Source organism: Mustela nivalis (assembly GCF_964662115.1).
Source record: "Mustela nivalis genome assembly, chromosome: 17".
Lineage (NCBI taxonomy): Eukaryota > Metazoa > Chordata > Mammalia > Carnivora > Mustelidae > Mustela > Mustela nivalis.
Genome location: NC_139036.1, coordinates 9787409 through 9859497, shown reverse-complemented (window position 1 = coordinate 9859497; position 72089 = coordinate 9787409). Strand labels below are relative to the sequence as shown.

The following is a 72089-nucleotide window of genomic DNA, read 5'->3' as shown; positions in this document are numbered from 1 at the left end:
GAAGGCAGAAGCTTTAACCCACTGAGCTACCCAGGCGCCCCCTGAGATTCCTTTTTAACCAGTATATAGATTCCATTGCATGGAGGTCTTTTAAAAAAAAATTCTTATTGAAAGACACTTAAGTTCTTTATGAATTTTGTCTTTTGCTTCTTGTGTACTCCCCATAAAGCTAGTGCTTTGCATGCTATTGAAACAGGTGGGCCGGTTCCTTCCCAGAACGTGGTCTTGTGATGCAGGATCACAAAAAGATTTTCAGAATACCTCCTCGGCTCTCTTAGAGGAGAAAAAGGACGGGTCGCTCCTTTTGGCCAAACTGGACATGAGCAGTACACAGGTCTGGGCAGCAGCAGAGAGACCAGTAATACAAAAGATGGGGGGTGAGACACCCTTGAAGTTCCTATCTGCCAGATCAGGGGTTCCTGGGGAGGGCAAACTGGTGCATGTAGGTCCCGCAGCTGCAGGGGAAACAGTCTGGTCCTCCCTGTGCAGCGGGGTTCTGAGTTCATCAGAGACGTGCCTGGAGCAGGATGGAACCCTTGGAGTTGGAACATCTCTGAGGCACTCGCATTGCTCTGAGGTTCTCTATCAAAATGGGGAAGAGAAAGCAGGAGGAAGCAGGGAGGGGCAAGGTGGCGAGGATGCCCCTATGGAGCTTAGAGAAGGCTGCAAGATGCGGGGCTGGGGGGTGGGGGCGCTGGAGGTCCAGGGGTGTGCTCTGTGTCCAGTAAACCCATACCAGAAAAATGTAGAGAGTTTTGGATGTTCAGCCGTTCAGGAGTGCTGGATTGGAAGGAAATGATGCAAATTATTTACCTTGTTGATAATCTCTCCCTTTTACCGACAAAACCGCAACGTGTAAGTTGTGCGTCTTCCTGGGTTAACTTTAAATTTTGATGGTGGTATGAACAACAGGTTCTCCCGAAACAAGGAATTTCAGAATTATGGGGATAACTTTGTGGGTTGGCATTTCACAAGGCACCCATTCAAATAAGTCAGCTAGATTGTGTTTTCACACGCACATACACCTCAGCCCACAGCTTATTGTCACATGTGGTTTTTTGTTATTAAAATTTTTTTTAAATTTTATTCATTTGAGAGAGATACAGAGACAGAAAGAGCACAGCAGGGGGTGAGGCAGAGGGAGACGGAGAAGTAGACACCCCACTGAGCTGGGAGCCCAACATGGGACTCGATCCCGGAACCTGGAGATCATGACGTGAGCTGAAGGGAAATGCTTAACCATCTGAGCCACCCAGGCGCTGCATACATGTGGTTTTTAAACAAGTTCTCTGGATGATAATCTCCGGGTGCTGCCAACCTGATTTCCTTCCCGTTGGCATAAAATGCCCCAAAGTTTCTTTCTGTCATTTTTGACTGTGTTTCGATTTACTGATAACTCCTCAGTGCACAGCCTAGAGTGAAACAGAAATACAGTGAGTGTATTTCAAATAATGGGATTTTCATGTACATGCTTCTGGGATAACGGCCCCAACTATGCCCCTGGGAACAAATTAACGGCAAAGGTTTGCATCAGTGACTTGGATTTCCTGCTGAATTTACTTTGAAAGAGCAAATACGTGTGGAATGAAGCTGCTTTGTAGGTTTCCTCTTTATACAAGTCCTGCCTTCTGCCTTAATCACCTGGATTGACTCTCTAAAAGCACAAATGGATGTAGTTCACGGAAGAGCGTTTCGGAAACATGTGCTTTTCCTGTGATGATGTGTAATTAATCACCTCCAGGCAAGGCAAACAAGTCAAGGTGGCTTTTAAAGCCTCTGCCAGTCTTTCTTCTTCTTTTCCTGTCTTGTGCTTGTCAGAAGACTCTGTGCTTGCCTCTGATTTTTCTCTGCTTCAAGCCTAATGTGATCACAGAGGTTTCATCAGAGGCTGCTTTGAACCCCCATTCTCTTCTCCAGATGCAAAGGCCACATCTACGTGACAATGGACACAGGGATGAAAAAAGGCAGCCGTGTGAATCTGTGTGTCCAAGGGTCTCGGCAACACTCTTCCTCCCTTCCCCTTCTCTCTGTGCCCAACCACGAGGCCGTTTATGCAAAGCTTATCCGTTAGTCTTGTGCCATCTGGTAGCCACACCTTCTTCCAGGGAACATTCCACTCTTGGCCATCCATAATGGGATAGGGATTCTCAGAACACATCTGCAGCGAAAGCCCCATTTATGAGGCCCAGAAAAGTTCTGTTTTCTGATGAGATGACTCAAAACAATAATGCACAGATTGGAAAGATGTGGGGGCGGGATGGAGGTGGGAACACTCGTGTTCACTCATAAATCACTGCCTGGTATTGACAAGCCAGAAGTAAGTATCTTCCCTAAGTAGTTGCTGTGGATTGAATTGTACCCTCCCCCAAAGATGCTGGGGTCCTAACCTGACGTACCTGTGAATGTAACCTAGTTTGGAAAGAGCATCTTTGCCTATGATCAGCTTATGGTGAGATCATTAGGGTGGACCTGATTCAACATGGCTAGTGTCCTTTCCAAGAGGAAATTGGATCACAGAGACAGGCATCCACCCATGGAGAAGGCTGGGCAGGATGAAGGCAGAGGTCGGTGGAATGTTTTACAATCCAAGAAACAATTAAGATTGCCAGAAAATTTCCAGAAGCTCGAAGAGAGGTATGGACCAGATCCTGCCTCCCAGCTTCAGAAGGAACCAGCCCCTGAGCACCCGGTGAATGCAGATGTCTATCCTCTGGAATTTGGAGACATTAGATTTTTATTGTTTTAAGACCCATATTGGGGGTGGGTGGGGGGAAGGAGGACAAATAGAGGGAGACGGAGGGGGAAAGAGAACCAGAGAGAGAGAGGAGACTCTCGAGAGCCCTTGGACGACCAGCCTTGGCCAGAATTGATTCTCACCCTTGCCTTGCAGGTGCACCTGTGCGTGTCTCTTCTTGGCCACTTTAAAGAACAAACTGAGCTCATTCTTGTAAAGCTAATGAGGCTTCTGGCAATGGAGGTGGATGTTCAAGAGGGTTCAGAGAATGGAGTTTGGGATTTGCTGTCCTGAATGCACCAAAGTGCAACATTGGCTGCTTGGCCGGAGGTGAAGGAAAACAGTGCAAAGGGAGAGACCTCTGCCTCCCCACCCTGTCTCTCTCCTCTGCGTCTCTGTTTGATTTGGGACTTATAATAGGATAATGGAAACTAAAAGCACTTTTTTTTTTTTTCCTGGTAAGATCTAAACAGTAGCAGCCATAATATATTATGCCAGAGCACAAACGCTATGTTAAGAGAAAGGGGAAATGATGTATTTTTAAAGAGCTCTTATTTGGTTCTAACTTAAAAGCAACAGTGTAAATTTCTTTCAAGTAATGTTGCCTTAATTATTCATTTTCCTTGGCACTGGTTAAAGAGCCAAGTAATGACTTCTGTCTCTTTATATTTAGTCTATTATTGTTTGAAAAAGGCCAGAGGAAGGCCAGAGCAGAGCAAAAATGATATTTGCTTTTTTTTATTACCAACCGCCTATGTAAAGGGTAATATAATCACCAGCAGCTGAGAGACAATGACATTTTTATAGACCTTCTGGCAACACTGGAGTGTGAAAGAGCCTGATAGGTATTTGGCTTTCCACTCTGTTCTTTCAACTGCATTTCCCATCAGACTCACTGCTGGGCGTGCAGCTCGAGGCTAGACCCACATCTCCCTCCAGATAGCATTGTAGGAGCCTGACCAGCAGCTGTGTATTTAAGTTTGGTGATTTTATAGATGGGGACCAAGGAGGAATGCCTGCAGGACCCCTGCCTGCACAGTTGTGGAGGACCCTGGTCCTCGTCTGTGGGACTTAGCTGGATTCTCATATTCCTTGCTGATTTCAAAGCTGGAGAACGTTTCCATCGCACCGGGATCCTGATGGCTTATAATTTGGGATGCTCGCGCTTTAAATGTGGTCTTTCTGTGGGGTCATCTGAAAACCGGTTTGTGCACGAGAACCCATGTTGCTCCTTCTTTACCTGGGAGGAATCCGTGTGAGGCGGCTTTCTCCTCACCCCATAATCTAGGGAAGCTCCTGCTTTATGGGATCTTTCCAGGCTGTGCAATTTGAGATCTAGGTGGACAGTTCAGGCATTTAGAACTTTTCAGCTTCAGGGGCACCTGGGTGGCTCAGTCAGTTAAGCCTCCCCTTCTGCTCAGGTCATGGTCTCAGGGTCCTGGGATTGAGCCCCGCATCGGGCTCTCTGCTTAGCGGGGAGCTTGCTTCCCCCCATTTCTCTGCCTGCCTCTCTGCCTACTTGTGATCTTGCTCTGTCAAATAAATAAATAAAAATCTTAAAAAAAATAACTCTTCAGCTTGGACAGGAAAACAAGAATCAGATTTGCACTGTGAAATCAGGCAGTTCAAATGTAGGACAATTGACACGGGTCCCCATTTTCTGTTTGCTCTTTAGACCTGGAGATGGTGTCAGGATGCTCTTTCTACCTTCTGAGAAGCCAAACATTTTCTTCTGCTGCTCCTGGTGGGCTATGGAGTCTTAATGTTCTTGTGTAAATTACCAAAGATGTTTTGCTTTGCCTGTGCCCCTGGAACACGAGGGACCAAAAGTTAATGGGAAAAGCCCTGACACGCAAAGATACAGCAGTAATAAACACATGAGCTAAAATTAAGAATATATGCTTTCATAAAGTTGGCCCATTTATTACAGGGACTTTCTTTCGTTTTGTTCTGTCTCCTTAGCCTTTGGTTGGATTATCTGGGAATTTAAAGTTGGGGCTCTTGTGCCTTTGGTGAGATCAATCCCTCCTTGGCATTCTGTGGGGGATGAGAAACAATGCTTCTTTATCTTGTCATAGGTATTCAGAAAGGATTTGCTACCCACTTCCCTTCCTACAATAGTGATAGTCCCTCTTTAAAAAAATATATTATTTTTTAATTTTAATTTTTAAAGATTTTATTTATTTATTTGAGAGAGAGAGAGAGAAACAGAGAGAGCATAGGTGGGGTAAAGGGCAGAAGGAGAAGCAGACTCCCCACTGTGCAGGGAGCTCAATGCAGGACTCTGATCCTGGGATCTTGGGGATCATGACCTGAGTGGAAGGCAGACACCCATCCAACTTAGCCACCCAGGTGCCCATGATAGTCCCTCTTGAAATCAGACATGGAAATCTCATCTGAATGGAAGCTGAGCTCCAGTGGGCTTGGCCCATGTCCTCAATTAATTCTGCCCAAGGAAGTCACCTTGGTTAACGCAGTTGGGTAAGACTTCTACCTAATCTCTCCTCAGAAAATTATTAAGAATCAAGTTCAGAAATAGAGATGCTTACATCAGAAAAGTAGTTTGAAACTACCCTCCTTATTACACAGTTGAAAAAAATCTGAAGCCTAGGGAGGTTTAGTGACTTCCACTATGGGGCTCAGATAAGAGGAGGAAGAACCAGAAGTAGCACAACTTGCCCACCTAGTGCTCCCACACTGTTTCTCAACCCTCCTGATCCCACCCACTTCCTTAAAGTCAAGTGTCTGTAGGTGGCATCACTTTCAGTGCCCCCTGACCTCAGTTTCACTGCCTTTAATGGATACCTCGATCTCGTATAGGGCAAAGATGCTAGAGATGATAAAAGAATTTAGTTGTGATGATCGCTACTGAACAAAACAAACAAACAAAAACCAAAAAAAAAAAAAAAAAATAACCCACAAGCAAACAAAAAACAGGAAGTGCCAAAAATGCTTGATCCTTTCAACTATGGTTGCAAATTAACTCTAGCACAGGGTTTGGTTTTTAACTTCCGGCAAAATTGTGGCCAATGGAATTATTTGCTTTTCTCTTGAGATACTTCCCTTGTGCAAAACAAGAAGTTTTGATCTAAGAGGCATTTCATCGTCCTTGCTCCTTATCCTACCTTCTCCAGCTTCATGGGAGCTGAACACATGTGCCTTTAGAAAGAAGTGTCCTTGAGAGAGATACCTCGGGCCGTCACATTCCTGATTTCAAATGGCGTTACAAAGCTATGGTAATGAAAACAGTATGGGACAAACGGAGTGTTATTCAGCCATAAAAGAGAACGAGATCTTGCCGTTTTCAACATGCATGAATCTTGAGGGCTTTATGTTAAGTGAAATAAGACAGGCACAGAAAACAAATACCATAAGATCTCACTTATTTGTGGAACCTAAAGCAAACCAAAGGAAAAACCAACCTTGTAGATATAGAGGAGAAATTCATGGGTGCCAGAGGTAGGGGGTTTGGGGTGGGGGTGGGGGTGAAAGAAATGAGTGTTTGTGGTCAAAGGCAGAAACTTCCAGTTATAAAATCATGGCGACATAATATACAGCAAGGGGATGGTCATTAATGATACTGTGTTATATATTTGAAAGTTGCTAAGAGAGGAGATCTTAAAAGTTCTCATCATAAAGAAAAAAAAATGTTTAACTATGTGGTAACAGATGTTAACCAGATTTGTTGTGGTGATCATTTCACAGTACGTACAAATATCAAGTCATTGTGTAGTACACCTGAAACTAATACAATGTTGTCCATTATACCTCTTAAAAATAAATAAAAGAAAGAAGTATCGTCCTGTGTACGCATGAGCGTGTGTGCATATATGGATTCTATTGCTTAATGGTTGGGAGGACATTGTTTCTAAGTACTTGTTTTCTATAAATCTGGTTTTACTGGTGGCTTTAAGCAAAAAGCAAAACAGCAACAACAACAATAATAATAAAAAAAACCCAATACGTCTAAATGGGTATAGGAAATTTTGGGTAAATATAGCTTCCACCTGTGTTGGTTATTCTTAGTTTAGTTCCCACCTCCATATCCATTTTCTACCTTCCCTGTCCACTTCTTTGCTTAGGAGACCAACACCTCAGGGTTCTAGAGGCCAGGCTCTAGTAAGCTGGCTTCTGACTGTGTTCAGCTCCTGGAAGGTGCCTGCCAGAGCTCAGAGGGCAAGTGCAGAGAGAAGTCTCATCTTCCTTCTTTTCCCATTACTGCCCTGGGCTCTACTTTGGACCAGTGTCACTCCATGACCACTGCTCCTGCCAGGCCACCACTTGAAGTAGGCATCAGCTTTTTTTTTTTTTTTTTTCTGTGTTCCAAGATTCATTGTTTATGTACGACACCCAGTGCTCCATACAAATACGTGCCCTCCTTAATACCCACCACCAGGTTCACCCATCCCCCTCCCCTCCAAAACCCTCAGTTTGTTTCTCAGAGTCCACAGTCTCTCATGGTTCATCTCCCCCTCTGATTTCCTCCAATTCACTGTTCTTTTCCTTCTCCTAATGTCCTCCATGTTATTCCCTATGCTCCACAACTAAGTGAAACCATATGATAATTGACACTCTCTGCTTGACTTATTTCACTCAGCCTAATCTCCTCCAGTCCTGTCCATGTTGATACAGAAGTCGGGTATTCATCCTTTCTGATGGACGCATAATACTCCATTGCATATATGGACCATAACTTCTTTATCCATTTGCTGTTGAAGGGCATCTTGGCTCTTTCCACAGTTTGGCGACCGTGGCCATTGCTGCTATAAACATTGGGGTACAGATGGCCCTTCTTTTCACTACATCTGTATCTTTGAGATAAATACCCAGTAGTACAATTGCAGGGTCATACGGAAGCTCTATTTTTAATTTCTTAAGGAATCTCCACACTGTAAAGCTGTGTTGCCCTTCTGACCTCCTATGTCTGCCACATAAAATACAGGAGACATAGTAAACTTTACATTTCAGGTGATCAATGAATACTTTTGAAGTGTAAGTATGTGTAACATTTGGGACATTTATCTTAAAAAAAAATAGTCATTGCTTTTCTGAAAGCCAAATGTAATGGAACACCTTGCATTTTTATTTGAATCTGGTGATCCTAGGTCTGAGGGTGTTAACAGGATGCCCCTCCCCCCACATCACCCATGCTGGCTGCCATTGCTGGCGTCCAAGTGTTTCTCCTGTCCCTTCTGGTTCCTTGAAATGTGCCCGCAATTCTGTGAGCATTCCCTCCATGGAGATCACTATAAACTGGACTAGAATCTGTTTCCTTCTGGAACCCTGACTGGGTCTGTTTCCTTCGGGGACCCAGTGTCCATACACAGCTGGCCAGCATTAGCACTGGGCAGACGCCTGCTCTCAGGGCTCCAGGTCCTAAGATAAACTAAAACTTTTAGGCAACCTCTGAGTGAGTAAGTAAACCTTCTGGAATCAGGATGAGTCTGGGCGAGGGGAAGAATGAGCCAAGGGAAAACACCTTGGGCTGCTATCTCCGCTAAACTCCGGGACTGAATTGCGAGCTATACTCTGTCCCTTGGGACAGAGTCTTAGCTTTTCAGCCCTTTTCTGTTCTAAGCTAGCCATGAGAGCTAAAGCAAGTATTTTCTTCCTTCATTCAACAAACGTGGCTAGAACCCTGCTATGGGCCAGGCTTTGGCCAAAATGCTGTTCTTTTCAGTCCACTGTGATCCTTTTGTATTGCAGACTTTTGATACATTTTCAGGGACAGTCCAGTCTATGCAGTGTTGAGTCACTTTCTCTTCGCTGGGTCTAGGGATCACGGCATAGTTTTTCAATGAAATGCATTCTCTCTCACCAAATAGGTGAGATTCTGACAGCTTGTGATAAGTCCTGTTTATTGCCTGAAAATCGAGAGGAAATTCTATCCTGCTGGCCACTCCCTTGGGTTTTGGCTCAGTAAGGCAGTATGGTAATGATTCCCATTTAAAATGATGCTCAACAAAGGGCTTTGTTCCAAAATCAGGAAGCTGTGTAGGTCAGCAAATCCTGCAAGAAGAGGTAAGGAACAAGCATAACCCATGTCTGAGATTCTCTTTGGCTTAATTCCCCCAATAACATATTCAAATATGCACAGAGTTTTAAAGTAAAAAAAAAAAAATTATTATTATTTTTTTTGGTCACTAAATTCATCAAGCTTGGAAACTTTCCAAAGCAAGGAATATATTTCCGACATTTCTGTATCCTCAGGACCCAACACAATGGCTGGCATAACAGATGTATCTTGAATTTAATATAAATAGCTTGTATCAGCAGGGAAGTGGACCTTGCAAAAACCAGTGAATTCTCAGATGGCTGAGTCTGGTGCTTAAGTTCCAAGTTCTAACTTTATTTTTACAAAAGATTCTTATTTATGTATTTGAGAGAGGGAGAGAGAGAGGGCACACAGGAATGGGGAGACAGGCAGAAGGAGAGGGAGAAGCAGGCTCCCTGCTGAGCAGGGAGCCCAATGTGGGACTCGATCCCAGGACCCTGGGATCATGACCTTGCTGAAGGCAGATGCTTAACTGACCGAGCCACCCAGGCACCCCTATTTTTATGTTTTAAATCAATTGCATTGAGGTATAATTTACATGCAATAAAATGCACCCTTTCAGCACAGAGCCTGATGACTTGGCGAATCCATACATGCATGTCACCCCTTCCTAATCACGATGCTCCAGGACTTCAGAGTTCTTGTCTCACAGAGTCAAAGAACAAATCTTGCAGACACAAAAGGGTCAAGTGCAGTGAAAATTTTTTAAGTGAAAGTGAGAGCAGGAAGGAAAGGAAAACTCTCTAGCATAAGAGGGGTCCCAAATGAGTGGCTCCTGAGGGATTTTAGGTCTGGTCTCTTATTGAGAACTGACCAGGAGGCTTGTGGTCTTGAGATGCTTGTGCTATCTTGGCTTAAGCAAGGACCAATGATAATACCCTTAATGACTTACTTCTTTGAGGTTTGATCATTTTCTGTGATTACAGTGTAGCCTCCTAAGAAAAACACTTCCTAATATCTGGGACCAGGTGATCTGGCCTGTTCCCTTACCTCTTGTTCACTCTGGCTTAGCGCTTCTGCCTGCCAGGAATAGTTTCAGAGCCTGGTCAAGGGTCCCCAACCTCTCCCTGCCTGTAACTTAATCCCTTCCTTACTCAGAGATAAGTCTCCATCTCCACCACCCCCAAAATTCTTTGGTGCCCCTTTACAGTCTGCTTTCCCCATGTGATCATTTTGGATGGAAAGTTGTCTAAAACACACTCCCTCTGCTTCCTTCCACCAGGATATTGAACATGTAAGCTAGTGACCATCTGAAGGCTTCATTATGAACATCAGGCCTTGTGTTATCTTGGGAAGTGGGCGAAAGGATTAAAATATTTTGTGTCTTGGGACGCCTGGGGGGCTCAGTGGGTTGAGGGTCTGATTCTTGGTTTTGGCTCAGGTCATGATCTCAGGTTCCTGGGATGGAGCTCCAGGCTGGGCCCCAAGCTCATTAGGGAGTCTGCTTGACATTCTCTCTCTCTCCCTCTGCCTCTGTCCCTCTCCTGTCTCTCGAATAAATAAATAAATAAATAATGAAGTAAATAAATAAATACCTTTTAAACAATATTTTACCTTGTACCTAAATGAGCCTGAAGTGCTTGGCTTGGAGGATTTTGTTTGCCTCTGCAAAAATTTCATATCTTTTCTCTCATCAATACCTGTTACTTTTATGCATGTATCATTTTTTGTTTTTAAATCTGTGTTCTTGTTTTTAGCAGCATGCTTGCCCATTTTCTCACAAGCTTCCTCAAATCTGTGATGGGGTGTAAAACCGGATAATCCATTTTACCAGAATTGCTTTAAAACAGAAGCCAATAGGGTATACCTATGAATAAGTGGGTCCGGATTTAGTGCTCGGACTTGGTGGGATGTCTCTGTTCAACTGTCTTTTTTTCATTGTTCTGCTCTCAGCTTTGGATATCTGAAGCCTCAGGTTTTCAGCCCCACCTTGACTGATAAGAGGGAGCAAAATGTTGCCTGTTTCCTTGGTGGTCTTAGAGGAACCAGAGCTGGTGAGCATTTTTTACTTCCTGAGGCTGAATGATAGAGTTTAGAGCTTTCAACCCACAGAATGTAGACACTTTCAGTTAAACCATATCAGCGTTTTCTTTGAGAATTCTGCAATAATTGTTTCGCATCAACTCTTCTGGCTCAACAGCTTTTTTTTTCTTTAATTTTAATTTAATTTTTTCAGTGTTCTAAGATTCATTGTTTATGCACCACACCCAGTGCTCCATGCAATACGTGCCCTCCTTAGTACCCACCACCAGGTTCACCCATCACCTACCCCCCTCCCTTCCAAAACCCTCAGTTTGTTTCTCAGAGTCCACAGTCTCTCATGGTTCATCTTCCCCTCTGACTTCCTCCAACTCACTTCTCCTCTCCATCTCCCCATGTCCTCCGTGTTATTCCTTATGCTCTACAAGTACATGAAACCATATGATAATTGACTCTCTCTGCTTGACTTATTTCACTCAGCATAATCCCCTCTAGTCCTGCCCATGTTGATACAAAAATTGGTTTTTCATCCTTTCTGATGGAGGCATCATACTCCATTGTATATATGGACCATAACTTCTTATCCATTTGTCTGTTGAAGGGCATCTTGGTTCTTTCCACAGTTTGGTGATTGTGTCAATTGCTGCTATGAACATTAGGGTACAGATGCCCTTCTTTTCACTACATCTGTATCTTTGGGGTATATACCCAGAAGGGCAATTGTAGAGTCATAGAGTAGCTATATTTTTAATTTCTTGAGGAATCTCCAGACTGTTTTCCAAAGTGGCAGCACCAACGTGCATTCCCACCAACAGTGTAGGAGGGTTCCCCTTTCTCCACATCCTCTCCAACACTTGTTGTTTACTGTCTTGTTAATTTTGTCCATTCAAATGGCTAACAGACACATGAAAAAATGTTCATCATCATTAGCCATCAGGGAAATTTAAATCAAAATCACATTGAGATTCAACTGCTTTTTAAAAATACGGTAACACCAAGGGTCTTGTCTGGTATCCCATTAAAAGAATCTCTAACAGGGCAGGTGTCTCCCCTTGGCTTCTAATCTGAGCTGCCCTTCTTTGTGTTTCTCAGAAGCACCCCCACCCCCACCCCGAGAGCTGTTGAGTAAGTGTGTGTTTGTGCAAGTGTGTTGATTGTGTAGTGAGTGCGTGGTTTGGGCCACACTGGATGGGCTGTAAGAGGCCCCCTTGGGACACTCTGTCTTCCATGTAAAAATGGCAGGCTACCAGAAAAGCAGAAAGTCAATCAGGTACTTTCCAAAGGAGCTGGGGAAATGTGATTGGGGATCGCTTCTTGATGAGTCAGCTGTGCGTTAAGGAGGAGGCACTCCTCGGTGATGCATAGGCTGTAAGCCACAGCTGGGCTCCTGTGACTTACTCCACAGGGGGAAAAGGGATTATCCAGCCCTTGCTTCTGAAGCTGGTGCTGGCCTGACCTGCCTGAAGATTCAGACAATGGAGAAAGACTTGTCACTCCACTGACGTGTGGGCTCTGAAGAATGGAGGTGGGTGGCCAGTGGTCACTGTGGCTGTGGCCATTTGCATTCATTGTGGAGCATGCTGGTGTGTGTTCAAGGAGCGTCTGTGCGCCCGTTTGGAGAGCAGGAGCCCAGGGGGTGAGAGTGAAAGAGGTAAAAACCAGAGTAACAAAACCTGAATATACTTGGGGAAAAACACATTTGTAATGTTATTCCTAACAGATAAATCAATGAGATTTTCGATCATTTCAGATGCTTTACCTAGAAGGTAAATGGTATATTTTCATCTGAGATGCAAAGTAAAGGTAGACATCTTTCCAACATTTTGTGTAATTTTCCTGAAAACAAAAAAACAAAAAAAAAAAAAAAAAAAAGAAGAGGGATAAAGGAGCTCCTTTGTAATGGATAATTTTTGGATGGATTTTTATCTCATGGTTGGTAGCCATGCCCTCCACTGTGCCCTCAATGTCTCATCCTCCTTCAGAGCACTCATTTTATTTTTTGGTCTATTTGCCGACTAGCTAGTGCCTCTTCCTCACTAGGACTTAAGTTCTGTAAGAGGAGGCATTTGGTCTGTCTCATTTCTTCATCTATTCTTAATGCCCAGGAAGTGCCTGGCCCAGAAGGACCACTCGATAGATGTCTGTTGAATAATCCAGTGAATATGACGGCAGTTTCTCTTTCTTCTTTGAAAAATATTCATAGTGCTAAAAATCTGCCTATAGAAGTAAAACATTTTTTTTTAAAATGAAAGGTATTTAGGCAGTATAGAGAGTAAAAGAAAACTAAAAACTGACCCCAATTTCTCCATGTGGACACAATAACATACACATTTTGACATCTATTTCTTTTTAAAGGTTTTATTTATTTATTTATTTGAGAGGAAAGAGAGAGAGAGAGAGAGAGATACAGAGAGCATGAGCAGGGCAAGAGGCAGGGGGAGAGGGAGAGGGAGAAGCAGAGTCTGTGTAGGGCAGGGAGCCTGATGCGGGGCTTGATCCCAGGATTCTGGGATCATGACCTGAATGGAAGGCAGACACTTAACTTGCTGAGCCACCCCTGTGACCTTTGATATTAATCTTTCTTTAAAGATTTTGCTTATTTATTTGACAGAGAGAGAGAAAAAGAGAGAGAGATCACAAGTAGGCAGAACAGCAGACAGAGAAAGAGGGAAGCAGGCTCCCCTCTGAGCAGAGAGCCTGATACCGGGCTCGATCCCAGAACCCCAAGAACATGACCCAAGCTGAAGGCAGGGGCTTAACCCACTGAGCCACCCAGGCACCTCTGACATCGATCTTTTTGATAGGTTTTTCAAAGCCTTCATTGACTTATGGAACAGGGATTCAGTGAGCCTGCACTTTATCAGTTTATCAAGAGATACCTCCAGTGTCCCAGCAGCCTAGTCAAATCTCACAATCTCCTTGGAGCAGATGCTTGTGACTCTTCTCTCCACACTTCAGTGGCCCCACACGGGTGTGCACATTGGTCCCAAGGCCCAGCCTGGAAATCCCAGTCTTGGAGCCTGGACACAGAGTACTCCTGAGCTGGTTGTGGGAACCAGGTAACTGAGAGCAGTGACCTTGGCTAGCAATGCTTCCAATGGGACCAAGTAAGGCTTAAATAAGAGGTTTTGGTGGCAGCAACAAGACCAATGGCAAACACAGTCTAGGTCTTCTTAGTGAACTGGTCACACTTTCTGTTTCTCTCTCTGCCTGGGTTTTTGGACTATATTATAGGTGGGTGGGGAGGGGGATGAGGCCTCAAGAAGGAGATCCTGGGAGCAGCTGGACAGTGCAGTTGGTTAAGCTTCTGACTCTTGGTTTCAGCTTAGGTTGTGATCCCAAGGTGGTGAGACGCAGCCCCACAATGGGCTCTGCTCTCAGCACAGTCTGCTTGAGACTCACTCTCCCTCTCCCCCACCCACTGTGCACCCTCTCTTTTGAAAAATAAATACATAAAATCTTTTAAAAAAATTATTATTATTTTTTTAAAAAGAAGGAGGTCCTGGACTTCTTGACAATGTGAGCCCCAGGGTCTCCACCAATTAATTGGTCTCCTACAAAGATTAAATGGGTCACAATCATAGTCAGATTGGAAAAAAATAATAATCAACTTACTTTAGTTAGTTTTCATTTATTTTTAAATATTTCTAAAGACTCCTGAAAATGTAAAGTCTTCCTTGGATTAATAGAAGTTTCTGACTTAACACACTTACAAAAAGATAAAAATTGCACAGAGTAGAGAAGACCTGCCAGGCCTAGAGTCTTAAGTTCAGTTCCCCAAGGGAACGCTGAGACAGAGATTCCAAAGCAAGTTACAAACCAGAGGAGGCTCTTAACTACAGGGAACAAACTGAGGGTTGTTGGGAGGGAGGTGGGGGGATGGGGCAGCTGAGTGACGGGTACGGAGGGCACGTGATGTAACGAGCACTGAGTGTTATATGCAACTGATGGATCACTAAACTCTACCTCTGAAACTAATAATACACTGCATGTTAATTAACTGATTTAAAAAAAAAAAAAAAAAGTTTACCTTGGAGGTGATTCCCGGAAGCACCACTAGGGGTCAGCGGAAGTCTGACAGCGCAGGAAAGGGAAGGAAGCCATTGCAGGTGGATCCTGAGCAGGACTTCAACAGGCAACTGGGGATCCCACGGCATAGAGTGCACTTGGCACCTGGCAGATGAGAAACCGGAAGCTTTTCTCACTGACATCCATGCCCACGGTCATTGATGATTGGTTGGGGACGGTCAACATAGCCTGCCCAATGCACAGGCCAGATAAAAACGGCACGGTGCCAGAGAAAGCCAGATGTTGCAAGAGCTTGCAGTTAAGAAGCCATCGAGCTGACTCAGAAAGATGAATGCCTGCAGAAGGGCTGTGGCCCAGGCACCAAAAGCATCTGTTACACCTGGAAAATGGTTCTCCTTCCCCAGTCCTACCGGGCAGCTCTCAACAGGAAGATACTGAGTCTGGCTTGTTTGTTTTTATTTATTTATTTGAGGGTGAGGCAGGGTGGGGCAGAGGGAGAGGGAGAAGCAGGCTGCCTGCTGAGCAAGGAGCTCGATCCCAGGACCCTGGGATCATGACCTGAGTCGAAGGCAGATGCTCAACCCACTGAGCTACCCGGGTGCCCCATAGCCTGGCTTGTCTGTTAATTAAATGCCATTTTGATCTCCCTTCCTTGCTGATAGCCTCCTTTAATTGCTTGCTCTGTTCCTGGGTTGGGCTCACTCGGACGCAGCATGCTTTTCAGGTATGTTGACAGAAAGCAGGGTGTCTATAGGTAATTGTGATAATAAGGAGACCATCATTCTGGAAGTGGAAGTCTTTCATGTAATTCATTCTGGGGCAGAATCGTCTTTCTTCCCCTTTCAACCACAGGCATCTCTCTGTCTGTTGTGGAGGTCTGAAAGTACCTCAAGCTGCTTTAAGAATCTTTTAGGACCCAATGTTGCCCATGCGTGCTCTCCTCTAACAAAATTCCCCAAAGGGGCTCGTTTTCTGGTTTCATCTTGGAGGCAAAAATCAGCTGTTAAAGCCAACCTCTCTGTTGAGGGTGGGAGGGCAAGAGGGATAGGAGAGTCCTGATAATGATAGCTTTCTAAAATGGGTTTTGTAAGTAAAATATCCTATGACTTCCTGGGGAATCACTCCTCTTGTTTTATTCATTGTGTTGGGGAACACCTGGCACTTTGGAGTTCTTCATCAATTGTTACACTTTCCTTTTACCAAGAAATTACAATTTCTTTGTGTGTGTATGTGTTTTTAAGATTTTACTTATTTATTTGAGAGAGAGAGAGAGAAGGAGAGAGAGAGAGCATGGGCAGGGGGAGGGGCAGAGGAAGAGGGAGAAGAAGATTCCTCACTGAGGAGGGAGCCTGTTGCAGATCTCAGTCCCAGGACCCTGGGATCATGACCTGAGCTGATGGCAGATGCTTAACTGATGGAGCCACGGAAGCACCCAAGAATTTACAATTTCTGTTGTGTTGTTGATACACTTTTTTATTTTTCAGGGGTTTAAGGTTATTATGATTTCAAATTTTATAGATCTTCCTCCACTTACATTGGAGTTACAACTGGACAAGCCCATAGTAAGTAGAAAATACTGTCAGTCAGAAATACATTTAATACACCTAACCTCCCAAACTTCATAGCTCAGCCTAGCCTACCTTACATGTGTTCAGGATATTTACATTACCCTCCAGTTACGCAAAATCATCTAACATAAAGCCCTTTTTAGAAGTTGACAATCTCATTTAATTTGTTGAATACTGTACTGACAATGAAAAATGTATTTTGGAGTAGAATAGTTATACAAATATCTATTGTTTACCCTCATGGTCATGTGGCTGACTTTGGGGTGTGTCTCGCTGCACCTGCCCACCATCACGAGAAAGGATTGACCACTGCTAGCCTGGGAAAAGATCCAAATTCACAATTCGAAGTACGATTTTTACAGAATATGTATTTCCTTTGCACCTAGTAAAGTTGAAATGTCATTAAGTTGAGCCACAAGTCAGGGACCATTTGTATATTCAAATTATATATATGTTACATATATAATATATGATTTCAAATTACATATATATTTATAACATATATAATTCAATTGTATATACTATATAATTCAAATATATACGTTTCAAATCCATATATAATTTTAATAGGGTATTCAAAAGGGGTTACATATAACAGGTGGCTGTTCAATCTGTCTTTTGAACTAAAATGTTATTTTATTGTTTAATGGTATACTCCATACTGTTTATTATTATGATGATATTAAAAATAGTAAGAAGGATATCTATGCACTGATAGGATAAGATAATTATGAAAAAAAAAAAAAAACTGTCAGGGCACCTGGGTGGCTCAGTTGATTAAGTGACTGCCTTTCACTCAGGTCATGATCTTGGGTTCCTAGGATTGAGCCCCATGTCAGGCTCCCTTCTCAGTGGGAAGTTTGCTTCTCCCTCACCCTCTGGCTCTCTCCCTCCCACTTGTATGTGTTATGTTTATGTATGTGCTCTCTCCCTCTCTCAAATAAATAAATAAAAGCTTTAAAAAAAGAAAAAAATCTGTCAATCAAAGTAGTTGCAGAATAGTAGGTTTGTAATAAAGAGTAGCAATCTCTCTCTTTCTTACTCCTACTCCTCTTCCTTGTCTCCTCCTCTCCCTCTCCTTTGGTTTAGGAAAGGTCTAGAGAAAGCACACACAATATTTAATAATGTAGTGGTGAACGGAATTTTCCCTCACACCCCCTGCTGCACCATTCATACGTTGAAACCTTAGTCTTTAATGTGATGATACGTGAAGTGGGGACCTTTGGGAAGTGATTAGGGTTAGAGAAGGTCATGAAGATGGGGTCCTCATGCTGGGATAAGTGCCCTTATAACAAGAGTCACCAGAGGGCTTGCTTGGTCACTCTCACTGGGCCATGTGAGGACACAGTGAAAAGATGGCCAGGAAGAGTGCTCTCCCCAGAACCCAGCCACGCAGCACCTTAATCTTGGACTTTTAGCCTCCAGAATTGTGGAAAGAACAAAGAGGAGACGTAAGTCCCAGCCCTCTGGATACTGTTCAGTGTTCTGCAGTAACAGAAACTTGGGGGGGGGGAATAGTTAGGAAGGTGGGGAGCTGAAGTCTGGGAAACCGTTTGTCTCAGGTTGCTGGGACTAGACCTTTGGAAAATCCTGGTTCAAGGTTCAAATGAGCGAGAGATACAGGCAAGTGTGCGGCGACTGGCGCCCTCCCGTGGTGAGACACATGCAATGACAGACCCATGGAGTTGGGGACAAGAAATGCTCTGGCTACCTTTCCTGGTGTCACATCCACTTCTGCCCACTCCCTGGCTGTCCCCGATCTAGTGAGCAGAGTTAAACCACATTAAAAAGCTGTATCTGTGAGTGTTTTGGCACTCTCCTCTCCTCGTGTTTCTAATGCTTTTTTCCCAGTGGCCGAGTCCATGCACGTGTGTAGGTAAGGGGATACAGAGGGACTCGTGCCTGACGGAAGATAGGCAGAATTTTGTCCTGTGCTCCTGGAACAAGCATCTGAAGGTTCTGTAACACACCTCTTCTTCTTCTCCCACACAGAAGCTAAGTTCAGCTGGGGAGACTGGAAAATCCACTTTGGTCTTGAGGTCTCCTTAGTGAATGGACAAGATGGCTTCCACCAGACAGTCTTAAATAGGGAGTAACTGAGCTGGAAGAATTATTATTATTATTACTGATGTCATTTACACTTAGTTACTCTTTCTTCATTCTTGATCCCCTGCTAAATACTATCTAGTATTGAAATGCCATCATAACCCCCCCCCCCCCAAAAGACTGGGAATTTGATAACCTGTGGGAAGGAATGAGACTATTGTTTAAACATCCCAAGGTTTACATGTGTTAATATAAATCTGATAATAATACTTGATCTGCATTTCAGATATTCCCAAGAATGCTTGGGAAAAAAGAAAACTAATTTATATTCTATGTGCTAATTACTCCAGAAGTGAATGGTAGGTTGAACTGACATGGGTGTTCTATTATTTTGGTATGAATATTAAAAAATAAAAAACAAACCCATATTGGTTCCTTTTACATGTCTCACAAAAATTCAGGGATTGAAACAGGACTTTTATTGATTGATTGATGTACACCTACTTGTAAAACATTTGACGTAGTTCTTTGCCATCTTGATCTTGGGAGATCATGGTTCTGCTTGGCAGAATCTCAAAACGTGTTCCTGGAACAAATACTCAAATATGTTCTAAGTCTACAACAGTCAAAAGCAATTCTTCAATTCAAATCCTAAATATTTGGCCTGTTTCTTGGTAGCAAAACTGTCTACACTTCCATTTCCCTTTGTATCATCAATGCAAGAGTATTGCAACAGCATAAAATGCTGACAACAGAGCTCTTACAATTTTTTTCGGCCTTGCTTCTCAATTTTTCAGTGGAAACACTTAGACTGTCAAAAATAATTACTATAATGTTGTTATCTGATATGGAAAGTCTAACAAATACTGTTTTCTGATTTAGATGCAGTAATTCATGAGGCTCTGGGATCAGCAAGGAATTCCTGTCCTTTCTATTCTTGACAACATTTCTGCTTCCCCTGGCTTAGTTGAGATTAATCCCATCTCTTCCTACACAATTGGTCTCAAAGCTCACCTTCCTGTGGGCAGTCTAGTCTGAGAAACTCTTCCCTGTTTTCCTCTCTTCTACCTTAAACAATCCTCTGTTAATATTTACACTGTGCATAGGGTGCCTGGGTGGCTCAGTCAGTTGGGCATCTGACTCTTGATTTAGGCTCAGGTCATGATCTTGGGGTCCTGGGATCAAGCCCCAGGTCAGGTTCTATGCTCAGAGGGGAGTCTGCTTGAAGATTCTCTCTCTCCCTCTCCTCACTTGTGCTCTCTCTCTCTCTCAAAAATAAATAAATCTTTAAAAGAATATTTACATGTTGCATTTGTGTTGTGTCAATGGGAAACTATTAAAGTTTTTTAGAAGGGAAGATGTATGGTATGATTTACAGTTGAGAAATACCATTCTTGCTATAGGATAGGGTATATGTCCAAGGGGGTTGAGTCTTGTCAATGAACTGGGGCATCGGTAATGAGGGAACAAGGAGGAGATGCCAGAGGGGTGGTTTAGAAATAATCAAAAACAGTTGATAATGATTTAGTCTAAAATGACAACGAGGTTTTGAACCTAAGATACTGGGAAGATGGGGCAGCATTAAGCCAGATGTGCTATAAAAGGAGAGGAGCAGACCTGTAGGAGATGTCTGTATAGAGGATAGACACACCTGATGAGTCCTATTGTAGATGTCTATAGAGAGAGAGGACATCTACATGGGATTTTTTTTTGCCTTTTATTTTTTTTTTAATTTTTAAAAAATTTTAAATTTTTTATTAACATATAATGTATTACCAGCTACATGGGATGTTTTATAGACACCCATAAGTTGGAAATTTCAGTGTAGCGTTTGGGAGAGGAGATGGAACTGGAGACATAGTGTGGTAGGTGTTTCTGTGTGTGTGTGTGTGTGTGTGTGTGTGTGAAAGAGAGAGAGAGAGAGACAAATCTGTGTGAGGCCATGAAACCACAAGAAAAGTGCCTTAAGTAAAAATTAAAAAGGACCTTGGGCATTTTTACATTTAGAGGGTTGTGGATAAGGAAAGAAGGACATTGGGAAGGAAGTCTCAAACAAGTAGGAGCAGAATGTAGAGCTTACTTTAGAAACAGTGTTGTATTGAATTTATCCATACAATTAGATTTAACAGACCTTTATTGACCTACTAGAAAGACATACTGCTGAGCTCTAAAAACACAAAAGTGGTTTTTGCTCTTAATGAACTTCCAAAGGAAATGGAGAGATGGACACATATCAGGTGAGTCATCCAGAATGGCAATGTTCCACCAGTTTTGACCCCAAAAAATGCAATTTCAGACAGACCAACCTAATCTAATTAGACAAACACAATTAGAGTCTTGATGGAGTTTTTAACAATGTCATTTAACAAAACTCCATACACAGTTTTAAACAATGTCATTTCTGTACACAGAGAAAAGACTCAGATGGAAAGACATGTCCCAGAAGATCTAACACATACATATTTTCCTGAATGACTTTCTGAACAAAATTGCTTAGACCTTAGAACCTTGCGAAACGTCCTCTAACCTAAGGTTGACTTGCCTTATTGTTGCTGACAAGACTTACTTCTCATTTATGACCAGAGACAGGAGAGTTTTGGTTTCTCTGTTAATGATCCAACAACCATCCTGAGATCATCCTGTCATCCTGATCAGACCAGCTGGGTTCTATGCTCACCCTCCGTTGCAGCTGGGGAATTCCACGTGTTTCTAACACTCGGGGCCCATCCATGACTGGGAAAAGGCATCAAACCCACAGTGGTGAGCTGCCATCCAGTGGAGACCGGGAAGGCAACCAGCCATGTCACTTCGGAGCTGAAGGAGCAGGGTGAAGGTTCAGGTTTGGAAAGATTGCTTTGTTACATTGTAGTTGTAAATATCAGAGGTGTACATGGTTGAAGACAAACCAGTGAGGAGGGAATCGAAGGAATCCTGGCAAAAAAGATGAAGGCAGGGGTGATGGTGTGGTGGTGGGGGCAATGCAAATCAAGAGAAGGTGGGATGATGCAGCTTATGGTAAGGCAGAGCTATTGAACTTGGGGACCACCTTGAGGAGGAGAGTGAGAGAGATAAAATCAGGGTAGGAATGACTCACATTTCTTCCATGCTAGTTGGTAAAAATGGTGATGCTGTCACTGGAAGAGGAAGTGAAGGAGGAAGACATTTACATTTTGGTGGAAAGATAACAATGTATTTCCCCCCCTTGGACTTTTTCCCCACTTTGGTTGAGAAGATTGGGGGAATATAAAACTGTGAGATGGGTGAATGGTTTGGGATCTGGAAAAGGCTAGAAAGGGCCAACATCTTCCTGGAAAGACTGTGTGGTAAGAGAGGTGTGGGTGTGGATTGGACAATGAAGGGGAGAGGCAATGAAGTCATGGGGCGGGGGTTCCCATATGTGTACTGGGGAGAAGGGCATAGGTCCTAAGGACTCACTTTATAGTCACTCTCTGTGAAAGGACATTTCTAACACACATTCCATGGGGATATGGTGATATGTACATGAAGACACAGGTAAAATCCTTAGCAGAGTTCCCAGCATGTGATAAACACATGGGTAATGTTCTTAAAGGAGCAAGACCCAGAGGGATTTGTGTCCCAGGAGATCAGGGGATAGAGAACGTGTCAAAAATCTGGGACTTACTCTATGGAAGGAGGAAAAGGAGCCTCACTGGCTTTGGCAACGAGGAGAGCCTATTGCTCTGGGAAGATGCAGTTTTGAAGTTGTGGTGGGGATAGGATCTGGCTGCAGGTGGGCTGTACACCCTAAAAAAAGGTGAGGCCAAGGGAGCCAGCATGACCTTCAAGTACTAAGAGAGGGAAGAGGAGGAAGAGGGTAATATCTAGAGGGTCTGTAAGGTCATAAATTTTGTCCCTGGGTTGGTTTTGTTTTCATTTTAACACAGAAATAGGTCCATTCCTGGATCTCTTTGTGTGTTTCCAAGATATCCCTTTAACTCAAATTTTAGAAAGGATTATAGAAAATACTGATCATCCATTACTCAAGATGAAGGCCTTTTCTTCCTGCAGGTTTAAATAAGACAGGCTTGTTTGGATATAAAGACTATCCTTTTAATCAAGATAAATGACTTGTAACTGTTAGAAAAACCTTTTTTTCCCCTTCTAAATCACAGTCTGCTTAAGATCAACCTAATCAGACAAGACAAGGAAATTACACTGTATTTAGAAACATGGGCAAGAAGATAAAGATTTGACTGGGTGCAAATCTTTTTGAACAGATGCATTGCCAGTTAAAATGCACACACACACACACACACACACACACACACACACACATCATGATGCCCATACAACTCTATAGCCCACACCTCAATTTTTCAGTGAGTAAACTGAGGCCAATCCCTGCCCCCCGCCCCAGCCCCGTAATGATGTAGTTCGTCAGTAACAGGTGGGACCCAATGCTAGGTCTCGTGACTTGGTTCAGGTAACTGGTGTTTATTCCTGTTTCTCACCAGCAATCTGTGAACCCAGAATTCAGCTTTCCCTTCTATGCTCTATACATCCAGAGAGCACTGCACAGACATCTGTTATTAGGATATATTTATTATATGTTATTATGACATTATCTCTTCTATTGGAACCTGCAAGGTGAGGGCTACCTTTTATTCATTGCTGCTGCTAAAGATGTGTATCTCTGGCGCTCTCCACTGGCCAGGAGACTCATGTACTGAATACATGAATCAATGAATGGACAAATAAAGGAGCAATGTGATGGATATCAATTTCTCCTTACACAGATTCATGGCATGATTGGCAGGCTCTGATACTTGGGTACTTTCTGTACACTCATGATCCAAATAGACCTGCTCCAGAGCCCTTCCTCCAAAAGGAGGATTTCTATTACTGCAGTCTATTTGGAGTGTCTCATTACAGATGTCATGGGAACACATGTTTTTCTGGCAAGGATGGGTAATTTCTCTTGAAAATGAGATTATTTTCACTGATCTCAAAGCATCTGGGGTATCTCCACAATGTATTGTAACTTGGGTGTAATTTGTGGTTTTACTTTTCTTTTTTTTTTTTTTTTTTTTTTTTTGCTAGAAGTTCTGATTTCAAAAGACCACCCCAAATTAAAAGTAGAACATCCCAATTCAGCTCATAATTCAGCAGATAAATCATTGGGTGGAGGATCCACACTCTCTGTAGGTAGTCAACTACTCATCTTGGCAGATTCCTGGATGCCTTTTGCCTTAAGACAGTAATGACTTAGAGTCCCCAGATATGGCCCCTTAGAACTCCTTCCATTGGGGCATCTGGGTGGCTCAGTCAGTTAAACGGCTGCCTTTAGCTCAGGTCATGGTCCCACGGTCTTGGGATCAAGCCCCGCATCGAGTTTCTTGCTCAGCAGAGAATCTGCTTCTCCTCCCTCTGCTGTTCTTCCTGCTAGTGCTTTCTCACTCCCTTTCTCTGTCAAATAAATAAATAAAATATTTTTTTAAAAAAAAAACCTTCCATTGTTCAAATTAGAGGAAGTTGACCTTTTCCACAAGTGAATAGAATAAAAATTTCAAAGGATTCATCACCCTTTTGGCTGTTGACCATCTTCCTCCAATGTATGCCCAAACGTCAATGATAGCTCCATTATTCTCCACTCTTTCCTACTTGCTCCTCAACCTCCTTCAATCACTTCCCACCCCAGCACTACTTACATCCACAAGGTTTACCAAACTCCTATAATATAAGCTATGTTCTTGTTTCTTTCCCCAGGTTGACAACCAAACATGAGTTTCACACCAAAAAACCAGAAACAAGTGAAGAAAGTTACTCTTAAGCCATAAAGCCATTGGTAAGCAACTCAGGTATGGGCATGGTGAGTTCCCCACTTGAAAAGACACACAATGTCTAGACCTGGGGAGGGGAGATAGGAGAGAGAAACAGAGACTAAGGAGGCAGGAGAAGGTGACACAGACAATGTCACAGGAGCACTTGGCTTGCCCTCATTGCTTCCATGGAAGATGACCAAGACAAGCATAGAAAGGGAATCAAGACTTACTTGCAAAGATTTGAGCAGTGGTACTCTGTACTCAAGCAGTACTTTGCTGTACTGAACAGGTATGTATCAGTTTCACCTGCTAGGAAAAAAAAAAAAAAGCTCATCTCAAGTTAGCCGAAGCCAAAAGAAATTGCCATCAATTCATGTAACTGAAAAGTCCAAGAGTTAGTTAGTTCCATTTCAGGCATGGATGGATTGAGGTTTCAAGAAACAATATCATCATGCTCTGTCCCTTCTGCCCTCCTCATTTCTTGGCTCTGCTTTCATCTGTGTTGGCTTCATTCTCTTATAAACGATCTCCATGTAATGTGACATTTCCAGGTTTATCAGGTTCTTAAAGCTCATGCTTTCAGAAGGATTGATAACCTTTCAGACTTCCAGAATCAGTCTCTTCAAAAGGATTCGGGCTGACCACAGTTAGGTTGCAAGCATACCTTGGAACAGTATCTGTGTCTAAGGGAGTTGGATATACTTTGCTAACCTCAGCCATGTATCTATCACTGGGGCAGTGGACACTCATACCTTGATTGATAGTTCTACAAGAACTACATGATGTGGAGCAGAGCAGTTCCCAAAGGGACCAAAAAAAAACCCAGTAACAGTTGCACAAGTTAATTAACAGAACACAAATTAATTAGGTAGTTCTGAGGAAACTAAGGTAAACAAAAATGATAAATAAAGGGTATGATACAATAAAAATATCTTATATCAGTGGTAGTTACCCTTGACCTTCTAGATATCTCAAGTGAAGCTCCAACATGGAAGGAGAATTTGTCATGTGTGTCCTCATTTTCCTAGTGCCTGGGATGTAGTAGGTCTCTAATCACAGCTTCTTTGGAATGGAGTTTCAAGTGAAGTGAAATTTAAAATAGTAGGCAAGTGACTACTAAGTCACAAGAGCAAAGGTGGAAGGGTTTTCCCTATCAAGATTAGAATCATATTAGTGGGTCCTCTCCATTAGGCAGTTGTAGAGGCAGTGGACTCCCAGAGAAGAGGATGAAGGATGTAACCAATGGCATCCTACAACTGGATCTCCAAGGGAAAAAACAAAACCAAAAACAACAATCCTGATTTGTAGCAATTGCTAATTTCTATTGTGTAAATACTACCATTGTGGTTGATTTCAAGCCATCCACATGAGGCACTGAAGGCAGAGGTAGAAGGGCTTGCACACAGGTAGTTGTCGGGAGCCTGTATGAGTTGGCTTTAGCCCAGCACTGAATATAACCCAACCTTCTATGCTTTGTTGAAGATTCTTTAGTATGAATGCCTTGGAAGGGGTTGACCTATTGTATATAAAATCTGGGGTTTTCTGGGGGCAAGAGATGGAAATCTAAAACCGTTATCCCTGTATGTGAAATTAGTTAATCATAACAAAGTGACCCAAAGTGGTTTTGATAAGATGCTTAATCAGATAAGGGCCCCAAGCACTCCAAAGAGAAACTCCCCGTGAGGACAGCAGTTGTTTTAGTGACCTGGGCACAACATTGGCCCAAGGGTTTCTAAGAATTCCTGTGTCACCCACGGCTGAGGCTAGAAGCTACTCTGTACTCAGCCACCCAGGCAAGGGTGTCGTCCTTCAGAGAGAATAAGGTTAAGACCTTGAATGAAACTAAAAATATTATAGTCATGAAGCCCACTGTGTTCAGATTTCCAGAGAAAAAGACATCACCACGGCAATGGACAAACATGTATTCCATGGCAAGGTATGAGTTATAACAGTAACGCACACCAGGAGCGTAAGTAAGACCTAACTCCTCATGGAGTGTTTCAGTCAGGATATGCAACACTGTGCTGTGGTAACAAGCAGTACTGAGCTTTCCAGGGGCTTCATACAACATGCGTTATCTCTCACTCACTCTGCATGCCCATCGTGAAGACTCAGACTGATGGAGATTGCTTCTGGATGCCTGTTTCTGTCTTTGCAGGGGCAGAAAGGGATGTGCCAGGTGCCCACATTGGATCTTAAATGAGGCATCACTTCTTCTCTGTTGTCCTTGACTAAAGCAGATCCCAAGTGGGCAAGATTGTGTAATCCTGGCATGTGCCCAGAAGATAGAGCTGACCAACAGCACTAAGAAATTGATTAAAAGAAGTTGATTGAAATTTCTAATGATTTTCTCTCTTTTAACCTTTGGAAGACAGAACCAGGCTTGTTTGGTGTCTGAGTAAGCCCCCAGAATCTTGAGCAGTTCAGCTGGGGGAATGCCTAAAGGAGATACTGGACCTGGTTCATAGGGGAAGCCTCTAGCCATGGAATGAGCTATTATACATATAATGCAGAATATAAAGAGAAGTAGCAGTTTGGGTATGTCAAAGGTAAAATAAATCAAATCAGGCACATGCTGAATGCAGGAGTAAATGAGTAGATACATGAATGGGACTTCATTCGAATGGAATTATACATCTCTTCTATAAACACCTGTTGTGACTTTTCTTGGATATTTTCCCCTGCAGCTCCCATACCTTTCATTCAATCACATTATTAGGGGCACCTGGTTGGCCCAGTGAGATGAGCAACTGACTCTTGATTTCAGCTCAGGTCATGATCTCAGGGTCCTGGGACTGACCCCCCCCTCCCACATCGGGTTCCCTGCTCTGCAGGGAGTCTGCTTGAGATTCTCTCTTTCCCTCTCCCTTTGCCCCTTGCCACTGCACAGTCATGCTTTCTCCCTAAAAATAAATAAATAAATCTCAATTGCATGATTACTGTAGGTGAGAATAATCATTTACCCTCCTAGCTTGATAAGAAGTCACCATAATCAGGTTACTCCTCTCCCATTACATTTCATACAGGGAATTGAAAGATTTATGTTTTTTAATAACTGGGAGCCAAATGCTGAATGGGGATGCAATAAAGTTAGAAAGACTTAGATTTTATCCCACAGCACAGAAGTTTACAAAAGATCACAAAACTCTTTTGTCCTAATTCGCTGAATTGTTCTTAAAGACATCCAAAAGCAACGCATTCTTTCTGAAATGTAACAAACGAAACAGTAAAATACAGTGAAAATCTCTGTCCTACCACACTTAGGCCCCCTCTCTGGGGTAGTGTCTTTCACGCTGTGGGTTTAACCATTTCCATGCCATCAAAAGCAACGTACTGGATCCCAGTCAGGAGTGTTTAAGGAAAGTGACATGGGATCTGATAGCAATTCTGAATGTGGTAAGGATGAGTATTCTTCTTTGAGAACTTATTTCCAAGTGTGGATGTATTGTTTCCTCATCTATGAAATGAGGGTTATAATAGTGTCTACTTTATGGGTTGTTGATTGGATTAAATGAACTGTTTTATGTAAGATGCTTAGAACAGCAGCTGGTACCTTGCAAGCACAATATAGACTTGTCATCATCACCATCATCATCCTCATGAGGGTACATTTTTTCTAAGGGAAAAGTGGAGAAAGGCATTTTGTTTGCATTTGGGTTTGTCTGTAGCTATTCACCAGTGAGCCGGATTTTCTTTTCATATGTTTGTTGACCCTTTGCATATTTCCTTGGATAAATTTCCTGCTTCTTATTCCATGCCCATTTGTCTGTTAGTTATTTGATTCACAAAAAATTATATTGTCTTTCTTTATACAACAGGGATACAAACTCCTGACTCTAACATTAGCAAATATTTTTCCCACAATCTGTCACAGGCCTCTGGACTCTATTTATGGTGTCCTTTTGTCATTTTGACATTGCTGGGTTTTGAAATAAAATTTATTATTTTTTTTAAATGGCTTTGGAATTCCTTTCTTGCTTAATAAGAACTTCCACACCCAATGGCTAGATAAATATTCTCCTAAATTTTCTCCTAATAATCATTCTTCCTCAAATTTTTTACATTAGTTCTTTAATCTAGCTGAAGTTTATTTTTGTCTATGGCCTGAAGTAAGGGGCTATCATTATTTTATTCCAGATGAATAGCCAATTATTCCAGTCTCATTTATAAAATAAACCATTCTTTCATGACTGAATTTAAATACCACCATTATCATATATTAAGTTCCTATATATACTTGGATTTATTTCTGGACTTTTATATACTGATCTCCTCTGTCTTTTGCCAATACCATATTACTTTGATCGCACCAGTTCATAGTCTCTTAGTCTACATTTTTTCTACAATATTTTAACAATTCTTACACATTTATTTTTCAGTATAAAACTTAAAGTCACTTCACCATTTTCATTAAAGAACCCTTTATGATTTTATGGGAAGCTAAATTTATTTCTATTGAGAAAGATAGACTTTTTTATGATGTTTTCCATCCACTTATTTAGATATTTTATTTTTTTAATTGTGTTCTTCACATAGATGTCTTTTGCTACCTTGATTCTTTAGAAATTTAAAGTCTCTGATGTGACCATTAATGGAATTTTTAAAACCCTCTTTTCATTACAAATAACCCTTGCTAGTATAAAGACAATTTTTGCATTTTTGTGTACTTATTAAACTTAAAAAAAAAATCCCTTGCCCTTTAATCGCCATAGTTTCAAAGAATATTACTATATTTTCTTGGGTGTTCTATGTGTTAAAAAAGAAAGAGTTCCCATCTTTCCTAGGAATGTGACCTTAACTAGTAAGTCTGGAATCACCTGATTAGCGTTAGTGAGGTAATCTGTCTGATACACCCCATCCTTCCCTCACAGGAAGGTGAACTTGCCTGAAACAATCTGCTGTTTCCTTGTTCTTCCCACTTTCTGCTTCTGAAAACCTTCCATTTTGTTCCTCAGAGCTCCCTTCTGTCTGCTAGATGGAATGCTGCCCGATTCGTAAATCACAGAATAAAGCTAATTTGATCTTCAAATTTACTCAGTTGAATTTTTTTTTAAACAGAGGCATGTGGTTACATAATCTATAAATAAAGATAATTTTCTCTTTTAATTTCCAAATTTATACCACCCATTTTCTTTTCTTTTATTATTGCATTAGCTAGAATCGCCAAAACAACAGATGTTTGAAGGCACCCCCATTTTCTTTCTTCCTTTAATGAGATTGCTTACTATTTTATATTTAATGTTTGATTTTAGGCTTTGATAATAGTCTTTATAATGCTCAGGGCATTTCTGTTTATTTCAGCAATAGTTGTGATTGGTGATATTTATCAAATAACTTTCACAGCCTATATATCTAATTTGTTGTGACAATTAATTTATGGATAAATGTTTTAATATCGATCCATCTTCCATTTCTGGAACAAATGACTACTTTGAATGCAAAGAGGGAAAATGGTAAAAGAAAAAGAAGAAAAAAACTGTGTATGAATGTGTGTAGAGAGCAAAAAAAGGTAGCTATCAAAACACAACTAGCAAGTGTGGTATGATCACTGATATTTGGACTTACAGGGAGAAAAAAGAAAGAAGGGAAAAGAGATCTCTAAGAATGTAAAACAAACAAAACAAAAACCAGATCTTATTTTCAGATAGGTCTAATTCCTTTTTTGGCAAGGTACCAAGGGGCGTTTGCCTCCTGATTTCTGAGTATAGGAGAAAACTATTTTCTATCTGCTGGATCCAGGTTTGGGCACAATATTTGTGTAAAACTGTTGCAGAGGGGATGTTGACTATGGTCTTCCTAGTATTTGGAAACGGCTACAGATATTATTTTTTTTTTGTTTTTAAGACATATTTATTTACTTGAGGTAGATAGCAAGAGCGAGAGAGAGAGCATAAGCAGGGGGAACAGCAGGTAGAAGGAAAAGCAGGCTCCCCACTGAGCAGGGAGCCCGAGGTGGGACTTGATCCCAGGACTCCGGGATCATGACCTGAGCTGAAGGCAGACAGTTAACTGACTAAGCCACCTGGGCACCCTTATCATTTCTATACTTCTTACCAAATTAGTGAATTGTTTCTTCCAGTGCCCATATTTAATTACATGTTATATATTTAATTATATAACTCTTAGTAAAGAGTTATTTCTAGATCCCAAATAGCTCTCAAAACTGACCTTATCTCTTTCCCCAGAGCCAACACTCTAGGTCAGGGCTCATAATTTCCCACTTGGAAGGGAAGAATACCAAGCCCCAAAGGCAAAGATCCAAGAGAATGAGCTTGACAGATGGTCACTATAGAGCTTGACATGACAAAACGGAACTAGGGGAGGAGGCAAATGGAGAGACCATTAATCCTGACTGAATGTTAGAATCATAGGGATGGATAGCCCAGACCCCAGCCCAGATAATCTCACCAAACCAGTCCAGGGTAGGACCTACACATTATATTTTTATAAGCGCCTCAGCCCTGGGGCCATTTTAATGCACAGGCTGAGTTGATAGTATTTGAGCAGTGGTGCTGGAAGAGTGGGTGCTGGACAACCTTGGAAACTTGTCACACAAATTCTGGGTCCCACCCAGACCTACTGAATCTGAGGGTTGGCCCAGCAATCTGCCTTGTAGTCAAGCCACCAGGCAACTCTGATGCTGGTGAGAACCACTCCCAGAGAGAGTCAAAGAGCAGCTGGAGAACCACATCCTTAATGGATCCCAGGCTCCAGTTCTGAGATAACATTCTGACTGCCACAGAATGGCCAAGAATGATGTGCATCCAAGAAAAGGCATTGACTTTGTTTGATGAAGCGATCAGAGGTATCCCAAAGCAGTTTCGGTGCAGAGGTCCTCCAGGAGGAGGGAGTCATGATTCCCAGATTTGAGGGGGAGGAGATGACAAGGAAGAGGTTGAAGTGGGTCTGGCCTGTTTGCTGCAGACCTGGGACCACGGAAGGTGGAAGAAAACCAGAGTTGAACCTAGAAGCAGCAATCAAGTTCATGCAAAGAGAATTTTTGTTTGTTATCTTTTTGGGAAAACAGTAGGTTTGGTCATGGAGAAATTTCTGCACAGAGAGAAAGGTTGGTTTTGGAAATTAAAAAAAAAAAAAAAAAGGACAATTCCTGATTTTCTAGGTCAAGAGATGCCCTCTCAAATTCAAGGTTAGTTTGGATAAACCAGTAGTCCATTTGCATCTGATTTTTGCATTGACCTTTAACAGCAAAAGAATAAACTTGAAAGGAAGAGAAATCAGAAGTGTTTCAGATGGCTTTGTGTCCCTAAGTTTAATGGCACCTTCCGAGGTGCACCACGTGGGCCCTTTGAGGATGCCACTGAGAAAGGGCCCCTTTATTCCTCTGGGGCTCCTGCTCTCTCTTGGGCTGCATCGGACCACACCCTTCTCCTTGCAAGTCCAACTCCTGCCCACCCAACCCCCTCCACGGCCGCCCACCCAACCCCCTCCACGGCCACCCTCGACTCCCACTGGCCTCACATCTGATCAGCAACTGAGCAACCTTTATTACCCTTGCTGTTTAAAGCCAGTTTTCAGTTTGATACTTTTTTCCACTCGTGAATGTTTAAAGAGGATGCAGCTTTGCCCAGCTTTTTGCCATCTTGCCTCCTCCTCCCTCAACACTCCTCCCTCCTCCCCTTTATTTATGAGGCTCTCAGTCGTAGACCTTATGTTGATGCTTGTCCATGTTTGGTTCCAGCACATTTTCTTTGTTCCCAGATTAACCTTCCAGCTACCTCTGTCATTACCCCCGGGGGCACACCTGGGGGTCCTGTTTTTAGGACTTCTACTGTAAATCTCTGACACAACCTGCTTCCTGCACTGGAAATCTCACAACAAAGAGGTCTCCTCAATTAGCATAATTACTATAGTTCCCGCATGCATAATTGTCCCGCCCCAGAACATTAATTTACCATTCATGCTCTGCAGGATTGTAAGACCCCGGACCAAATGTGATCCGGAGTCGGGCTTCCTTTGCCTGGTCTGGTGTCCCCGGGAGTGTTCATGTCCCTGTTAGGCGGATCGGGGCTGGGAAACCCTGGAGGATTTGGGTGGCAGGTTAGAAAGAATAATGTGTTGACAGTTAGTCAACGATTTATAACACGAGCCTGCACTCTTAGAAAAATTACACCTTGGCTTGAAAGAAAGAGATGTGTGTTTCGATGACTGGTTTTATTGTTAATTATTTTGTTTTCACTATCTGCTGTGTAAATAGTGCCCCAACAGGGACCCTATATCCTCTTGGGGTAGAGTCAGTTTGTAATAGCAATGATGTCTAGGTTTCTCCTATTTCTAAAGGGCATTACCACTGCAGAGTCCTTTCAAAGAGATCATCCCTCTTTAGAAACATTATATTCTATTAAGGAATCACAATCTTTGTTCTAATTTACAAGCGTGAAAGGATCACATTGCCTCACTTATCAGGATGCTGGGTGTCCTTCACTAAGAAGCACAGCAACGCACCCGAAAGCAAAGAAAATGAAGTTTCACTTGATAACGTGTACATACTGGTGGATTATTAGCCTGGTTGGCTATTATTTATAAAATTTTTGCTCTTTTTAAAGCCGGTCCTTCCATTCCGGCATAGCTCAGATCATGTTAAAAAGAAAAAAACAAGCTCACATACATGGATTAGCTGTAGACTGGCACTGATCTGTAAATTGGTTCCTAACACTACGATTAATGGTGGCATCGAATTTCTAAAGTTCTTTCTGAAATATTCATATTTCTTTACTGTGTGTGCTTTCTTCTGTTGCAAGTAACAAAAAGACCAAATTTGCAGAAGTCACGAGAAAGAGAGAGCGAGAGAGAGACTTTATTGGCATAAACATTTCTTCGTCCAGAGGTGGTTTTAGCTTCATGCATGGTTAGCTTCAAGGCAGAGGTGCTGTTAGCTTGATGTATGGTTTGATCAGCTGGTTCAAATGATGTGTTCAGGACTTGATTTCTCTCCTTTCTTGGTTTTTGGCTTTGGCAGGGTTTGTTTTTGGTTTTTTTTTTTTTTTTTCCCCCTCAGGTGGGCTCTTTCCTCCCAGCGGCAGGACCGCCTCAGAAGTTCTCACATATGAGGCAAAGCAGAAGAGAAGCACAGTGGGCAGGAGCAAGGGATAGATGATTCTGGATTCCAATCATCCTAACTGGGGGATGTTACACAAGGTACTCTCATCCGAGAGCCTCAGTGGCCTCCTATGTGAAAAGGGCTCTTCTGGTGGCTGTGAGGGTTAAACCAGATAATCTAGGGAATGTGTTTGCAGGCTCCTGGCACCTTGTACCCTTTGTGAGCTGTTGATGCTGTTTCTCTCCTTTCTATCTCAACTCTAGGAGAAAAGAGGGTCTGTCTCTCCCCCAAAAGTTACAACAAAGAAAATTCCATTCTGCGATGCTCCCATTGTGACAGTGATGGGTTCACAGGTGGACAAGTTACCCAGCTGCTGCAATCAGAGTGAACCTTGGCACTTCTGCTCCAACCACAGCAACAAAAACTGTCCTGCATTCTTTTGACGGTGACTCAGGCTGAGTTGAGCATGGCTGCAGCTCTTTTACTCCAATGAGAGAACCCAGACCGAGGAGGAAATTGTCAAAGGGGAGGGCCAACTAGAGAAAAAGTCATCAAAAAGGAACCAGAGCTCTATGAATATGATCAGCTTCTGGATCAAACCATACCTGAAGGTCATCTACCACTGCATTCAATACCCACTGTGTGGGTTTTCTGCCACTTGTAACCTCAGGATCCTTACCAATATAAGAAACCTATATAATTTCTTAACAAAAAACATAAAAATCAAACTAAAACAGCCTTTTAGGGGTCAAATCCTTTAATATTATTTAATTAATTAATCAAATCCTTCAATATTATTGATTAATTAATCATTTAATACTGGAGCTTGTTAGTATTAATAAAAGTAGAAAAGACATTCTTTTGGAACATATAGCTGTTCTTTAAATTGAATACATTTGACTTTTTAAAAAAAGATTTCATTTATTTATTTGACAGACAGAAATCACAAGAAGGCAGAGAGGCAGGCAGAGAGAGAGAGAGGGAAGCAGGCTCCCTGCTGAGCAGAGCCCAATGCGGGGCTCAATCCCAGGACTCTGGGATCATGACCCGAGCCGAAGGCAGAGGCTTTAACCCACTGAGCCCCCCAGGTGCCCCTACATTTGACTTTTTGAAAAACTTACTTTCGAAGTTGTTGCAAACTGAAAAAAAAAAAAAAACATATTTTGTGAATTTCACTGGCTCATGGATTCGATTTTAGGGACCAATCAGATGATATACATACCACATATACTTGTCACAGGGCAAGGCACATGTAGCAGGTGCCATGGATGAGAGCTACCTATATTTTCAAGAGACATGGTATGATCGTGCTACGGACTTCATGCAGGGGATAGGAGGAATAAGTTACTCTTACCTTTGTATTCCCAAAGAACCTAGCACATAACAGACATTTAATATTTGTTGAATGAGGGGCACCTGGGTGCCTCAGTTGGTCAATCATCCAACTCTTGATTTGGGCTCAGGTCATGATCTCGGGGTCCTGAGATGGAGCCCCATGCTGGGCTCTGTGCTCAGCAGGGAGTCTGCTTGCCTCTCTCCCTCTGCTCTTCCTTCCACTCTCTCTCTCAAATAAATAAATAAAATCTAAAAAAAAATTGTTGAATGAATGAATGACTTTCAATTGAGGTTAATAGAAAGTCTACAGAAATATGAAAAGACAACAAATAGGAAGGAAGGTGGTGGCAGTAGGGCATGGGTGTTTTCTGGAATCCTGGGGCAGAAAACAGAGCCCACAAAGCTTTCCGAGGACATACCATCCCTCCCATCTTATCTCCAGTTCCTCTCTTTCCTGCAAATCTATTACTGCTCAATTAATTCTAGGTTACCAACAGCCCTTCCAGATTTCCAGAATTCCCTCTTCTTCCTCTCCCAGACACATTGCCTTTCTTTTATCTCCGGGCAGTTGGCGAGATTCCCCCACCGCTGTGCCTTTGCACATGCCGTTCTTTCCACTTGGAATGTTCATTGCTCTGTTCTTTGTCTGGTTATTTGTACTCATCTTTCAGACATTCAGCTGAATTCCTGATATCCCTGACTAAGGCAGGCACTTCTTCAAAACTCTCCTCCAGCACCAAGTTCTCTACTTTGGAGATCTTTATTATTGTTGCCCTCTTACATTTTGACGAATTAGTGAATGTCTGTCTTCCTTACACACCGTGAGAATCAGGAGGGCAGGAGTGGTTTCTTCTTTTATCCCCAGTGCCTTGTGTGGTGCACAGCTCAGAAAAAATGTTCAGTGCATAGCTGTTGAACGGTTGAATGGGCATAGTATTAATAGCGCAGGAGTCGAGTTTACATGAGGAGGAGACCTGCTGTTCCAGCATGGTCAGAGGAGCTGCAGAAACCACAAATTTCAAAACCTCCCCTCTAAGGGCTTCTATTCCAAGATGAAAAAATTTGCCAGTTAGTGACCATCATGAGTGGCCAGCTTTGCAAATCCCACTCCCCAAAACAGAGGGGTGTCCACAGGGTGCCTTACGTTGGAGCACTGCCCCTGGGGACATCATGTGCTTCTCCGAGGGCATTTTGGGTCCTGGCAACTTGGACAAGAAACAACAACAACAACAACAAAATGTTATCTTTTCAGCATTCTCAGCATATGGGCCATAAAGCACATTGGCCTTTAACGTTAATCTTATTCGAGACCCTATATTCAAGAGACTTTTATTTATGCAAATTTTATTTGGGGGTGAATCGATCTTTTTGCTTCATCTCTCCTCCCGCCTCAAATGCGTCCCTTACATAGCATCTTATTATAAATCCACCATATTCCAGCTTAGGCTACCTCATCCTGAATATTCCCACCACAGCAGGTTTTGGGTTTTTCCCTTTAAACCCGACAAGATGGTGTCATCACAGGAAGCGTATCTCAGCCTCTTAACCTCCCCATCAAGAGAGCGCTTCACTCTAAAGCGCATCCAATTTTAAACCAGTCGAGATTGGAGATTTCCGTAATACTTGGCGTTCTTTCGCTTCCCAGTCTCTTTTGAATCGCAATTTTTTTTTTTTTTCTTTCAAGAGTCAGTATTCTTATCAAAAGCAACTGAGAAGGCAGAGGAATAATAACACTAATAAATTCTATCTTCCATACGAGGACCGTTGCCACGGCCCTTGCTAGGGACTTGTATGAGGATTAAGGAGAATCAAATGGGGGTCAACTAAAAAGGGAAATTTTCCCTGGGACCAGACAATGTTAACAAGGAAGGCTACACTGACAGGACCATTTGCTGGAGGACTCAGGAAGAGTGGCGAGCTTTGCAGACTGTTTCTAACCCCTCCATTTCATTTCCCTGCAAATATTGAATACGCTGCTACACTGTATTTCTTGGCCCCTACCCACTACCCATCAATCACTTATTTAGTCGAAACATTTTCCCCCCATGCAATGCAATGACATTTCTTCTTCACCAGATTAGCCATTCATGGACTACATTAGCACAAATGAGTTGTTACAATAGCTGTAAATGTTGCATCGGCAGCGTCTTGACCCTGTGTTTGGTATGGTCTTGTCACGCTTGGTGCTGCATTTACATGGCCTTGTACAATCTCCTCTGGTCCATCTGTGTCCCTCCCATCGGAATACCGGGCTCTCTCTGTCTGCAGACCCACAATGAGCCGGAGGGGGATAGAACAATGTGTTTCAGCTCTTTCTGACTTCAGGGCTGTGATTGTTGGGCTCCGGGGAATTTCTTGTTTTTATCTGCTTTCTTCTCCCAAAGGGGCACTTGGGGAGTCATCTTCTTGGTTCTGAATTAGAAATTAGTGACCTTTACCGGTAATGGCAAAGAGACTCATTCTTTACATGCGTTACCCATTCAAGAAGTGTTTGGAAACAGATCGGTATCACCGGCACATAATTTTGATACAAGTGCTTGTCCCTGACTTAGTTTTTATATATAACATAGGCTCATGCTTCTCTGTGGTTCTTCAAGTTGAGAGGTCCATGGGTAATCTGTGTGTCGAGCTACTTTAGTGAATGGCAGTGAGTTGGTTCATCATTGTTCTGTTTGCAGAAAAAAAGGGTGCCTTTTTAAAAATAAATAAATAAATAAATTAATTAATTAATAAATAAAGTTCTCTCATCGTTTATTAGCTATTGTAATAAACACTGTACCCCAGAAATTGAGTTTGGATCCCCTGAGACTCTGATGACATATCCTTATACAATCATATTGATAGTTTTTTTTTTTCCCCCAGATTTTTAAGTTCAATGATACTCATGGCAGATTAGAACCAGACCGTCCAGGGATCTGGAGGGAGACAAACCCTGAGAGACTCCTTATCTCACAAAACAAACCAAGGGTTGCCTGAGGGAAGGGAGGAGGGAGAGGATGGTTGGGTGATGGACACTGGGGAGGGTATGTGCTATGGTGAGTACTGGGAAGTGTGTAAACCTGGGGATTCACAGGCCTGTACCCTTGGGGCTAATAATACCTTATATGTTAATAAAAAAAAAATAATTAAAAAAAAAAAAACTAGACCATCCAGTGTGATAACCTCTGGCCACATGTAACTATGAATTATGACTGATCCCAAGTTATGGGTTTGTGCTGTAAGTGTACAAAGCACCCTGAATTCGAAAATCGAGTACAGAAAAATTAAACTATTTTAATAATAACTCGTGGTTTACAAGTCGAAATGGTAATAGTTCGGATGTATTGTATTAAGTAAAATGCACTATTAAAATGAATTTCACCTGTTTCTTTTCAGTGTTTTGACTGTGGCTGCTAGAAACTTACAAATGACATCAGCACTTGTGGGGATGAGCCCTGGGTATTATGTGTAAGTGATGAATCACGAAATTCTGCATCAGAAACCAATTTTACCATGTACGTTGACTAATTAGAATTTAAATAAAAACCTGGGAAAAAATGACATCGGTTGTATTTGTGGCTCACATTCTATTTCTATTGGACAGAACTTCCTTAGAGATTGACCCAGATGTGTTCCACTTATCCGTTCACGGGACAGTGCTGATCCAAGTTTGAGAACACAGCTCTGCAAAATCGGAAGCTATAATTTACACGGCAAATTTGACTCAGGTCAGTAGATTTATAGAGGACACATTCAAATTGGTTCATATAAAGCCTGTCAAATCCATCCTTCCAACAGCACACTTATGCCTGTGTTGAACACTAGTACTCATGGGGGGCATGTAGGACTCGGGATGAGGGGCACTTCTTTGTTTCCATTTTCTCATGATAACTGGTTCATACCTATGGACCCTTATAGATGCATACAAAGAACAGGAATGTGCTAAGCCACTGTTAGTGTGAGACACATTCTCTGGTTTCTTTCTGGCCAGTGATCAGACAACTAAATAATAATAATTATAAAGTTGCAGTGTTATACCTCAAGTTCTGATTCCCTGGTGTCATCGCTTCCTGCCAAAATTCCTTGCATCCATTTCCCTAGCTCTGTCTCTAAGGCTGGGCACCCTGTGCTGGCTGTGTCAGGAGATCAATTCTGGAAGCCTCCGTGGCTGGCTCCATGGCCAACCTTCACATTTACCCAGGGATCTAACAGTCACACCTTGAACCTTTAATCTTTTAAAATCCAGTTGGTCCAATCACTTCCTGGGAAAAATACAGGCCAACTGTAACTGGTAGATAAGGAACCCTCACAACTCACAAGCACCTTGAGTGGAACAGAGTGAGCCAGGAATAAATCCTGGGGCTCCAAAGCCCCTTCTTCTTCTTCTTCTTCTTTTTAAAGATTTTATTTATTTATTTGAGAGAGAGAGAATGGGAGTGAGTGAGCATGAGAGGGGGAAGGTCAGAGGGAGAAGCAGACTCCCTACTGAGCAGGAAGCCTGATGTGGGATTCGATCCCAGGACTCCGGAATCATGACCTGGGCTGAAGGCAGTCTCGCAACCAACAGAGCCACCCAGGGGCCCTCCAAAGCCCCTTCTATAACATGTTGTAAGATGAGGCTTTGTCGGAGATGAGGAGGCCACTGTGGGAGAGGCATAGTTGAGGCTAAACCAAAGTAGACAGAAGACTTGGTGTGTTTGGTCTTTGGTTGCTTCTAGTTTCTCTCTTGATGAAACAAAACAAAATCTTAATTAACCAACCCTCTATGGAATAAATAGAACTATGACTTATTGTTCACCATCAATATGACAGATTTTATGAACAGCAGTGTTCCCTTTCCTGCCACAGTTTCGGATGGTGACAGTTTTTCTTCCCTCTGGAAACTCAGAATATTTTAAGAAATTGAGAGGCAAATTGTAAGTGGAAAAGAGGAGGGTAGAGTCACCCCTCTGCACGGTTATGGTAAAAGGATGAGATTCTGATGAGCAAGGGGGTCAAAACTCTCTTTAACAGATGACTCAATTGCTACCAAAAGCCATTTTGGTCTGACTTGAAACACTTTGAGGATGAGGTTGCAGAAGAGCTTCATTGAGGCCGGCTGGCATCCTGGGGTGTTGTGGGGCAAGATCCGCTCATTGGCAGGGTGACCATCCACCCCTCTTTCCCGAGAACCACTCTTCAGAGAGGCAGACTTTTGTAGCTTCTTTTTCTAAGCATGGCTTCCCACAGACACATTTTATCTGAAGAAGGAGGAAATTTGATATGAAAGCCTTTGAGAAAAAAAAAATAAATAGGGAAAATCAATGGTATCATTTTCACAGAATCTCTTTTCCAAACATAGTGTTGTAAGAAGAATGGCAGTTAGAGCCCTTCCTCCCAGGGACCTCCCACATTTGGGTTTCCTCCCCTGCGTTGAGTGCAGGAGCTCAGCTAAAAAGAAGACAAAGGCAGTTCTAAGGTCCTTCCATTTAGGGCTACAGGGCAGAGCTGGACGGGGCATTGGGGATCATCAGATCCAATATTCTCTTTGCACTTGAGGCTTCTGAGGGAAACAGAGGCAAAGAGACTTTCCTGAGCCTTATGCCTCAGGATTTCAGGCATCTTTCTCTCAGCCAAAGTTCATTAGGATGAGAAATCAAGCTATACTCTCATATGATGCACTTGATGAGGTGGTGAATAATTTCACACTCAGCAAGCATACTTTTTCTCCTTGTGCTAGAATCTTTGTATTTAGGGAGACTTTAAGCTGAGTCACTCCGTGAAGAAGACCTGGACTTTGATGTTAGAAGTCCCTTTGCTTTGGGCAGACCACCTTGCTCCTCTCTCTCCATTCTCTTCTTGATGCTCCTTTTAGTCTACTTTTGTGCCTTTCTCCAAGTCATGACCATTGCCTGGAACACATCCTTCCTTTCCCCCCACCCATAGGGGGTTAGTGTTTCCCTTCATGAGTTGACTTTCCATCCTTTCCTTGAGAAAACCACTTCTCTATTCCATCCTTTTGCCTAATTACTCTTGGATCTCATATGTCCTAATCACTCACCATGGTTTACAGAGCACCATCTTCTTACCAGACTGTTCTGTGCTCTGGTGAGGTAGCAATGAGCAGATCCAGGTCCCTGTCCTCAGGGAGCTTATGATCTGGTAGAGAGCATGACCATGGGGCACTTGATGTTATGATGCTTTGCAGAAACTCACCTTTCATGGTCTGTGTTCTCTCTTACTAGATGGGACTCTTCAGAGGGCTGGGACCATCAGCGTATATATGGTGTCTAATATTTAACAAGTGGTAACCACTCAGCACAAGATGATCTCTGACTTCATAGGTATGTCTTTTTTGCTCATAGGGAAGTTCATTCTCCTCTGTGTCTACCCTGGGGAGACCCCTCTCATGCTTGTCTCTGATCTGGTAGCTACAGTGTTCATTAACTTAGATGTGTCTCCTCAGGAGTCTTTCTCCACGCCACTCCCCTGCCCCCCAGCATTTCTCAGTTCCTTCCCAATGGTGTCACCACTGCTAGTCACCCAGGCTTAATGTCTCAGGTTTTTCTTTGATCCTCACCTTCCTTCCTCCATCGTCAGTCAGGACTCTTACTGTATTCCAAACCATCTGCAAATAGAGAGGATCCTTACCACCATATATTTTGGAATTTTACCCTCTTTTCCCATTCTGATTCACCTCTTCCTAATTAAGGTCTTTATCTACTCTCAGGCTTGATTATGTTAAAGTTCTCCTAATAGGACTCCATGTCTTCAGACTTTGCCCTCCCAAATGTAGAAACTTGAATTTCTTCCCATCACCTTCCTGGATCAAAAAGATCTTTGGTCATTTCTGTTGTGCTCAGGGTGAGATGGAGATTTCTTGCCTTGGCCTTCAAAGTTCTGTCTCCCACCATCTCCATTCTTTGCAATCACAACTGCCTCCAAAGAATAACTGTTTCCCAGAGATGTGTCTCCTTGGCTCCTCTGAGCTTTACCTCCATCCTGGGTTGTTCTTCTGTCTCCATCCAAGCCTTTCTTCAGGCCCCTGCACACATTCTCCTCCCCGACCAAGCCACACCAATACATCCCTTGTCTACATACCCGTGTTTCTTAGAACAGGCAACCCTGTATGGTTCTTTATCCCTTTGTGTACATCCCCCGTGTCACTAGCACAGAATGAATGCCTAGAAGCTAGCGGATCTACCTCTTTGCCTAGAGCAGCATCAGTGGGAACCTAATAAACATTTGTGAATGCAGATGAAGTTCTCCCCATGTGCTCCAAAGAGGACACTACCTTCAACGTCCTCTTTCCTGATTTCACTCCTTAAGGAATAAGGCATGCCATGCTGGTTTGTTTTCAGGTAAACCCAGATCTTTTTCTCACCTGAGAGATCCACCTGAGGCGAGTCATCCTCTGTGGGCTCTAAGAATCCATCATTTGTCAGCTGGATAGGGCTATGCCAATGAGGGAGAGAAGGATGGGCATTTTTTCTATTGTTTTCCAACCAATGAATCTGAAGCTCCAAGTGTTTTAGTGACTTGCATAAATTCACACAAGATAGAAATTCATCCAGTGACATAGAGCTTAGCCAAGCAAGCAAACATCCAGTGATGGTGGAGCAAACTCTATAACTCTCTCCAGCTTATTTAGAAGTGTTGACTTTGCCTTTTGAATTTTACAGTCAGCTTCAGCGGAGAGGATGAAACATTTTCTTTATTTTCAAGTTGCATTATTCAGCTTGGGTGGCTGTGGCTTCTGGATGGCTCCACTGGTCTCATGGGTTAGAACTCTCCCCTGGTGGTCAGTGTCTCTGTCTCTGGTTCCAGCCCCCACACCCTTTCAATGTCCTTAAATGAGATAGGTCTTTGGTTTTTCCGTATAGCTCTATAGTCTCCCAAGGAATAGATAAATGGAAAGTTGTTCTAGATACTTAGTGGTTCCAAGGACATGCATGGGGAGAAGCGTTACAATCAGTTGGATGATTCTAGAACTCTAGAAGCTCAAGAAGTCTTTGCAAAAAGGGATGAAAGAACTCACCTTTCAACTGAGGTCTGCAGCATAATGGACTTCTTCATATCATCGAATAGGTCAGTAAGTACAACTACTTGTCTTCCTTTCAGGCAACATTCATTAAGCACTTACTGCCACCAGGAACGGTAGTGCTTGAAAACATGCATGGTTGGTTGAACAAATTCCTTGTGCTGGAGGAGTCCATGTGAGCATTGACAGCTGAAGCTTTGGACCCTGGATTTCAGGAAAAAAAAAAAAAAATGGAAGCTTGGATGTCTCTTCTTTTGTGGTCTATGTCTTCTACAGAGTTCTGTTTATGTTTCATGGAGGACTTTGTTAAGACCTGAAGCCTCCTTCCCCTTCAAGTCCACTCCCAAGGGAGAGAGTACCCATCAAAGTGTATCAAGTCCAAGGTCATACAGAGGCCAGTGAGACTTCCTCTGTTTTTGTTTTTTTTTTCTTTCAAAAAATATCTTTAAAAGAGATACAGTTTCTTGGAACACAATTGAAACTGTTTACATGTGCCGGGAGTGTGTGTGTCAACTGCTCCTGACCCCCTTGTGCAGCTCCTCTTCACTCCCAGCCTCTGAGACTCCGGTCTCCTGCAGGATCCCAGCGTCCTCCCTCTCCCCCTCACCCCTGCCCCAGCAATCTTCCCCTCCAGGCTTTGGATGTGCTCTTCCATCTCTTTGGATCAACCCTCCCCTGAAACCGCAGCACCTCCTCATCAAACAAAATCACCTTAAACATGATCTCCTCCACAGAGCCATTCTTGCCTCCAAAGCAAGTGCCTGTGACTGTTGATTTTCCTCCCCGTGCTGCCTCTGATGCACGTTTATCTAACTGATTTCTTTGTTTGTTTCTGTGCTTACTAGTTAGCCTTTCCTGCTAGAAGGAAAGCTCTCCTAGAGCAGGTGCCCCTGTATTCCTGGTTCGTGTTGCACAACACAGAGCGGGGCTCAGAAAAGGTCTATTGAATGAATGAACTGGAGCAACAGTATGAAAACACACGGTAAAAATTGAGATCTTCCCTCTTCTCACAACATTTTCTCCCAGTCCCACTCCTCAACGTTAACTCTTGTTAAAAGTTTGATTTAGAGCCTACCCTTCCAAATGTTTTATTTTGCACTTACAAAATCACCTCCATACCATGCATGTATCCCCTTTTCCTCCCCAGTGAGGAGCACATAGCTTTTGCACTGAATGAGGATCTTAGGGTAAAACCCAAAAATGCAAGCAGAGATCTACTATGATGGGGGCTGAGAGACTAGTTTCTGAGCTCTGGGGACAGCCGTATTGGGAACCTCCAACTGTAAGGGTAGCTGCCCATGTTAAGTTAGGTAAGGAGAGCAAGACTCCTTATGTGAGAAGAAATTTGGAATACGGACTTGGTAGTAGAAAGATTTCTTTCCTGTGACCTCCGTGATCTAATAATGCAGGTGGCAAATCTAGCGGTATTTTTGTGGGAGGTATGATTTTCATCACTGCCTTTATGGTCGATGATTGACATTTTTCCCCTTTTGTGGACTGAGAATATAATGCGATCCACTAATAAGAGCTAGAAATGCACATTTGGCCAAAATCAATAATATCATGCAAGTAAGTGATACAGTTCCTGGAATGTTAGCCAGGAGGCACTAACCAAGCCCTGCAATTCAACCTTTATGAACATAGGCTTGCCAGTTCAACCTTTATGAACATAACAATTATTGGGGGGCATGCAAGGATTTGGAGAAAGTCATAATATGACCATTTGTGAAATATGCTGTGAAATTTCTGTGACCCAAACACTATAATTAATTAATTAATTAATTAATTAACTGATTGCTTGATTTTCATCTCGAAAATCTAGAATGATCTGCGGACTGCTGCATATATTAAATTGCTAGTCATCATGACCACACTCGGAGAGGCACTTGTCTTATGTTGGAGGTGGCAAGGGTGTGGGGACCACAGCACTGACAAGTGATCAATGCATTTATCTTGGTCTGTAACAGGATGTTTCTCAGTCATAGTCAAAAACCATTCCAGCATGACTAACGCTGCAGATAACAGACTGCCTGTGAGCCTAGTTCACTGATGGGGCACGCTTAAACTGGTTTGTTACAAGGAACAGGGGCACTAAGTTAATTACTGGAGGGACAACATTCTTCTTTTTCATCTGATACAGAATGTTTTGTTTTCAGTCAGATGTGATACATGGTCCAAGGGGTGGTAATGCTGGAAAGTGAAGATAGGTGAATCCAGGAGGCTCTAAGAGTATTAATTTTGGAACTGGCAAGCCTATAGAACAGTATGACAGACTTCCTACTGATCACTAACTTTTAGCATTCATTTTCACAGCCATAGACATAATAAAAGACGAATATTTTATTCTCAAGGCTTCAGAACATAGACACAGCCCATAGTCCGTGGTGAATTATTACTTTGTCTTAGGAGTTGCCCTATAAATAATTCCCGAGGCTTAAAACTCATAAAAATAAATCTCCCTGTGTTTCTAACTGGAACTTCTGGAGTTCTCAATGTCATCTCCAAAATAAAGTAATCACTGTCTGGATTTTCCTAGGATTGTGTGTATTTTCTCCCCCCACTCCTACTTCCCATCTCTCTCTTGTGAGAATGATTTAATGGTTGTAGAGAAAGGCAGACACTGAGCTGTCACCTGCAGAGACCAGGGACACTTAACAACTCCACTAATAGATTCCATTTCTCACCCCGATTGGTTGCTGTAGGGCCTGTCACTAAACACACTTAGCAAATCGATGACGATCTTGTTGAGACACTTTGCCCTGTGAGATCAAGTTGGCCCCATCTGCCACTTTTGTTTTCATTTCATTCATAAAGGAACTGTCCAAAGACTACTTGCATTTTCAAACATGGATAGAATGGTTATCCACTTAGAAAAATCCATACTGATGAGTTTCTTTCGTTGACTTATACAAACCTCTGTTGGTAATTCCTGCCTGGCTGGATGTGGCAGCTTTAGGCAGATGTAACTATTTTCTATTCCTGTCGTCATCCCCATGACAGCACCAGAGCTGCTCTGGGCGCACCTGTCCCAACTGGCAATCGATTCCTGGGATGATCATAGCACCTGACATTCCTCCCAAATCTTCTCAAAGGAATGCATGAGCCTAAAGAAGTCATTCAATTTCTTCTTTTTCAATTACTCAGAAATTCTTCTAAAAAGCTCTGGTTCCTGGGCAGGGGATGTTGGTAGTATTTTATGCCTGCAAGATCATTGTCAATTTAAGGTCACATTTGACCTGGATGGAGAAAAGAAGAACAAAATAACTGAGTTGCAGATATTCTATTTTTCTAAGTATATTACAAGGGAAGTGCAAATCATTCCCAGCTGGAAGAGTGGGTTGAATGAGGATTTTAAAAAGGATTTTTTTCTGATTATGACAATAATAAATGTTTACTGCAGAAAATAAGCAACAACAATAATAACACTCCTTAATACCATAATCCAGAAATAAACATTGTTACTATTGTAGTTTTGTTTTTTCTTTTATAAATGTGTTTCCCTTTTGTTTTATTTATACACAATTGTGTCATGCTCTCTATAAATTGAGATACTATGTAAGATATTCGTTGCTTAAAAAAATTCATGAAAATTCTTTCAAATATGGTTTTTAATGCTTATACATATTCAATTATGTTTAACCAACTCTCTCATGGACACATAAATTACTTTCTACTTTTAATATCATAAACTGCATCAGGAATGCTTCTCCATGTAGGCAACTTTTCTTATTTCTTCATTATAAATTAATAAAATTATGATTACTGGATTGAAGAGTATAAACATGTTTCAGGCTTTTAAGACATGTACCGCCAAATCAAACCTCAGAAAAATTACTACATTATTGTCAATTCCACAAGTCATGTATGAGTAAAGCCATTCTCTTTTGCAAAGAAGTATTTGAACACAGCAACAAAAGCAAAAGGACGTACTCAAAATTTAAAAAAAAAATCTTTGCCATATGAAAATTTTGAAAAATTGTTTTAAAATTTGCATTTTTTCCTTTACTGTTAGGTTTCTTCTTTTTTTGTTGGCATAGGTTTGGTGACCTTGTCTAATTCTTCTGTGATTTTGTCTGTTTATATCCATGGCCTATTTTATATTAGTTTAAACATCTTTTTATTGTTTTATAAGGTGTACTTATATGTTGTGACTATTAACTTCATAACTAAAAATATCTTTTCATTTTGGTTTAAATTTTAATGTAATTAAGTATATTGATTTTTTAAATGACTTTTTATGAATAGACCTCTTCCCTGCCTGATATTCCCATATATTTAAACTTCTCAATTTATGTTTTTAAATTCATGTTTAAATACTAAAAGTAGGTAAATGACCATGTATTTAATTTGTTTTGACAAATAACATACTAGTTTCATTAAAAATAAAATCTGTGTCTGCCCAGTCACAATTTGAAAGCAATATAGTATATTGGTTAAGCAAATTCTGGAAACAGTCACTGCTCTACCCTAACTGCCTAGACAAATTATTTACCTGCTCTGTGCCTCATTTATCAGATGACACATAGAGCTATATTGAATAGTAAATACATCAATAGAAGTTGAGAGCTTCTAAAAGTGCCTTGTCGTAGAAATTGCTCAATAGATGGTAGCTGTGACTATCACAAATCAGTACTGGTTTCTAGGAGCAGATAGACACATCAGATCTGAGAATCACCATGGTTTGAACATGAATTCCAATTTTGACAAACTCTAATTGTGTGCCTTTGAATAGGACCCTTAAACTCTAGGAACTGATTTTCTCACGTGTAAAATAAGGATAACTGTCTAAGTTTCATAAAACTTTTTTAATGTTCAAAATGCATTCTAATTTTCCTTCTGATTTCTTATTTGACTCATGAGTCATTTAGGAGTGTATTATTTTCTTTCTATGTATTTGGGGATTTTTCAGTTATCTTTCTATTATTATTGATTCTACTTTAATTTCATTGTTGTCAGAGAATATACTTTGTAGGACTTGCATTATTGCAGAAAGATAGATGATATGATCTATCTTGCCAAATATTCTGTTTCCTGAAAAGGAAGTGCATTCTGTTGCTATTAGTTAGAGTATTCTATAAAAGTCAATTACATCAAGTTGGTTGATTGCCATATTCTAGTCTTTTATTATTTTATTTTGCTCCCAGTATTTGAAATTACTTTGTCTTTTCTTTGTCATTTACAAGTCCATATAAATTTTGTAATTTCTCCAATTTTTCCAGGAGATCCTGCTGGGACATTGATTGAAATTTTGTTGAATGTATAGGTCAATGTGTGGAAAATCAACGTCTTAACAACATTGAATTTTTTGATCCATGAACATGGTCTACTTCATTACTTTAGATCATTTAAATTTTTTCTCAGTATTATTTTGAGCTTTTAAAAAACACAGCTCTTGTAGAATTTTATTAAATTTAACCCTACATATTTTTATGCTTTGGGGTCTTTTTTTTTTCAAATCCTAATAGTGTGTTGCTAGTATATAGAAATACAATGGATTTTTCTTGTATATTGGTCTTGTATCAGTGAGCCTTCCTAGTTCTAGTAATGTTTTTCTAGATTCCTTAGTATGTCATATACAGAAAATGATGTTTTCTGTAAAAATGTCAATATTACTTCTTTCTTTCTGATCTGTATATCTTTTCTTTTTCTTTATTGGACCTTCAGTACAGACCTTATGTTTAACATAAGTGCACATTTTGCCTTGATGTAGTGATGAGAGTCTACATCTCATTTTGTTGCCAATCTTTAGAAATAGCATTCAGATTCTTTTTAAACCATAAAATACGATGTTCAGGGCAGATTTTGCATGAATGTTTTTTATCATTTTGAGGAAGTTTTCTTTTGTTTCTAGTATGCTGGAATTTAAAAAATCCTAAATGGACATTGAATTCTGTCAATTTGTCTGCCTCTATTAAGATGATCAGTTTTCTAGTCCCTTTTCCTGTTAATATGGTGAATTACACTGAGTGATTTTTTTTTACTTTATTGTAAACCCAGCTTTTACTATATTAATGACTGCATTTTATTATAATTGGTTTCTTCTGTAACATTATATATTTTTTCTATATTTAATGGTTATTATTTTGGAGTAGTTTAAGATGTAAAAAGTGACACAAATAGAACAGAGTTTCTATGTGTCCTTCACCAAGTTTTCCCCAACAGTAACATCCATAAGAAAACATAAAAAAAAAAAAATTAACAATGATACAGCAATACTTACTCAACTATAGGCCATATTTGGATTTCATTTATTTTTATTTTGACTTCATGTGTGTGTAGGGGGGGGGGATTCCAAATTTTGATTGCTCTTTTCATTATCATTCAGTTTAAGAATTTATTTTTTAATTTATTTTATTTTTTTTTTAATTTTTTATTTTTTATAAACATGTGTTTTTATCCCCAGGGGTACAGGTCTGTGAATCATCAGGTTTACACACTTCACAGAAGAATTTATTTTTTTTTCAAATTTTCTTTAATCTGTGGGTTATTTAGTGCTGTGTTGTATAACTTCCAAATATGTGAAGATTTTCCAGAAGTGTTTTCATGTTATTGATGTTTGCGTTATTTTTGCTGTGGTCAGAGAACATACTGTGCATGATTTTAATCCTCTCAAATTTATTGAGACTTGTTATATGGCCCAGAAAATGCTCTATGTTGTTGAATATTTCATGTGCACTTGAAACACCTATGTATTCTGCAGTTACTGGATAGAGTATTCTGTAAATGTCAGTTATATCTGATTGATTGTGTTTTTCAAGTCTCCTGTACTGTTACTGAATTTCAGTCTACTTTTTCTTGGTTAGTGAATGAGAACTGATGAATCTGCAAAAGAAATTATGGATTTATTTCTCTTTTCAGTTCTTAACTTTGTTTATGAATTTTGAAGTTTTGTTATTGGAGGCATACTAATTTAGGAACACATGTCTTTTGGATGAATTGATCAATTCATTCTCACAAAAATGTTTCTTTTGAACCTTGGTAATAATCTTTGTTCTGAAGTTTCCTTTCTCTGATGTTCTACTCATTCAAGTCATTATATTTAAAGTGGGTTTCTCCTAGGCAGTGTATAGTTGGACTTGCTTTATATGTGTTTTATGCAGTCCAATAATCTGTCTTTTAATTGGGGTATTTAATTGTTGACATGTTTGTGGTTAAATCTGCCTTTTTTACTTTTTGTTTTCTATTTACCTATTCTATGTTCACTTTCTTATTGCTTTCTGTTTTCTTTTGGATTCAGTATTTTTTACCATTGGATTATTAGCTATACTTTTTTTCTTTAGGTATTAACATAGGGTTTATGATACATATCTTTAATTCATCACAGGAATATTTTTTAAAAATATTTTATTTTATTTATTTGAGAGAGAGAGAGGGCACGCACAAGTAGGGAGGAGGGTCAGAGGAAGAGGGAGAAACAGACTCTCCACTGAGCAGAAAGCCCAATGAGGGGCTTGATCCCAGAACCCTGAGATCATGACCTGAGCTGAAGGCAGACACTTAACCAATTGAACCACCCAGGTGAACTTCATCACAGGAATATTGATATAGTTAGTTGTAAGTGTATATTTTGCTTTTCTTCCTATTTATTCTTTTGTATTTTGGTATTCTGTTGCTTTTTTCTTACCTTCTTTTGGGTATTTGAGTTTCTTTTACTCTCTTATTTTAATTTTTTCTATTGGCTTCTTAAATATCTCTTTCAACAATTCTTAGCAGTTTTTTAAAAAAAAAAAGTTAAAAATTTATATCATTAATCCATCAGAATCTCTTTAGAGTCAATAGGGCACCACTCCATATTTCATACGAGCCCCTGCATACTTCCTAATTTTCACTGCATTCCTGAAACTTTGCAATTTTCTTTTCCACTTCTCACTTGAAACTTTACACTTTCCACCTTTCATTTCTCACTTCACAAACGTGATTCTCTAACGGTATAATTCATTTGCCTACTCACCACCTTTGTGCTTTTTTTTCAGTCACATTTTTATATCTCCATGTGTCATAATGCTACTTTACAATATTATTACTTTTTATCAGAATAGACCCTTATCTGGTAAGAAAATTATGATAAGAACAAAAGCCATAGTCTTTTATATATTTACCTACTGATTCACCATTTTTGGTTGTCTTCTCTCCTTCTTGTTATTGGATTTCTATCCAGTATTATTTCCCTTCAAACTAAATAACATTATTTTGCATTTCTTGTGCTGGTTTGCTGACACTGAAGTCCTCTCAGCTTTCATATACCTAAAACGGTTTTTATTTCACCTTCATTTTGAAAAGTGTTTTCCTTTTGCTTGTGGAATTTGGGGTTGACTTTTCTCCTTCTCTTCCATACTTCAAAATGGTCTCCTTTTTTTTTTTTTTTTAATGACAAATTTGTGATTGTCCCTGTCCCTTCATATGCCACTTATCTTTATCTGAATACTTTAAAGAGTTTCTCTTTGTCTTTGGTTTTCAGTGCTTTGACTGTGATGTGCCTAGATGTGTACGGTTTTCTTACGAATTTATCCTTTTGCTAGTTGAGCTTCTTGAACCTGTAAGCTTTTTGTTTTGTCTTGAAACAACACGGGATACTTTTCTCCTACTATTCCTTCAAATACTTTATGCTGATAAGTTTCCTAATTCTGAGACATCTTAGCATTCATGAAATGGATCCCAGTTCCCTCTTGAGCATTATTATTTTTATATATAATTAAATTGGATATTCTTAAATAAATTTGTTATTCTTAGATACTTTCTCAGAAAGAATGTGTCATTGGAGTTTTTAGTCTAAGAATTTCCTATACTCATAAATGAGAGTTTTGAATTCACTATTTTTCTTTAAAAAGATGTAGATGTTTCTTCAAAGTCTTTTGACATTTTAGAGGACAAGCCTGAATGCCATCTTGATTTTTTTAGAGGGGCAACTTTTTGAAGGGTAGAATGGTTAGTACATATAGAACTGGTTTTTTTTTTAATGTTTGAAATTGAAAACTAAAGAGATCAGTATCTAAAATAAATGTGTGTATTTTCTCTGAATTGGCTTGATTCTCCAAAGGCCTCTTTGATATAAAAATTCAAGTCTTTTTTCAATTTAGGGATTTTTTTTTCTTATTCACTGATTCTCTCTTTTTCAGAATTTCCTGTGTATGTACATACACAAACATGTGCATGCACATAAAGTCCCCTGAATCTTTTTGTGTCTTCTTTCATTCTTCCTTTTTTCTTTTTCCTTAAGACATTCAGTTTTTTAATTTTTTTTCTCCAAGCTCCAAGGAATTCTTTAAGCTAATGTTCTAATTTCAGTGGAAAACCAAAGTCTTATTGGTGGGAGAGCTCCACCTCAGGCACAGCCAATGAAAGGGAGCATGGTTTGTAGCAAATATCAGAACAGCAACAAAACTGATTCAAAGTAGGTCTGCTTTGTTAGGTTTCTATACATTAATCATTCTAAACAATGCCAGTTATAAAATACTTCTCATCCTAAAAAGCTTTTCATTACTCTAAATTCCAAATACATGCTGTGGATATTGAGTTTTAACAACAAAATATAAATGTAAGCTTCAATATAGTACCTTTATATTACTAATTTTTTTTAACATATATTGTATTCCAGATGGACCTTAACTCCTAGTTGTACAATTGGCCTCTGAAAACATGGGGTCTTAACAATAAGCATTTGTTTTAAGAACAAGTTTGTAAGAGTTCAGAGTTGTTTAAATTTGTTTTGTCTCCCCAACCTTAGTAGTCCTAACTTCTGCATTTAAAGAGTATGCTAGATTGTCTGTTTCGTGTGTGTTGAGTTTGAGGAGTTCTTTATAGATCCTAGATATCAACCTTTTGTCTGTACTGTCATTTGCAAATATCTTCTCCCATTCCGTGGGTTGCCTCTTTGTTTTTTTGACTGTTTCCTTTGCTGTGCAGAAGCTTTTGATTTTGATGAAATCCCAAAAGTTTATTTTCGCTTTTGTTTCCTTTGCCTTTGGAGACATATCTTGAAAGAAGTTGCTGTGGCTGATATCAAAGAGATTACTGCCTATGTTCTCCTCTAGGATTCTGATGGATTCCTGTCTCACGTTGAGGTCTTTTATCCATTTTGAGTTTATCTTTGTGTACGGTGTAAGAGAATGGTCGAGTTTCATTCTTCTACTTATAGCTGTCCAGGTGTCCAGCACCATTTATTGAGACTTTTTTCCACTGTATATTTTTTCCTGTTTTGTCGAAGATTGACTATAGAGTTGAGGGTCCATATCTAGGCTCTCTACTCTGTTCCACTGGTCTATGTGTCTGTTTTTATGCCAGTACCATGCTGTCTTGGTGATCACAGCTTTGTAATAAAGCTTGAAATCAGGTAACGTAATGCCCCCAGCTTTATTTTTGTTTTTCAACATTTCCTTAGCGATTCGGGGTCTCTTCTGATTCCATACAAATTTTTGGATTATTTGCTCCAGCTCTTTGAAGAATACCGGTGGAATTTTGATCAGAATGGCATTAAAAGTATAGATTGCTCTAGCAGTATTAGACATTATAACAATGTTTATTCTTCTGATCCAAGAGCATGGGATGGTCTTCCATCTTTTTGTGTCTTCTTCAATTTCTTTCATGAGTGTTCTGTAGTTCCTCAAGTACAGATCCTTTACCTCTTTGGTTAGGTTTATTCCCAGGGATCTTATGGTTCTTTGTGCTATAGTAAATGGAATCTATTCTCTAATTTCCCTTTATGCTAGAAATAAATAGTAACAGCAAAGCGATTGTAAAGAGGAAGGAGCCAAACATGATCTACCTACACTGTTATCAAAAGAGCAAATCATTTCTGAATCTTGCAGGAAGCACTCTTCTGAAACATTTATTCACGTGTTTAATAAAATTCTTATTTCAAAACACTTTTAGGTTTACCAAGAAATTGTAAAGAGAGTACAAAAAATTCCATATACCCCACATGTAGTATGGTTTATCATTAACATCTTCTATTGTAACAGTTGTTACAATCAGTGATATTGGCGCATTATTGTTAATTTAAGTCTACAGTTTATTCAGATTTCCTTAGCTTTTATCTAACGTCCTTTCTCTGTTCCAGGATCCCATCCAGCGCACACTCATCATGATTTTTTAGGTTCCTCTTGGCTGTGTGTGACAGTTTCTCAGACTTTCTTTGCTTTTGATATTCTTGATTGTTTTCAAGAATAATGGTCACGTGTATGGTCTTTAATTTAGATTTTTCTGATGTCTTTTCCATGACTAGCATGGGTTATGTATTTTTGGGAAGAAGACCATAGGAGTAAATTGCTATAGTCATCACATCATGTCCATTGTACATGCTGATAACCTGACTTTTCACAGTTGATGTTGACTATCTGTCTCTTCGGGTTTCTCCATTGTAAATTTAATCTTTTTTTCTCTGTTTCTATACTGTCCTTTTTGGAGAGGAGTCGTTATGCACAGTCTGCACTAAAGGAATGAGAGTTATATTACTCCTCCTTGAGGGTCTAGTATCTAGAAACATTATTTGGAATTCTCATGCATGGGAGATTTTTCTACTATTTCAAAATTTCTTTTTTTTTTAAGATTTTATTTATTTATTTGACAGAGATCACAAGTAGGCAGAGAGACAAGCAGAGAGAGAGAGAGAGAGAGAGAGGAGGAAGCAGGCTCCCTGCCAAGCAGAGAGCCCGATGTGGGACTCGATCCCAGGACCCTGGGATCATGACCTGAGCTGAAGGCAGAGGCTTTAACCCACTGAGCCACCCAGGCGCCCCATCTCCCTCCCAATCCCATCTTGTTTCATATATTCTTTTCCTACCCCCCAACCCCCCCGACGTTGCATCTCAACTTCCTCATATCAGGGAGATCATATAATAATTGTCTTTCTCTGACTGACTGAGCATAATACCCTCTAGTTTCATCCACATCGTCGCAAATGGTAAGGTTTCATTTCTCTTGATGGCTGCATAGTATTTATTGTATTTATATACCACAGCTTCTTTATCCATTCATCTGTTGATGGATATCTAGGTTCTTTCCATAGTTTGGCTATTGTGGACCTTGCTGCTATAAACATTTGGGTACACGTGCCCCTTCAGATCACTATATTTGTATCTTTAGGGTAAATACCCAGTAGTGCAATTGCTGGGACATAGGGTAGCTCTATTTTCAACTTTTTGAGGAACCTCCATGCTGTTTTCCAGAGTGGTTGCACCAGGTTGCATTCCCATCAACAGTGTAGGAGGGTTCCCCTTTCCCCACATCCTTGCCAGCATCTGTCATTTCCTAACTTATTAATTTTAGCCATCCTGGTGTGAGGTGGTATCTCATTGTGGTTTTGATTTGTATTTCCCTGATGCCAAGTGATGTGGAGCACTTTTTCATGTGTCTGTTGGCCATCTGGATATTTCTTTGCAGAAATTTCTGTTCATGTCCTCTGCCCATTTCTTGATTGGAGTATTTGTTCTTTGGGTGTTGAGTTTGATAAGTTCTTTATGGATTTTGGACACTAGCCCTTTATCTGATATTTTGTTTGCAAATATCTTCTCAATACTTTGGGTCATAATCTAATATGATTTTATTTATCCTGTTGCTCAAATTCTTTCAGCTTTGACCATTGGGAGATTTTCCAGTTGACTCCAGTGTCCCTTTGGTATATTGCCATCATTGTGGGTTTTTATTTTTAAGCACTTCCTTATTCTTTTGTATTACAGTATGGTCTAGGCTCATCTTGTACATTTCAATGCCTCAATAATTTATTTTCTGATTATTATTTTTTTATTTTGTGATTACTTATGAAAATAATTCTGTCATATTGCAGAAGCTGATGTCAAATACGGTAAGTATGCCACAATCTAATTAATCAATGCAGGTTTTTTGTTAATCTAATGTGGTGATCATCATTGCTAATGCTTTTGGATTTAGTAATCTGCAGTTTCCTCTGGACCTATGTGGTTTCCTTTTTCTATATTCAGTCTACTTCTGTTTCTTGGAGTGGGTGAAAATACAGAGAAGTTTGGCCTTAATTTTTGGAACAATTTATTGTGTTTGAGTTACTCATTCTTGGCTACTGTAGTTCCTCCTCTGTTTTGGGGATGAGTATGGAGAGGAGCTGCTGCTGTCTGCTCATTCTCCAGGTGGACATTTCCTGTTCTGTACCAGTGGGGTACCTGTCTGAGTGTGAACCCCTCTTCACCTACAACTTACAGAAGTTCTCCACATTTCCTGCCTTCTTCATGACATGTATCTTATTCTTATTCCTGCACCCTCTCGATTACATACGTGTTTTCTTATTTTCTTGTTTTTTTTTTTTTTTTTTTTTGAAGTATCAGTGGATTTTCAGGATAGAGAAGAAGGAATTAAAACCAGGGATTCAAAGTCATGTCTTGACATGGACGCCCAAGAATGGCTGACTTCTTAGCTGTAGCTCCAAATGCCTGCCAAGGTACCTGACACGTAGCATGGACCAGAAGGTAAATTCATGTTACAGAAGTTTCTGCTGAAATGGGAATATATTTTGACATATCCAGGTATTACTAGAGAAAGCACTTTAGCTAACAGAGATGCCCTGAGATGATGGTCTCTTAGAACTGCTTCCTGGGAACTCAGAAATTCAATGCCCACTTGGAAGTTATTAAGTTCATGGACTACCAGTTTTTGAAAAATGTGTTATTTCTTATAGAAAATTTATTTAATAGAGAAATAGTTTCTCTGATTTTTCAGTGGAGTTCCCCCCTTCTAAAAGATTTTATTTCTTTACTTGAGAGAGCATAAGCTGGGGGGAGAGGCAGAGGGAGAGAGAGAAACAGACTCCCCACTGAACAAGGAGCCTGACATGGGGCTTGATCCCTGGACCCTGGGATCATGACCTAAGCCAAAGGTAGACCCTTAACAAACTGAACCATCCAGGCACCCCTGGGGTTCCCTTCTCTACATAGCAGTATCTTTTCCAGATCCTGAGATGTTTCTATTTTAGGCCCATTCTTTCAGAGGGAGTTCTTTGCTTGTTTAAATAATGAGGAAGATAGTATTCTTTTAAAAATTAGTGGGGTTTCCTGCTGAAATCCTGCAGTTCTAGATGAGGGGTAAACGGAAAATGTATGCTTTAGTAGGCATTTTTGCTTGGAGTTCATAGCTTGGAGTTGTGAGTGGATATTGAGAGAAGAAATGTAGGCATTCACAGCTGTATGAAAAGGTATCTCTTTGTTTGTGTTGGCTGAAGCTAATGTACACACCCATGATGATTTAGGACAAGGTTGGGTGGGGGCAATGGTCTACATTTCTCACACTGAGGCCCCTGGCCTCACTGTCCATCCTATTCCAAGATAAGGAGTGTTAGTGAAGTTTTAACAGGGTCTTCTTCACTTTGCTGAGCGCTCTACTTTTTGATGGGAAGGGGGGTCATGGATCAAAAAAGTGTGCTTCCTTAAACCAGACCCCATTGTATGCTAAATCTGGCAGCAATTCCTCCCAGTTTTACCCATTTTTTCAATGAAGGTGTTTACATGGGTCGTTTCTAATATCCAGGTCACCCAGGAGACTAGATTTATTTATTAGTGCTTTGTCCCCATCTTGTCAAGATGCTCCAAAGCCTATATTTTTGATTTTAAAAGAAAGTCCTCTCTCATCCATCCTGGGAAACTAGTTTGCAAGAGTATTTGTGGGATGTTAGAGCCTTGAGCCGTTTGAAGATAGAGACCTCTTAGGCATGCAACCTCCTCAAAGGCATAAAGTCCTCAAACATGGAAAGACAGAACCCTCAGCTTTGATGACATTTTGATTTGTACTTGGTTGAATACAACTAGCATTGAGAAACAGTTTGTAGGATCATGACAGGTTTTGTGCATAATGTGAGAGTCAGCCAGGACATTTAAGCAATCAAGAAATTCAAGAGGACCGATCAGTTCTGTAGTCAACAGGCTTGCCGGAAGCTTGGGATCAATCACCACTGCAACAGAAGTCCTTTGATCACCAGATGTACTGTCCTTGAACATCAATGTCTTCATGTGCAAAGAGGAGTAGAACCTTCAAACCTCCAATCACGCAAGTATGCATACATGTATATATACACACTCCTATATATTCTTCTTATATATAATATATGTATTCTTTTCTATATCCTAGACTGAACCAAAGAGTAGTTCCAGTTCTACAATGATTGGAGCAATAGAAGCTGCATTCATCTTGTTGCATGAGCTCTGATATGTTCATTTAAAAAGCAATCACTTGGGGTGCCTGGGTGGCTCAGTGGGTTAAAGCCTCTGCCTTCGGCTCAGGTTATGATCTCAGGGTCCTGGGATTGAGCCCTGCATTGGGCTCTCTGCTCAGCAGGGATCCTGCTTCCTCCTTTCTCTCTACCTGCCTCTTTGCCTACTTATGATCTCTTTCTGTCAAATAAATAAATAAAATGAATAAATAAAAATTAAAAATAAATATAATAAAATACAAGAAAAATTTTAAAAATTAAAAATTAAAAGCAATCACTTTATCTTGTATAATTAACCACCACTGCAACCTTGATACATAGCAGAGTTCATGGGACAAGACCAAAAGTTGAAATATACTTTTAAATAAATGAATAAACGTATGTCACAGAATTTTAATGTCTAGGATCAGCTTCAGACCTGGGCATCCAGGGCCCTGCCTTGAGCCCTGAGATTTAGAAGTCTTACTCTCTATCTCTTCTCCTTGAGGTCCTCCTTCTGGACTGAGGAGACCCCAGTGTCAAAGGGTCATTTCCATCCAGAGCAGGCTACCTCCTCACTCCAAGTTCTAGATACCTGAGATTGGGAAATGAGCTGGCCAGAAACTTTGAGCCTGCTTCTAGGACCTGTATCCACCTGTTTTCTGGATTCTCCTCATGAAAATATATTGTGTTATTGGTGTGTCCTCCCCTGGGCCCACGAGGTGGCCAAGAGGAGGCTGCTCCCAGAAGTGGAGGTGGAAAGAGTAGGGAGGCAATGTCTACCAGTCTCCATTTCACTCTTGCCCCAAGTCTGGTAAATGTTAGGACAGGATGGGTTATCTCAGTCATTTACTCTTCCCACCCCCACACCCCAAATATGCTCCTATACAATTTTTGGGAGGAACTGGAAAAATTCAATAGCCATTAAAACACACACACATAAACACTCTTCACAAAGTCCAAACAAAACCCCTAATATCTATCTATCTATCTATCATCTATACCTATCTATCATGTATTTATCATCTATTATCTATATCTATCTTTCTATCCATCCATCCATCCATCCATCCATCCATCATCTATGGGTTGATTTATCATTCTACCTCTACAAATGCCTACATAGATACTTTTATCTACATCCAAATAGATACATAAAGAACTTGTATAGAATTATAAAGATACATATAATGAAGAAAGATTATGTCTTCTTTCCTTAATTCCTTTTATAAAAAGGGGTTTAAGATAGTCGTGCAACAGCACCTAAAGAATATTTAGTATCTCCAATCTTTCCCAGTTTCATCCTTTTATACAAAAGATGTCTCTTCCCCAAATACCGCAGTGAATTCTGAGGAAATATTTAATGAGCAGAATATCGCCGGGAGAAATAGAAATAGGTATTTACTGCTGAGAACCTTTCACTGCATTGTTTTGACCCGGATTAATGCATTGAACAAAGCATGTTTCCTCACCGCGGGGCTCCGGGTTGGAGCTGGGGCCATCAGAGCAGGACCTTTGTTGCAGGAGTTTGTAGGTGCTGGTAGACCATGGCGTCGATTTCCTCTTCAACCTCCCTCTCCAAATCTCAGTTAAAAAGAAACTTTGTTTGCTTGGTTTTCCTAGTGTGGCTTTAAAATATTTCCATTTTCCAGAGATATATTAACATTTGACCATCGGCATGATGTGCCAGTTCCTTTTTGTCCTTCAAGGGCTGAAACAACACCCACCCTTAGAATTCCCCTCACAAAGCAGAAGGAAATCCCTCCTAAGGCACAGTGCACAGGCTATAGACTTCATAATTAGCTTCTGTAATAAAGTACTTAATCGGAATGGAAGCCCTTGCTAATTACAGCGGGAAGTCGGGACAGGCGGGTTACCCACAGCTGGGGTGAGGCTCTGTGGAGATGTCTGGGAACACGCACCCACAAGGGTCCAGGTCCGCTCGGGAGCCCCAGGCCTTAATTAGTCTCAGCAATTAAAAATGAAAACAATCTTCTATTTTCTCATTAAAAGATGGAAGCCCCTCCCCCACTGCGTTACTGGGAATGATAATTTTGCTGCTGGAAAGATCAAGCTGATTGCCCTAGACAATGGTGACTCCTGGGCGGCAAGACCTCAGTCACCCCTTTGCTTGCTAAATTTCAGGCATCTCTGCATAATGGGAGATTGATTAGGGTTAATAGACCTATTTTTACAGGTCAAGACACAAAACACTTTCGGTTGTGGGTGCTCTTGCACATAATATCACAAGCTATAAATCAAACCGCTTAAAAGAAGGGCAGAGCTCTCTGCTTCTGAACTGTTGGTGACAATCAACTTTTGTTTTCCCCCAAGCTACTGTCTCCCTTTTCTCTGCTGCTCCTGGATGCAGTTACACTGTCAGCTTGCTAGATGTGGGTAGGGCTTCAGGCTCATTTGCTTTGCTAGTTCTCAGGAGCCTAGAGGTGAGGGGTGCCCCACACGGCTCCTTGGAATTCCTATGTTTGTTTTCTCTCCATTTCTAAGGTAACTGGTGCTCAGCGGCAGCTGTAACAACTGTCAACATTTGTCAATCTCACCTTGACTTGATGATCAAAAGTAAGGCAGCTGGATCAAGAGATTTAAAAATTAAAAATGAAAGAAAACCTACCCCCAGGGGAGAGTTTGAGTATTTAGTCTACTGGACCTGGGGCGGACCGGGGAGTCCCTCATGGCATTTGGAATGCAGCTGCCAAGGGCACACAGCATCCCTGGGAAACAAAGCCACATGCAGGGTGAAGCTTCTGGAGCCTGCTTCTTAAAATTACTGCTTGGGAATAACCAAAAGGAAACTCTCTCAGCAGGAGGAAATGTCAAAAAATGCTTACCTAGGAAATTTGAGAAAACATTAAAAGAAGTACCTGGCTATGAAAGTTAAGAAGATTTGGGGAATTTGCCCGTCATCAACAGTGCCTTCAGCTTCTTTTCTCTCCGTGTGGGGTGACCTTAAATTTAATGTACATTTTTCTTTTAATCCAAAGCAAGCCAAGCTGATTTCTTCATTACTTTCACAGGATCAACCAAGGATGATGCTTTCTTCATTTCTGAAACGTTGAGAGATGTAGCTGAGTAAGTGTAGCTCATTAAAAAAAAAAAAAAGTTCAATATCAACAAGTATCCCCTAAACATTGTTATTTTTCATCTTCTTTTCCCCCAGAATCTTTCCCAGCCCCCATCAGAGCAATGTGGTTCAGCCATATGGAGTCTGTAAACTGGCGAGTATTTCTTTCAGCTTCATAGAACTGCTACTCCACCTAGCTTGTAAGAGTAAACCGGGAATAGGAGAATACAACAGTGTCAGAGGAGGCTGGGAGTGGGAAGACAGGAGGAAGCAGAGAATGTTGAAAAGTGCCCTTGGAATCTGGATTTCACCATATGGTGGTCAGCAGATGTGGTTTTTCCACCGTTGTTAGACATGCAGAGTTGCATCATGAAATCTACAATTAAAGTTTAATAAGACAAATAAATGGAAGTCCCCTGATGTCAGGAATAAGAGGGAACAGGCCAGTCACTAATACCCCAAGCCTCTAACCTAGCATATGTTGTGGCAGCTTCACCAGAAGCTGGGGCCATCAGGGCTGGGCATGGGGCCGTGAGCTGGGGCTAAGGTTCTATTGCCCTACTAGGGATGGAGGATAGGAGGCCTGCTTGAGTTGGGGAGCCCTAACTTAAATTCCTATTGTATACCTGGGATCCTCAGAGGGTTTCTAATTTCATAAAAATGAAAAAATCCATCTCCTGGCTCAGAGGCATGGCAAGGAAGCCCAGGGTCTTTCTCAGGCTCTAAGTGTATTTTTAAAAATCAGGAGAACATATTTCTTGAGAAACCTAAACATCCCATCTACACCAAACATGAGGGTAAGCTCTAAGCTTACAGGTACAGGGTGATAACTCCAAGCTGAGAAATTAACATAAAGTGGTCCAGGATTCACTATGCTTGTGGGAGAAGAGCAGAACACTATTCTCTAAGACCACCCAGACTATATAAAATACCCTCAGCAAAGACCACCCCAATGAGGAAGGACTCACAATAAAAAAAAAAATTATAATTCAGGAGAACTAGTACCCCAAGAATAGAAACAAAGAAACAAAACCAGCTGAAAGAGATTATAGAATAAGATCTAAGATCCTTGAATTGTTTGGAGAAAGGCAGAGAGGTTGATGAACTACATTGATTATGTTTGCTACAAAATAAGCAAAACAATGCCAAACTTTACAACAAATTGAAGAAAAATAGGAAAAAGCTCAAATCATTCAACAGAAGGCAATGAAGGAGAAAAGCAAATAGGGAATGATAATTTAAAAACAAAAAGCAGAAGACAGTTTAGATATACTGGTAATTCCAATAAATGCAAATGTACTAAACCTCCTTGTTAAAAGGTAGATTCACAGGTTAGAACAAAACAACCAAATAAGATTCATCGTAAGCTATTTCCAAGAGATACTCTAAAAAGTCACAATGTCAAAAGGTTGAAAGTTGATGTTGATGTTGGAAAGAATGGGAAAAGATACAGTTGGCAAATAGTCACGAAAAGAAAGCCGATGTAGCTATTTTAATATCAGACAAAATCAACTTCATTAGGGATAAGAAAAGTCTTTTCTTAGAGAGAAACATGAATCATGTGGCGGATCTAACATCTTGAATTACAAAGCCTCAAAAATAATAAAGCAAAAATGACCTGAATAGAAGGAGAAGCCAGCATTATTATAGTGGGAGAAGCAGGCTTTCTGCTAGAGCCAGGAGCCCAGTGTGGGGCTGGATTCCAGTACTCTAGGATCATGACTTGGGCCAATGGCAGATACCCAACAACTGAACCATCCCGGTGCCCCCAGAACCAAAATTTCTTAAGCATGTAGATGTTTCACACAGCATATTTACAAAGCTTACTATAATGAACGTATTTAGAACAATGAACCAAATGAGAAAGAATGTGCATATTTTCTTTTTTTAAATTAATTTATTAATTTCTTCTAATTTATCTAAATAATTAGCCCAATGGTACAACCCAGTCATTTGACCCAGTGAATGATAAGCACATGTTTCGTGGCCGGTCTCAAAAGTTGCTATTATTAATTTAATAATTATCCAGGCAAAGTAGTAGATTTAGAAAAGTTAGAAAATAACTTTTCTTTTCTAAGTTATTTCTTTGATGCTGAGGAAGCAGAATAATTTTAAAACAAGAGGAGTCATGTGACACCCAGGTGGCTGAATCAATTGAATGTTTGACTCTTTTCTTAGCTCAGGTCTTGATCTCCTGGTTGTGAGTCTGAGTCCCCGAGTTGAGCTCTGAGCAGGGCATGGAGTCTACTTTAAAAATATTTTGGGGCGCCTGCGTGGTAAAGTTAAGCATCTGGTTCTTGGTTTTGGCTCAGGTCGTGACCCCAGGGTCATGAGATGGAGCCCATGTTGGGCTCTGTACTCAGCAAGGAGTTGCTTGAAATTCTCTGTCTCCCTCTGGCCCTCTGCCCCTCTCTATGATAAATAAATAAATCTTAAAAAAAAAAAAAAAAACATAGAATAGTTGAATTTCCTGTTTGGAAGTTTAAGCCAGCTGGCACCATCTCTTTTATGTTTTCTTCAGTAGAGGTGTGCCCTCCGGGGACCCTCTGGGTAGCTACCATCCATGGACACAGCCATTGCTTTCAAGGTTGAGGTACCAGAGGAAGGTTTGGACCATGCAAGGGGTTAAAATAAAAAAGCTATTTTTTTTTCTTGACTTTTCCTCCCAATACTTTTCTGATATGTATATTTCTACTTCTACTTAACTGAGGGCATTGATAGTTAATGCACATGTTGAATGTGATAGTGTCATGGTTCAGACCAAGGCTGTCTTTCATCTTAACCAGTAGACCTCACTAGCACTGTTTGTACAAATAGGAGGTGTGGCTGCTTTTTCTTTGCCTGATATACAGGAAAGTTTTTATTTTGCTTTTTAAAAAATCCCTCTCTTTTAGCATTTGTCTGTGTCTCTTCCCCATTCAGACCATAAGATAGCTGCATAGAGCTAACCCAAGAAAGTCCACTTTTCTGTCTGTAGGACTAGAATGGGTATCCTGGTCCAATAGCCAGTCCATCCATATAAAGGTGGAATCTAATATAAAAGGTACTCATTGTCTGGGTATGTATTATTTAAGTGTCTGCATGTAAAGGGCTCAGATGGAAGTGAAATGCTTCACAATACAAGAATATTCACCATTACTGATGCACAAAATTGATCCCTATTTCAACAGCCCTCCCAGTTTTTGTTTTTGTTTTAATTAACATGGAATGTATTATTTGCTTCAGGGTTACAGGTCTGTGAATCATCAGTCTTACACAATCACAGCACTCAGCATAGCACATACCATGCTCCCAAAGTCCATAACTCAACCACCCTTCCCCCGCTCCCACCCAACAGCCCTTTGTTTCCTGATATTAAGAGCCTCTTATGGTTTATCTCCCTCCCCAGTCCCATCTTGTTTCACATCTTCCCTCCCAGTTTAACTTTAGGAAATGGTTCTGTCGCCTCCACACATTGGGGGGCAATCATCAAATACAGGCTAGTCACAAACATTACCAAGAAAAGTTGCAAATATTGGAAAACATCAAGGACTTTAGGAAGTCAATGCAGAACTGCTGGAATCAGGAAAAGTCATTGATAGATGAATATCTAAATTATTTAAGCCTGTTAATAATTTAGAGGGGCCTGCATTCTTTGTGTTATTCCAGCCTCCTCCCCATGAAGTAAGGAGTGGGTGGACTAAAGGGAGTGCCACTCAGAACATATGAGAGTCTTTCTTCTGGGTCTGTGCACCTAAGGGAGGACCACACCACAGTGGTATACACATATAGATCTGTGGGTGTCCAAGGGGCTTCTAACAATAGTGTTGGGGAAGGAGTGTGGGCAGGACTTGGTCAAGGTGCCTACTCACACATCTGGGATAGGGTCCTCCATTTGCACACTTTATCCGGGTCATGCCAATATAGAGACAGACATGCACGGAGTATATATTTGCTATAATCAGAGTTTTAGTAAGTAACTTGCCTGAAGCCTTAATAAGTAGCAGATCTGAAGTTTGCACACATCACTGACTTTAAACCTTGGGAGTTTTTTTCCTCGTTCCATTTTTTTCCAGTAGGACTTGTAGGAAAAAATGACTTATTTGTATATATTCATTCATCCCCTCTTTAAAAAAAAAAAAAAGATTTATTTATTTGAGAGAAAGAGAAAAAGTATGTGTGGGGACACACAAGTAGGGGAGGGCCAGAGGGAGAAGAAGAGAGAATATCCTCAAGCAGAATCCCCCTGAGCATGGAGCCGGACTCAGGACCCTGAGACCATGACCCGAGCAAAACCAGAGTCAGACACTCAACTGACTGAGCCACCCAGGCTCCTTTCATCCATCTATTCTTTAATTCAACAATTATTCTCATTCTCTCTCCTCTTCCCTTCCTTCCCTCCCAACCCCTCTGTCTCTCTGCTCTGAAGTAGCTAACAGATGTGAACACACATGTGTTGTGTAATGCATGACAGTGACTGCAGTTGACATGTGGTCATTGTGTGGTGCCCTCCAGATCCCCCTTCAAAAAAGGACTTGTTGCAGCAGCTGCTGGGCAGGCTTTCAGCACACAGCCTCCAGCTGTTAGCCCAGCTGATTATCTCAGCTGTAGAGAGCCCCATGGCACAAATGCATACCCCTTCTGGAAAGGCTGGCATCCAATGGCTGATAGATGCAAGGAACAGAGGCCTGACTATCTCAGCCTAACTAGAACACTGCTGGAGTCATGTTCTAGCTGTAGGGCTCCCTGTGGAAGAGGTTGAGGCTGTCAGATGGCCTCCATTGCAGCTCATTTCTCTATTTGCCCAATTGTGCTTCTTTTCTCTTTTCCACAAGCCTTGATACCAAAGTCATTCTTCAGTAAACATCCTGCATATGAACTATATTTCAGAATCTGCTTTCTGGAGAACCCAGCTGTAATGGTGGGTTCTTATATAAGGTGTATGTAATATAATATGAAGTATGTCCCTTGTACCCTAGTAGGGAAGTGAGACATAAATAAAGTTACAGCAGTTTAAGAGAAATGCAATAAGAAGTAGAAGATGTGGGAATTCAGATCCCTCTGTGGGGGATGATTAGTTTTTAGAGATGCCAATCACTTCTTCTGTGCCTGTACATCTCCTCTTTAGAGAATTAAATCTTCCCACATTCTGAGAAGCCATAGCCAAAGACATCATGTAATCATCTACCTTCTATCCACCTCCATAGTTGACTGATTAAAGGGTGGACAACAGACCCAGGTTGATCAACCCACTGGCTCAGTTGGATCTACAAGCTTCTCTCTCCAAGGGATTAAGAAATTGGGATACAATAAAAATGCATTCGGTTTCCTTTGGACTCGAATTGATGGGACAAGTAAGCCAATGGACCTCAAAAGTACAGAGAGTTGGTATAATGCGAGTGAAAATAATGAAGAAGACATGAAGGGAGAAGGAGACAAACAGACACTTGAAGCCCCAGAGAGGGAAAGAATAACTTTCATTGCCGATTTTCTGGTACCTCTGACTCCAGTTTCATGTGAGACCTGGCTGGTTTTGGTGCCCGCAGTTCTGTGAGCAAGCCCTGTATTTCTAGCTCTTTAAACTTAAAAGGTCCATTTCTTGTAACAATATTGGACTAAGACAATTGCAAGGGAAGGGACTTGAACTGGGAGTTGCAGAAAACATAAGATTTCAATAGGGGAAGATAAAGGGAGCATGGAATTCACGCACAGAGGTGCTGAAATTCATATTTGTTGGACATTTTTGGAGGATGATGAATAGCTCAGGTTGGCCGATATAGAGGAAATGGAAAGCAAAATAACAGGATAAATATTTGCAAGACTGATGGGAAAAGTTTGATTAATCAAAGGACCTGGCCAGCATTAAAGGGTCTATTCATTCTTTTTAGGAATTCCCAGTGGCCATAGAACACATAAAACAAGGATAGAAGGCAGTAAAGGTTGTTTGTCAGAAGAAGTGAGGAATTAAAAATAGGCCAATGGGTGTCTTACTTGCGGCAGGGTAATAAGAGATTAATCAAAATAGAGCAATGGAATGAATCAGTGGGGAACGAGGAGGGGGTGGTGGCTCTTGCTGAATGATAGGGAATAGGTAGCCACACATGGCTGCAAGCTGGGTTCCATCGAACTCCAGGGACTGCTCTTTGCAATGACTTCAATGTGAATGATCCCCTTTGGGGTTGTGCAATATGGTATTCTTGCCATTAGTCATAGCTGTATATCAACTCAAGATCTTTCAATTGATGATGTTAAAAAAAAATCCCAATTCAAACTGGTTTTAAAATAGGCACTCTGTTGGTTCATGAAACTGAGGAGTAAAGAGGTAAATGGGCTTCAGGGGGTTGATTCAGAGGTTCACACAATCAGGGTTCTGACTCTAGATTTCTTTGATCTTTTCATGTGTGTCAATTCTATCATCTGGTCGGGGCCTCTCATGGTGAACCGAATTGTTTCAGCAGTTTGTGATCTCATTTCTTTATAATCTTCTGTCTTAGGAAAAGCCTCTTCTTCAGCGATTTCCCCTTAGGCTGATTAAATATCTCCTCAGGTCTCATGTACCTAAATTAGGTTATGGGCATCTAGTAGTGTGTAGTTGAATGTTTAACAATGGGCATATGCACTTTCTCTCAAAAAGAAAGAGAGAGAAACAGAAACGAGAGACAGAATGACAAAGAGAGAGAGGAGAGAGAGAGAGAGAGAGAGAGAGAAACAGAGAGAACCCCCAATTGTAAAATTTGAATGCCATAGCACAAATACTCTCACCATGGCTGATTTCAAATTACCAGGGTGATATCACTGAACCCAAAGTTGGGAAGAGGTCCACACAACTGACTCTCTGAAGCCCATGAGAGCTATCTCCAGCACCCTACTATTTCTAACCCTGAACCAATCATTTTAAGTTGATAATCTATAACGATGATATAGGGTGATCCAGATTGGTCTCTGAAGCTGCCGGGGTCAAATCCATCCGTCCACTTGTAAAGTCAGGGTGGTGAAAATGGATAGGGTTATGACAACTGTTGAGTGTCTAGTATTATTGAAATTCATGCAGGAAGAAAGATGAAGAAAAGAAGGTAAACTGTTGAGAAGAAGACAGAGATGGGGCTAATATGGAAAAGGAATCAGAGATCATGGGTGGGTGGTAGGAACAGGAGGCATGGGGGAAAGTGAAAAGTCAAGTGAAGAATTATCACAGATCTACAAAACCACATATCTTTGTACTGAAAGCTCTCTAGGGTCTGGCCCACTTTATTTTCCAGGACTATTTGGGAGGCACTACAAAAGAATAGTGAATAGTCAACATCTTGGCAAGTTATGAAAGCTATTTTGAGGCTCCATCTTCCTTAGAATTTTATAGAATGAGAATTTTTGTTGTGAGAATCAGCTGAGTGATTTAACTGTTTTCCCGAGATTCACTTTAAGAGGGTATAGGGCACAGTGGCTACAAATGCAGTTTCTAAAGCTGGGATGCCTGGCTTGACTCCAAGTTCTGTCATTGGCCGGGAGACCTTGGGCAAGTTGATGAAACCAATCTGTGTCCCAGGTTTTGCATCTGTAAAATGGGAACCCAAAACTATTTTTTTAAACGATTTTATTTATTTATGTGACAGACAGGGATCACAAGTAGGCAGAGAGGCAGGCAGAGAGAGAGGGGGAAGCAGGCTCCCCACTGAACAGAGAGCCCAATGCAGGGCTCAATCCCCGGACCCTGAGACCATGACCTGAGCTGAAGGCAGAGGCTTAACCCACTGAGCCACCCATCTCCCCCCAATAATATTTTTAATTAGTTAAGCAAGGAGGCATAGACAGAGGTGGTTCTAATGCTTTAGCAGCCTGTTAGCCACCCAAAACCTAAGCCTTTAAAAGCTTGAAGTTTAAGAAATCAAAACCTAAAGACAGTTGTAAAAAGCTATCAAGCCGTTCCCAAATAAGGCAAACTTAAGGTGTAACCAGTCAATTTCCTTGCTTTGTTTTTGTGTCTTCTCTGTAGAAGTCTTACCCCTGACTCCTGTTGCGGGAGCACTGCTAACTACTTCTGGGTTTGGCACTGATTTAAATAGATTTTTGCTAAAATAAACTCTTTTTTTAAAAACTTTTTTTTAAAAAAAGATTTTATTTATTTGACAGAGAGAGAAAGAGGGATCACAAGTAGGCAGAGAGGCAGACAAAGAGAGAGAGCTCGGGAACCAGGCTCCCCGCCGAGCAGAGAGCCCGATGTGGGGCTCAATCCCAGGACCCTGGGGTCACGACCTGAGCTGAAGGCAGAGATTGAACCCACGGAGCCACCCAGGTGCCCCTGCTCAAATAAACTCTTAAAAATTTTTTTTAAAGATTTTTTTCATTTATTTGACAGACAGAGATCACAAGTAGGCAGAAAGGCAGGCAGAGAGAGAGGAGGAAGCAGGCTCCCTGCAGAGCAGAGAGTCCGATGCGGGGCTCAATCCCAGGACTCTGGGATCATGACCTGAGCCGAAGGCAGAGGCTTTAACCCACTGAGCCACCCAGGCGCCCAAACTCTTAAAATTTTTAATATGCCTCAGTTCATCTTTTAATACTACCCATCTCATGAAGTTGTTATGAGGAATAACTGAGTCAATGCCCATAAAATGCTTGCAAAGTACCTGGAAGATTCCAAGCACTACATGGAAGTGATGGCTATAATTATTATGTACAGTATTTAGCAGAGTGTTAGGCACATACAAAGCGTTAGAGAAGCACTAACGGTGCGTATTACAACTATTTACCACTCTTTTGCCCGGATTTTGTATTCCAGACCACTGTTACATTTCTTACCATTTGTTGGAGAAATGATCGCAAGTCTGAGTGAGAAACCCTGACCACACTCACATATTTCTTCCTCCTCCAAACTCCCAAACACTGTACTGGTAACTCTGTGGACCCTTAATCTTTCAGCTGCCCATTTTGCTTTCTGGGGGCTTCCCTCATTTCCTCATATTCTTGAGGTGAAACTAGGACTTGGGAATTTGGGGTCACCTAGGAGCTCGGCACAGGACCTTGATCGCTACGCAAAGCATCTGGATAGTTAAGAAGAAGAGAGTAGGCTGATTTCAGGGCATCAAACTCATCTTGACCTAACATAAGTGATCATGTCAGCAGGCCCTGGGTTTGAGTTTTTCCTGTTGGTACGTGGGGGAAAAGAATAGGCTATTGTGTCAGTAGGTCTTGGCAGGAAACAGAACTCTCCCTAGGTCTTTCAAGTGAAAGGCATTAATGAAGGGATGATCTGATGAGGGGGCAGACTTGAGGGAACCAACAAGGGATGGTGAAGCAGCCAGTGACTAGTACCTCCTTGGACCCAAAGTGACAAAAGGAGGACATTGTGTTGTCAGACCCCAGTGAAAGATGAAGCCTTGGGGAGGGGCCACCAGGTGGGAACTAAAGTCATGAAGACATCCAGTGTCTACAGGAGACATGGCCCTAAATTGGGGAGAGGTGAAAAGGACAGGGTATCTCAACCTCTCTTTCCTCTCCTCTTCAGATCTTCCTCAGACCAGAGACCCACTAGGATGGAAGTCTGGCTGACTCAGACCTCAGAGGTCATTCTCTTAGAGCACACAGGAGGACAGAGAATGGATGAAGTTTATGTTAAAAATGAATTTTATTTAGTACACTATACCCAAAATATTATCATTTCATCATGTAAGCAATATTAACATTATTATGATGATATTTTCCATTATTTGGTACTCAGTCTTCAAATCCCATATGTGTTCTACAATCCCAGCACATCCCAGTTCAGACCATCCACATTTCCTGGGTTTATTAGCCATCTGTGGCCAGCGGTTAGCACACCATATGGTGTAGTTCTAACCTGTTGTCAGTATCATTGTACTTAACAACTGAAACAAAAAAATCATTAATTCAATAAAATTACACCTTTATGTAGAATAATTATATGAGGATATGCCTCAGAGTCTTTTAAGAGACCACACTCATGTTCTGAGATTTAGGATGTTGTGGGGGAGGTCATCAAAAAACATGTGACCAGGGGCGCCTGGGTGGCTCAGTGGGTTAAGCCACTGCCTTCGGCTCAGGTCATGATCTCAGGGTCCTGGGATCGAGTCCCGCGTTGGGCTCTCTGCTTAGCGGGGAGTCTGCTTCCCTCTCTCTCTCTGCCTGCCTCTCCGACTACTTGTGATTTCTCTCTGTCAAATAAATAAATAAAATCTTAAAAAAAAAATGTGACCACTGATTGACCCATGAGCTGGACCCAGACACTCAGAGTTTTTTCTCTCCCCTCCCCATCCTTGCAATTTGGGTTTCGCTTGACTCTCTCACTTCCAGAGGCTGTTCCAATGTCCTAGCCTTGAGATAGTGGTGTGGTGTTGAGAACACCTGCATGGCATACATGACCAAACACAATTAGGGTCTCTGTAAACTTTTAAGATTTGGTAGGCTGGTGTGGGGATCCATTTGTCTTGTGACTGCCCAAGACAAGTCTCACATGTAAGTTCCCTTTGCTTATGAAAACTGTCACCTACCAACCTGGAGTGCCCTGACCATTTCTTCAATCAAGATAACTGGACATGTGGATTATTCCCGGGCCTCTAAACTCTAAGAACCAGATGGCACTGCAAGTCTGTTACGTGTAAAAAGTAAGCTAGTGACAAACAGATGTATCAAAATTATGCACCTGTTGTAGCAAGCTGTTTCTAAACACCTTCAGAATGAATGTCTTAGTCCATTCAGGCTGCTATAACAAAAGGCCATCAACCTGATGGCTTACACAACAATCATTTATTTCTTACAGTTCTGGAGGTTGGAAAGTCCAAGATTAAGGCATTGGCAGATCCAACATCTGGCTAGAACCTTCTTCCTGGTTTGCAGATGACAGTTCTCAAGGTGTCCTCATATGGTGGAAGGGGCAGGAGAACTCCCTGGAGTCTTTTTTATAAGGACACTAATTACATTCATGAAGTCTCCACCCTCATGATCCAATCACCTCCTGAAGACTCTGTGTCCTGATGCCATTACATTAGTATTTAGGACTTCAAAATATGAATTTTGAGGGAAAATAAACATTCTGTCCAAAGCAATGAGTTTCTTAGCCATTACTGTTAAAGATTTTTACTTTCTAGTTCAGAATTTTTCTTTATGGTAATAAAGCTGGCCATTGTTCTTTGAGGGACTCAGATGCCTATGACTGCTTTTTCCACTATAAGTATAGATTTTGATTTTGTTCTTTCTTAATCTTGTAAAGTTTTCATTTTGTGACAATGTGGCTAGTATCTCTGCAATGTGGAGAGTTGGTTGCCTCTTCTTGGCTTCCTCAAATAGG

General features: G+C 41.1%; 1 long non-coding RNA gene across 1 annotated transcript; it reads left to right on the top strand.

Moving 5' to 3' along the window:
• Positions 1–37992: 37992 nt before the first annotated feature.
• LOC309851063 lies at positions 37993–40838 on the top strand. The gene is made up of 3 exons (XR_014304615.1): positions 37993–38082; positions 38172–38295; positions 40792–40838. It is a non-coding gene; the product is annotated as an uncharacterized lncRNA (long non-coding RNA).
• The last annotated feature ends 31251 nt before the right edge of the window (positions 40839–72089 follow it).